The sequence below is a fragment of the Pelmatolapia mariae genome, linkage group LG15, assembly GCF_036321145.2.
Source record: "Pelmatolapia mariae isolate MD_Pm_ZW linkage group LG15, Pm_UMD_F_2, whole genome shotgun sequence".
Taxonomy (NCBI): Eukaryota; Metazoa; Chordata; class Actinopteri; order Cichliformes; family Cichlidae; genus Pelmatolapia; species Pelmatolapia mariae.
In genome coordinates, this window is record NC_086240.1 from 10,732,560 (window position 1) to 10,783,242 (window position 50,683).

Below are 50,683 nucleotides of genomic sequence, written 5' to 3' on the forward strand. Positions count from 1 at the left end.
ATGCGGTCATTTGGCTCAACAAATTATGGTTAATAAAGGAGCAGGTCTTGTACCCTTAAGACAAAGTAGTAGATATTCAGTTTATCCTAAAAGGCTAAATAACTTAGCAAATAAATAGATAGGGCCCCAGCTTGGTTTAATCATGCAGCAAGAAGAAGGTGTTTGAGTACTTTTAGCTGTCACTAATAGGATTCATTTCTAACAGGCTGACTGCTCTAAAAATAGCGACTTTTCCCCCCCTTTTTGCTCCAAATAGAAATGTTATGTGAGGACATTTGCTGCACATGAATCCCAACACAGTGACACAAACATACAAGCACACTTATACACCACTTCAGTGCTTCACTACACAATACAGCACATGTAAATACAATGAACTACATATTAAACATTTCATGTAAAAACAAATCAATCATAATCTGTTGACATGAAACACTTTCAAATAACAATGAACAACACTACAAATGACCAGTGGCCTCAGTGTGACAGGAAAAGGTTAAAGGGTATAACTCCTTAAAGCCTGTCTGGACATACTGCCACGAGACTGGCAGGGGTTCTTCTTTGTACAGATTAAGTGACATGAATCTGTAACTTTTGCAGCTTCTTTTAAATCTTTTATAAATTTAGTTTATAAAGATTACAGGCAAAAAAAAAGTGTGCTGCTGCGGCGCTACATAACACATTGTTGAAAATAAAAATTTGAATTTAGATTTTATTGTTTTATACCCTTAGGACTTGAGGTAGCAAATGAATCTTTTGCTTATCTTAACATTTACACCTGGAGAGAGCTCGTAGGGTTAATGTGCAAGGTCAGGTCAGGTGACTTAAACAGGGATTTATGGCGATTTAGGGCGTCTTCCAGTACTTTCACAGGTTGAAGGCAGAGGTTGTTGGGCAGCTTTTATATTAGCATGTGGAAGGTTTTTCCATTTATATTTTTAAGTTAAGATAGTGTAGACATGCAAACTGATTGGTTGGTTTGCCTTAGAAACACCATTCTGAATCTAGTAGTATTTAAGTTGCTAGCATTTGTTGTTGCTGTATGGATTGTTGGCTTTTCCACTCTATAAGCCAGAAGAATCAGTGAATCCAAAATGAATCCAGTTTCATTACAGTGCGACCATGTGTGACCACTGATGTACCTTTTAAGTGAGAGTGTTTATCCCATCTTATAGGCAACCTTTGATTTAAACGTCTAAGCCTCACCCTTTAAGTAATGTATATACCTTTACATATTGTACATATATTTATTACTTTTTAGATTAGCCATTTTTATATTTTGCTTGTTTTACATTATTGTATTTTGCACAACTCTGTTGCTTGTGAAGCTGGCACACAAGAATTTCACTCACATGTACTGTACCAGTGTACCTGCACATGTGATGTGACAATAAAAGTGATTTGATTTGATTTGATTTGATTTAACTGGAGCCATGTATCGGTGCTTCACCTTCCTCTGCGTATGCTTCATTAAGACTGTGACTTAATATAGCAGGAGTCCTGGTGCACAGCAGGTTGCACACTAATTAGGCCTGACATTTTAACTGCAGCCAGGAGGGGGGGGAGTGCTAAGCCTGAGCATCACTGCACACGTGCAAGCTTGAAGGATGATGTGCTTCGGGGAGTCCTGCTGTGACTATGATCCACACTGCGTCCGCATGCAGTGGAGGCTGCAAACTAAATTCTAGTCATCTAGTCCATTTAATGTGGACTAAAAGTTCTTAGAAACCTCCATCAGGCTGGCAGAGCATGCCTGACAGAAGTTGATTAAGCCCACGATTAAAATATTAGCCTCAGTTAGCTTCTGAGTCACTCCTTCACCTCATGACTCAGTAGGGGACGTGGAGGGGAGGTCTTTCTCTTATTTTCTTCTGTGAGTCAGGATATAATGGCATGGTCACCTCCACCCCACTGTGAGCTGTCAAGCTTGTTAAGACTAAGAGCAGATGGTGTAAAGGGTCACCCCGTGGATGTGCGTGTAGTCTTCACAGGTGCTCATGTGACTAAGCACTTCTTGATTCACCCCACATCATAAGGACAGGGAGGGACTGGTATGCCGTCTGTGAGCCCCTGATAAGGAGAGACTGCCGTGCATCCTGTGGCGGTTTCCTTGTCCTTGAAAAGATTGATCTGACCCAGAGGGATATTTAGACTAGAAAAGTGCATTTTTTTTAAATTAGTGTCACACGCTGTGAAGCACATACAACAAGGTGGAACATATGCTGAAATGCTTTGAGCCTTGTCACTGTTTTACATGCGTCGCCACAGCAATCTGTCAGAGGAGACTGTGCCAGCCTGCCAGTCTGGGATGAAGTAGGCTAATTAGGGGGGCAGTTCCTGTAGTATTTCTATGACGCGGCCCCAGAAAATAAATGGGAAATTTAAATGCCGCCATTTACAATGACATGACCCATGAGACAATTCTTTCTGCTGGCCATCATGTCTTAATTGCTTTGTAGGGAGGTACCAATGGATACATATCACGAGACAGCAATTAGAAGAGTAGGTGTGAAACAGGTGATGTTCAGCCGGTAAATCATTTGAAAATCCTTACATATTTTAAACAATATGTCAGAGAGATACAGTCATGGTAAAGGTCAACACCCTCTTTAAATTATAAGGTTTTACATATAAGGAACATTCAGCTGTTTGCTAATACGATGCTAAAGAGGAGAGAGATGAGCAATGATTATACAGAAGCAGTTGTTGGTGACCATCAAACTGGGAAGGATTATAAGGATATGTCCAAAAAAAATTCAACTCCAAACAGTGAGAAAGATTATTAACAGATTGAAAACAGAAACAGAGCTGCCAGTCTTCCCAGGAGTGAACTTCCTGGCATTCATCCCAAGGTCAGACAACGCAGTACTCAGAGATAATTTTAAAAAATGGGTGGATGAAACCAAAGTGGAGATGTTTAGTCATAATGTACAAAAACCCAACAAATAAATGCTTCAGATTCTCATCTTATTATGAGATAATAAGGCCGACTTAAAACGAAATCACAGTGAGACTAAGTTATATGTCCAATCAAATCATCTTTTTGGAGGTATATCTTTAGTTCTGTTACAGTAACAAAATTACTTTCAAAGCACTTCAAGAAAGGGTTGAATATAATAATATTTTTTCCCATTGTTTTTTTACACTGCTATTTATACTAAGGTATATGAAGAAGTTGTATCAGACTATGGACTCCTCTGTAAAACTAAAGTATTAGAGTACTAGAGTCAAATGTAAGGCCATCTGTCTGACAGCAAACTGGGTCATGGAACAGGACAATGATCCCAAACACAGCAAATCTACAACAGGACGGCTGAAAAAGACAAGAATCCAGGTGTTGCAGGGACCCAATCAAAATCAAAATGTGCTTGTGGTGTGACCGTAAGACAGCTGTGCATAAACTGGCGTTTACCAACCTCTGAAGTGATGTTGTAAAGAGGGGTGGGCCAAAATTCCTCCACAACGATGTGAGAGACTGATAAAGTCAAACAGAAAACAATCAATACAAGTTAATGCCTCTCAAGGCGGTTCTATAAGCAACTGAATCAAAAGGTGTGCTTAGCATTTCACACACTGCTTCTGCTTTTTGATAGAGTTTTGTTAAAAAAAAGCTGACACAGTGTAATGTGTCGCGTTTTGTATATTTTTTTTATTGCATTGTTAATGCTTTGATATTTAAAACCTTAGAACTGATGATGACGATGTACTTTCTTTTTGACAAGACTGTATATTTAAATTGTGGGCACAGCAGACTACAATAAAGACTGAAAGGACCGGGTTATATAAAAGACCAAAAATTTATGTTTTGTAGTTTGTATATACATACATACATATATATATACATATATATATATCCATCTTTGAATTAGAAGATAGTTTTGGTTTTTCTGCCTTTTGACAACGATTGATGCAAACCCAAGTCAGAGTTGGTTTAGACAGTGATGGGCCTGAGATGGTTTTTCTTGTCTCCACTGTCACTGTGACAAATGTTAAGAAAACCTGAGCAACAAGACCAGGCAATGTTGTTGAAAGCTATTCTGGGCATTAAGGAAGCAATAAGAGGAAAAGGAAGATGAAAAACAAAATAGAAAAATGCTTCAGAGCTTTGTCATGAGCCAATTCAGCTCATAAATATATATATGTGTGTAGTCCCTATCTCGAGCGGAAACAAGGGTTTGCTATGAAGGTAAAACAAGGTATCATGCTTAGTCATTGAATTTTACTGAGCCTGCAGTTGCTTTCTAAGTGTTTAACTTAGGGTGTTTAACACCCTTTATGCAATGGTGAAGTCCAAGTCATGTGTCCAAAGCCTCAGCAGATTTCAGTCCAATCTCAGAGTGATTAGCAAGGCTTTTCAGTCTATCCTTAGCATCCCATGTATCTGATTAGCAGGTAGGCCCGCTTCCCCAGGGAGGACTTTTCATTGGTTTCTCTTTTCTTTCCTTGCAATAGCCATGGTGCTTCTCTGGGAGTTTACATCTCACATTCTATAGTTTTGGGAGTTGTTTTAATTGCCTGGACTAAAACTGTGGATCATGTGAGTATACTGCCTCTGATTATGTGTATGCTTTTGACTGTAGTTACTGCACATTTTGAGTGAGCTGCTGCACTTAAACTTGCTGGTAAATTAATATAATTTCCACAGCAGAAATGCAATGACTGCAACGATGACATGCAGTTTCACTTGCGTGAGATCACATTAAGTATTTAAGACATGCTGGGTAATTTCTTTTTCATGTTGTAACATTACGTATTAAACTCAGTGGACCCATCTGCATACATGAACTCTTCTGGGAGCCACAGTTTGCTGGGATGCTTGGAATTATTCTAGGGATCCAACCCAACAAATTTTGTAGGGTAGATAACTGGCATTCAATTTATTAAATTGAATATTACACTGAGGCATTTTTTAAAAGAAAATATTATGTGCATTATTAAAGTTTGGAAATTGTTTATTTCCATAAACCATCCAGTTTATACAAACACATACAAACTATCAGTTCACACTGATAGAAGTGACACCTGTAATGTTTGACACAAAACAGTGTCAGCATTCAGTGTCGCACATAACAGGACACTGAGGTACTTAATTAGTATAGAACACAGATGATATAATTCAGATTAAATACATTTATAAAAGAATCAAAATAAACATTTACACATAAACTAAGTGAAATGGACATTCATAATCCTGATTGTGGGCAACAAAAAAACCCTTTTCGACTCATGTTTTGGCTTCAATAATCAAAAACCTTTTGGGGGATATAAATGGATATTTAAATGTTAAACGACTTAAAAGTTAAACGACTAAAATGGCAACATGACATGCGAGAATACAAAATAACTGGCTCTTCTTCTCTTTGGAAATGTTCAGCTTCAGGAAACACTTGCTGTTTGACTAAAAAAATTACTAATACAAGAACAAGGATAACAGCCAAGCCTGTTCTTTATAGGTGTCAGTCAAGCTTAGCCTATTTTACCATTTTTAAAAAAAAATCTGTGGCATTTTTATGTGCATTTCATAGTGGGCATGCATCCCTTTTCCATCCGGCAACAATGAATTGACTTTACGTCCAAGTATTGTCACAGTAAGGCTGCATTGTGCCTATTGCAGATATTTCTGCTTTTTTTTAGGTAATCCTTGAATTTTAATTGCAGGAGAAGCTGTTCGAGAGTGTATTTTTGTCAGTGACAGGCGCAGTCGCTGAGGTAATGTCCACTTCGACTGTGAGCAGAGACTTAAGCTGGTTATTTAAAGTCACTTAAGGATTTATTTGTGGCTGTAGCCTCATTATCCCTGCCTTTATGCACTCTTTGATCTTCAAAGCAGTCTGTATATATGGCACATGCATGCTGCGTGTGTCACAATATATAATGTCACATTTTTTGTTGGGGTGTAATTGATTTGGGTGTAAATCTCTTAATGAATCCGATTTTAACTGGAATATGTTTTTGTCTGTGTTATTTCAGTCATAAATGTGGACATGTAGAAATACTGAAATGAAAGCCTTACTGGAACACTGGCTAAACATATTAAAGGATAAAATGACACACCAGCTATTTTTAATTTTTGTTTACAAATAAGACAAGATAAATGTAGAGCAGTATCAAACTTCTTACACTAACAGACTTAAATGTGTGTATTTAATCATCAGACAATAGTTAGTGGATTTAAATTAGCTTCAACAAATGTGGCCCTTTTTTGCCCTCCACACCAGCTGTTTACCTGCTCAAACGTGATTGGTCAAATGGAAATCAGAAAAGCTTGTTTGTAAGATGTTTCTAATGTAATCTCCTCTCAACGCATGCATTTTCATCTATTTTTTCCACATTTTTTCTAGTGAGGGGAGGTGATGCAGATGTGCGGTGCAACACCTCACCCTAGCAAGCTGCAGAAAAACATGGCAACCTTTCAGGACTGTTTGCCAAAGCTGACCTGCCCCCTTCTTCTGCTCACCTGAGCTCATCCTTCCTCCATTCTGAGCACAGACCCAATCATCAACGTCACCACAGTCCAAAATGTCTTCCCACAGACGCCACTTTCACTGCTTTGACGCTGTAGGAGGCGAAGGCACCCACAGGTCTTCTATTCCTTTTAAGCGCCACAGCACCCGCTTACCCAGAATCCCCCAACATGGCATGGTGGCCCATCATGAACCCACAGCCGAATGCTATCTTTGCTCAGAGTGTAGACACGCCCATGCCTTGGAAGCAGTAGAGACTCAGTTGTCACCTTTCTATCACACTCACCCATCATGTCACCACCACCATCCACACCACTATGTTCTCAGTGGGCCGAGCAGGCCTGAAGAAACACCTCTGGGCCACGAACGCCACATTCATCATCACCGATACAGTAAGAAACTGGTGTTGGTGAAGAACAGTGACCCCTCATTCAGAAAGACCATCATCTTGCACCGCAGGGGTCTACGCAGTTTTGGGCTTTTCTTAGAGGAGGTTTCCGAGCTCATGCAGTACCACATCAGGAAGCTGTACACTGTGGGCGGGCACAAGGTGAGGTCATAAACAGCTGGAGCTAGAAGATCACATATTAAGTTTTGGTTTCCTGATTTTCTCTCACAAACCTTCTGAATCACAGGAGTTAGATAAGACTTTAGACAGGAATGGTTTCCTACTACTTTCAGGAAGAAGTTTTGGTTAGGACCAAGGACCATATGTTAATTAGGCACAAATTTTTACACTGCATGTCATTCCTCATGAAACCCTCTCGTTTATCCTGACTTGGGACTGGGACCATTCGATTGTGACCCCTGAGGCTGTATTTGTGTCTTAAACCAAGGTTCTTTTGCATACAAGTCAAATGTGTTAGCAAATACACCAAGGAAACACTATTTACAATGATGACTAAAAAAAACAGTTTAAAAAAACAAATCATTGTTAAACTCCATATTAATTTTTATCTAATAATTTGGTCCACAGCACCCACAAAGCTTGTGAATCCCACAAAGCCGTGCATTGATTTTCCTATAATAAAACATTATAAAACCATTAGATCTCAAAAGAAGCGAACACTTACAAGAGATTTTTTTGATCCTCCAACAAAGCATTTCAGTAAAAACAGGAATCTGCACACTAGTACATTCAAATCTACAAGATGCTCTATTTTACTTGGTGTTTAATTGCTCTATAAGCCTCTTTATTGTACAACAAGCACGTTCATAATAAGTCAATAAATAAATAGCATCATTTCATCAACTTTGCAAATAGTTATAATCCCAGCCAAGTGGGATAAGATACTATGAGGGTGTGAGGGAATGAAATGGGGATATTCCCTCACCCATGCATTCAGATTGTGGAGACTGCTCCAAAACCCATTAATCTTGATCATATCAGTGCTATTTTTGAGAGAGAAGAAACAGGTCAACGTTGAAACTCCCCTACTTTGATACCAGAGGTGTCTCAGAAATGTGTCTTCCACCATGGCAATTAATTATCTTCACCTGGGCTTCGTGTGACCACAGATGAAGCCATTCATCTGCCTTTAACAGCAGTGGCTTTAAAATTCAGAACTGCACTGTCATCACAACCAGCCGTACATGAGCCAGATAAAAATCAACAAAACACTCAATACTTCGGGGCTACATGCTTTCACAGCATTTTATGACTGACAGTAGAGAACATGAGCGGCAGTGTTTAATATTAACAACATAGAAAGAGCAATATTACAGGTTCATATTATTCTAAGAGTGTTTTGGTCGTTTAATTCTGTTACAGACATATTTAACATACTTATAAGAGGATTTAATTCATTCACTTATTAATGCTTAACAAAATAAGTCCTTAAACCTTAAAAGATTGCATTCTCTGAAATCTGAAAAAAAGGATCAAAAACAACAAACATATATTAATCAAGAAGGTTACTCCTGCTAGGCCTTTGTTTGAAAGGTTAGTACACACTCTGTACCCTGAGATTAATATGAATTTTTTCAGGTTAATCATCTCTGACGTAAGAGACTAGTGTTCCTAATGCTGATAATTAGCTTGCATGATGTCCAATTTTATTATCAAACTTTTGATAATAGCTGGAGGTACCCTAAAACAAACTAAATCTTTGTGTCTGAGCTTTATTAATATAGATGAATTACGCAGACATTTAGTCAAACTCTTTTGCACACTCAGCAAGCTGCCAGTACTGCTGAGCCATGCTGATGCTGCTCACAATAGCAGTTCATCATCGCACGAATGCACCGTCATTTCACAGAGATCATCCGGGATTAGGATAGATGCTTTGTCTTGACTCACTGCATGATTCACACCCTTCTTTGGCAGGGATTTAGAACTCTGCCACTGTGCTCAAGAGGTGGCAGTGTCCTGACACAATGAAGATATTTATTATTATCATCATTACTCAATAAAAGAAAGACCCCACCTGACTAAAATCACCGTAACAAAATGACACTGAAATATTTTAAAATATATTCATAATGTTAGGAAACAAAAACATGCAGTATTCCCATTCTTAGTATGACATCCATTTTCACAAATATGTTGTTATGTAATCCCAATATGTACATCAGCTGCTGTCAAATCCAGCTCTCATCCGCTGATGGCTCAGCTCATGGCCCATCTGGATATCCTTTCGCCAGGTCTTGTACAGGGAGCGCTATTTAAGTGATTTTAGCCTTCCTAGAGTTTCTGCAGGTGATGCAAGGCGCTCTATAGCCCGCCTTCATCTCACCTCATCACTGTTATACTGTTTCTAAATTAATCTAGTTGATCATTGTGCTCTTCACCTTAAGCTTGCTGTGCGGATGGGAAGGTGAGAAAGAGCCCAAAAACCAAAGGTATAACTTTTAACTGGTCCTGATTGAAATATGGGACTCTAATTAGTGTGCCAGATCAGATTGTTAAAGGGGGAAAAGATGTTTCCCCTACAGTATATAGCGAGAAGCTATTAGATTGTTTTGGATCAAAACAATGGCAGCTAGAGATCAATCAGAATCTGACAACACTGATAAGGGTAACTTCATAATTTCACTCTTCAGATGGCATTAAATTCTTACTTTTGCTGATTAATTGTAATTAACGATGGCATTCTTTTTAAATCATCTTCCCTGTGTTCCTTTAAAGATAACAGTAAACTGTAAACAAACGTATTCGTTATTTGGTTTCAGATCGACAGCGTTCAGAGTCTTCTGCAGTGCCCCGGCATTCTTGTCTGTGTCGGCCGGGAGCCTTCTCACCCATCGATTGTGGAGAACTTTCGGAAAACATCCGATGATAAACTTCCAAAGCTGAGTGTGAGGTCACGCTCCGGTGGCTGCACGGACGGACATGAGAGTAGGAAAAACTCTTAAAGTGATAATTACATTCTTACAAGTAGTAACTACAAAGTAGAAGTACTGAAAGATATGCTATGGATGGTTCTCTAGCATCTAAATTAAATGACTTTTGTTAACGTACACCTTTAACAAAAGGCCTAATTTGAAATATTTGTCTTTTTTCTTTAATTGCTGCGCGAAAAATCAAGGACTCCCTTCAAAGAAAAGTGTCATCCATCCAAACCTGGAATCTGGAAACAAAGTTATCAGGCAGTCAGTGTCATCTGACAAGTCAGGCCCAGATGGAACTGATTCACCAGACAATGTCAACTCCTGCCCACCCACTGGTGACGGGGTGAGGGAAGATGATATAGAGAAACGTGTTCGTGTTAATAAAGATGGCAGTTTATCAATGGAGATGAAAGTGCGCTTTAGACTGCAAAATGATGAAACAGTGCACTGGTCCACGGAAGTAAGAAAGACCACAGGCAGGACCTGTGACTACCACCAAGGAAACAATAACCCATACTTTCCGAGCTATCTTGAATCTGAAAACATCTCTGCTGTTCAGCCAGATGACCATTTCATGGGTCAGCACTATCAGAGACATCAAGAAGAACCTCATTGTCCTCACTGCTGCGGTCACTGCCAGGATTATGAAATCTGGAAAAATGTACCATTAACACATGGGGCAAGTCGCCGCATTCAAACATCTAGCTCAAGTGGATCTTCACATACAGTGGTCTCTAGAAAGACAGTAGTATCTAGATCAAGCGAAGAGCTTACTGAACAAGTGGTGGAGACAGAGACTTGTGTGAAGCAGACTATTGAGGCAGCTGAAACTGTAGAGTATTGCAACATCGGGAGTGAGGCTTGCTCGCCAAAGTGCAATGTGCAATCTTCCACTTTGTATAACTGTCTAAATGAGAAATCAGAACAAACAAGATCCATTACTAGGCAAATTCCACCCCAGAGTCCTCAAGATACAACATCCAATGCTTCAGGACAATCTAGCAAGTCAAAAAAATCTAAACCCTCACACGCTTGTCATTGTGGAGTATCTGAAGAAAATACAAAAGGACAAATCTACACCCGAGCTGAAGAGGAAGGCAAAATACAAAGAGATTGTTCAAGTGCCATGTCTTTAAAATCTAATGCCTCTTGCAGATCAACTGTGTCTGGCAAAATACAGGACCCAGAGACAAAGGATGAAGAGGAGAACAGGTCTAAAAGTGCCATGTCAGTTCATTCAAATGCCTCGACAAAATCCAAATCGGATGTTTTGGATGTTGCAGTTGGAGGATCTCAAGCATGTGATGACAATGGAACACACAAAAGAGCACTGAGCAGCATGTCTGTTAAATCCTCCAAATCTGAAAAATCTGTGAAGTCTGAACCTAAACAACGTAAATCAGAGGAAGATGTTGAAGAAGAAAAACCAATAAGTCCCATCTCAGCAAGGTCAGAGATGTCTATTAAATCCAGAGGATCAAGGGCATCTTCTGTCCCAGGTGAAAAAGAAACAAACGAGGAAACTCAGCCGAGGACACCTAGTGTCACATCAACTGCTTCAGATTCTTCTGTAGAGTCACCTGAGGCATCTGCAGAAGAAAGCATTCAAAAGCCAGCTGAGAATGAAACTGAACGGAGAACACAAAGCACCATGTCTGGGAATTCAAACACTTCAGCAAAATCTACAAAGTCAAGCGCATCTGAAGAGCCACATACAGGAAATGCAGAGGAAAGATCTGAAAGAACAGTAAGTGTAATGTCAGCTAGGTCCGTCAAGTCAAATGAATCTGCAACATCTAGAAAGTTAAACGATGAGACAGAAGAGACAAGGGAGGCAACTAGTGCCATGTCAGTTAACTCTTATTCATCAGCAAGATCTAAAGGATCCAAGAGGCCCAATCCTCGTGATGCAACTGAATGTGTCGGTTCATCAGATGATATAAATACTGAAGAGCAAAGCAGAGAGAGACCACAAAGCATACTGTCAGTCAAATCAGCAAAGTCTGTAAAGTCCAGTATTTCTGCAAAATCCAGCAGATCCAAACACGGAGAACAGGGAGAGGAGAGGGGACCAAGTTCTTTGTCAGTAAAATCAGTTCAGTCCAATGTGTCAGCCAAATCAAAAGGGTCAAACACTTCAGCCAAATCTAATATGTCAGCGCCCACCGATACTGAAGCTGAAGAAAAGGCTGCAGTTAATGATGAATATGAAGAAAGACCTCCAAGCAATGCATCAACCACATCTGCTAAATCTTTAAAATCGAATGCTTCTGCAGTTACTCCTGAAAGCTGTGGTGATGCTTCTGAAGAAACTAATATTGAAGGTGAGACTGAAGGAGAATCAGTGAGCTCATTGTCAGTTACATCAGATATTTCTGTAACATCATTTAAATCAAAAGAAGAAGGCACTGAGATGCTTCAAGAAGCAAATGATGAAGAGGAAACTGAACAAAGACCACCAAGCTGCTTATCAGCTAAATCACTACAGTCACAAGTTTCCGAAATATCTGCAGAGCGAGTACCAAGTGCTTTGTCAGCTAAATCAGCGAAGTCACGTGCTTCTAACACATCTAATAAACCAAAAACATATGAAGTTTGTGCTTGCCAAGCCAATGAAAGATATGGTGAAGAAGAAAATCAGGAAAGAGCACAAAGTGAAATATCAAACAGATCTGGAAAGTCAACTAATTCTGCAAAATCTCCAAAGTCAAAAGATCATGAAGAGGAAAATATATCTGTTCATACGGAAAATGAAGAGAGAGCTCCAAGCAATCTGTCAGTCAGATCAGGAAAATCAGGAAAGTCAAATGCTTCTGCAACATCTAAAAGATCAAAGGTTTCTGAAATTTCCTTGGAAGACTTTGCTGACCATCCCGAGGAAAGAATCGTTGAAGGCGAGAGTGAAGTGAGAGCAGTGAGTGCTATGTCTTCCAAGTCAGCTAAGTCAGATATTACTGCAAGATCAAACACAACAAATCATTCTGTTAATGCTCCAGGTAGCGAAAACTCAGAGAACTCTAATGAAGAAAATGACAAAGAGCAAACAGAACAAAGAGCACAAAGTAGCCTATCAGCCAAATCAGGTCAGTCACATATTTCCAACAGATCTGAAAAGTCTGCAGATAGATCACCCAGTGCTTTCTCATCTAAATCAGCAAAGTCACATACTTCAAACAAATCTGTGAAATCAAATATTTCTGAAGTTCTGTGTAGTGATACTGATAAAATAGATGGTGAAGATCAAACTCCAGAGAGACCACAGAGTGCAATTTCAGCCAGAACTGAAAAATCAACAGTTTCTGCAAAATCTAGTAGATCAACGATATTGGAAGATAATATAGTTAGGGAACACACAGAGAGAGCTCCAAGCAATCTGTCAGTCAGATCAGAAAGATCAGCAAAGTCGAATGTTTCTTCAGCATCAAAGAGATCAAATGTTTCTGTAGCTGTCTTAGAAGACAATGTTGACCCTTCTGACGAAAGAATTATTGAAGGGGAGAGTGAAGATGGCACAATGAGATCAGCATCTGCGCAGTCAGATATTTCTGCCAGATCAAATAGGTCAAACCAGTCTGCTGATGCATCAACTAAAGAAAAGTCAGAGAGTGCTGATGAAGAAAATAACAAAGAGCAAACGGAACAAAGAGCACAAAGCAGCTTATTAGCCAAATCAGCTAAGTCACGTGTTTCTGATAGATCTGAAAAGTCTGCAGATAGATCACCCAGTGCTTTATCAGCTAAATCAGCAAGGTCACATACTTCAAACAAATCTGTGAAATCAAATATTTCTGAAGTTCTGTGTAGTGATACTGATGAAATAGATGGCAAAGATCAAACTCAAGAGAGATCACAGAGCGCAATTTCAGCCAGAACTGAAAAATCAACCGTTTCTGGAAAATCTAGTAGATCAACAAGAATGGAAGAAAATAAAGTTGATCATGAGGAACCCACAGAGAGAGCTCCAAGCAATCTGTCAGTTAGATCAAGAAAATCAGCAAAGTCAAATGTCTCTGCAACATCTGGAACATCAGATATATCTGAAGCTCTTTTAGGAGACTGCATTGACAATACAGAGGATGGAAGTGTTAAGGGTGAAACTGAAGAGAGGGCAATGAGCTCATTGTCTGTCCAGTCAGATATTTCTGCAAGATCAAATAAGTCAAAACGATCTGTTGATGCTCCAATTAAAGAGGACAGAAAGACTTATGATGAAAGTGAAGAAAGAGCACAAAGCAGCTTATCAGTCAAGTCAGTTAAGTCACATGTTTCTGAGAGATCTAAAAAGTCTGCAGAGAGATCACCCAGTGCTTTGTCAGCTAAATCCACTCAATCGCATGCTTCTATAATATCGGTCAAATCAAATGCTTCTGAAGATCAGTCTGGCACAGTTGCGCATATTGCTGATGTAGGAGACCCTAAAGATGAAACTGAGGAAAGAGCACCGAGTGCAGTGTCAACCAAAACTGAAAAGTCAGCTATTTCTGAAAAATCCTCAGTGTCAAAAGTATTTCATTGTCCAGCTGAAAACGATATTTGTGATCTGGAGGACCATGAAGATCGGTCTCCAAGCAATATGTCTGTCAGCTCAGCAAAATCAGCAAAGTCAAAGACTTCAGAAGTTTCAAAAAAATCAAAATCTTCTGCCATTCAATGTGATCGCATTGCAGAAAAGGAAAATAATAAGGAGCACACTGAAAGCAGATCGGTAAGTTCAATGTCACTCCATTCAGCTGATTCAAATGTTTCTGAAAGATCAGATATATCAAAATGTTCAGCAGAGCCTCCAGCTGAAGAGAGAGTCACCACACCTAAATCCCATGTATCTACTATATCTATAAAATCTAAAGCTTCAAAAGTTGCTTCAGAGCATAAATCACCAGCGCAAGGAAATGATGAGGATGAACCTCAAAACAGAACAGAAAGTGCAATGTCAGCAAAGTCCTCTATTTCTGCCAAATCCAATAAGTCAAAATTATTGGCTGCCCCAGTAGAAGAAATATCTCATGATTCTGATCATACTGAAAGACCTGTAAGCAGTAAATCACAGAAATCAGCAAAATCAACCAAGTCAAATGTTTCTGTGAAATCTAAGAAATCAAAAGCTACTAACATCCCTTCTGAACACAGCACTGAGATTGCTGATGCAGAGTCTGAGGGAAGAGCGAGCTCATTGTCAACACACACGATAAGGTCAAATATTTCTTCAAAATCCAAAAAGTCAAAATGTTCTCATGTACCAAATTGTGAGAACTCCAATGAAGATAATAACAAATCACAAACTGAAGAAAGATCTCCAAGTGTAATGTCAGTCAAATCAAATATTTCCCATGTTACAGAAAGATCCAATAAGTCACATGCCTCTGATATTACTGAAGACGTTGATGAAGTCACTGATGTGTCTGCTGAAGAGCATGTGGCAGAAGATGTAGTGAGAGCAGCTAGCGCCATTTCAGCCGGATCTGCAAAGTCACATGCCTCAACACGATCTATGAAATCAAAAGGCACATTTCCAGGTGAAGGAAGTGCTGATGAAGAAAGCGCAAAGACAACAACAAGTTGTACATCAGCTAACAAAGAAAATGTAGAGCGAGCACAAAGTTCTATGTCAGCAAAGTCAAGTGGTTCAAGGAGATCTGCAAAAGGATCTCGAGCTTCTGCTGGAAATTCTGCTGAGGAACATGCTGAAGAAGAAACTGAGGAGAGGTCACCAAGCAGTATGTCGGCCAAATTAAACAAATCAAATGTTTCTGTGTCATCAAGGAATTCGACAACATGTGAAATATCTTCAGAATGCAACAATGCCAATGATTTGGAGACTGTACAGAGATCTCTAAGCTCCTTGTCAGCAAAATCAGCCCGATCCACCAAATCACTGCAATCCAACATTTCTTCAAAAACTGCTAAGTCAAAACTCTCTGTTGGCAAAGAAAATCATGAAGCGAATGTGGAGAAAGAAACAACTGGTGCCTCCATTATATCTACTGAAAATTGTTTAAATGACACTGATGAAAATACAGCAGAAGACTCAGAGAACAGAGCAATGACCTCAATGTCTACCGAGTCAAATGCAACATCAGTATCTACAAAAACAAGAGCTTCTCAAAAATCAGGGAAATCAAAAGTGCTGGAGCAGGTAGCTGATAAGGCAGATCCAGCACAGAGGAGTCCAAGTGTTTTATCAGTGAAGTCAAACACCTCAGGAAGAACAAAAAAATCAAATATATCTGGAACAACCGCCACTGAAACGGTTGGACATGAAGAAGAAGCTGATGACAGTGCCATGTCAACCAAATCAGTTAGTTCATCAAAGTCAAATAAATTACAAGGTCCAGAAATCACTACTACAAACAGTTCTGGCCATCCTAATGAAGAGAATACTGAAGAGATATCTGAGAGAGCACAGAGTGCTGTGTCAGCAAAATCAAAAAGGTCAGTAAAATCAACAAAATCTGACATATTAAGCAAATCAGATGTCCCCATCGTGACCGTTGGGGAAAATGAAAACAGAGCGCCTACAGGCATGTCAACGAAGTCCAAGGCTTCATCCTCTTCAAAAAAGTCCAAAACATCTGAGATCAGTGGAAAGAAAAATGCCACAACTGCAGATGTCTCTTCTGAGCGGACCAGTGTTTCTCCACTAAATTTAGAAGTAATGAAGCCAAAGGAAAAGAGCCGATCTACTTTGCACGAAAGCAGCAGTCACTCTACAACAATCAAGTCAGGTAAACAGAACAAAGAAAATCCAGCTGCCAAATCAAACTCTGGAAGACATTCAGCAATGTCAGAAACAAGTCAGAGAGCAAAGCAGCAGAAAGAAAATGAACAACATGTCATATCTCACACAGAGTCAAATGAAAGTGACTTGTCACAAACTCTGTCTAGTTCAGATATCATCAAAGAGATGTGTGAGTCTCCAGCACACAGTCAATCAAAACATAATGTTCCTCACAGGATAAACGGTGACCTGGATACTAAGGAAAGTGGTGGAAGTGTCACTGACAAGAAAACTGACAGAAGCAGCAAATATCTGCACAAGAGCACCGAAGTTGATGATTTTGACCTGGTCCCATCCAGCCTACCCAACACATCCCCTACTGAGGTTGTAAATGAATGGCTGAAAACACTGCCAGCAGAGGGTGAATTAGATGACGTAGAGGAATTTAATGAAAACTGCGATGGACCAAAAACTGTCCCCACAACAGAAGAAATTAACAGAGCGGATACTGTTAACAACCCAACTGAGAATTCAAAAAGCCCAGTAGAAGGAGAGGCAAAGAAATGTGTTCCTAATAATGACTGCGAAACAAGCAAAGAAACACCAAAGGAAGATAACGCCTCTACTGATGCAGACAATGCCTCAAAAGTATTTAACTCTTCCATACAAGTGATGAAAGTCCTTTTAAATCCGAAGCTAGACAGATGCAACAGTTTACCAGAAATTTCTCCAGCTTATGGACGTAAGCTGAGCTCCTCAGCTAGAGGTTTTTTGGACTGCCTTGTGAAGCTGCAGCTAATAGACCATGATCCAAAAAATGCCAATGAGAAAAATGAAAGGTATCAAGAACTCATGGGTATTCTTCAGTCCCTTTGGCTTTGTGATCCTCCTGAAAATGAACATGCATTACGGAAAGATGATCACCATTTTGCAGATGATGATTTCAATCATACGTCATCGTCTGGCGTGGATGTCAACAGTGGCTCCACAGGCTCCGGGAACAGCAGTGATGGTATAAAGAGTGGCAATGACGTGAATGGTGATGTTTCTAAACCTCACGCCACTGTGGATATGTTTAAGAAGGTAGAACAAGTGTGTGAAGTTGAAACAGATGCAGATGTTCAGAGCACATCAGTAAGAAAGGCAGAAGGAATGTGTGAAGATGAGCAAAAGGAAAATTATCCAGCAAGCAGTGATAGTCCAAGAGAACAATCTGAAACACCACATTCCTCAAACAAGAGTTCAAGAAATTTCAGCGAGGGCCAAAAACTTCCAGAAGCTGAAACCGATTCTTCAGAGAACAGCAACTCTGAGAGCCCTCTCCTCATAGAAAGAGAAGAGCTAGCTAAAATGATTTCACAAGATGATCCTGCTTGGGTCTTAAACTTATTAAATAAAATTGAAAAACAGTTCATGACTCATTATATCAAAGCGATGAATGAGTTCAAAGCTCGATGGAACCTGGGAGATAGTGAGCAGCTTGACAGTATGATTAATGAACTTAGAGCTGAGGTTCACAAAAGAATCCAAGCAAGTATTGACAGGGAACTGTGGAAAATTCAAGGTCAAAAAGGCCAACCAAGACCTCCAAGAGAGACAAAATCCCGTGTTTCAACGACACAAGCAGAAGAGAGAAGACAGAAACTGAAGGTCAACCTCAAACCATCGACTGATTCACATGCAGAAAAAAGTGACGATTCAGCAACAGGAACGTCTTACAGTGATCAGCGCAGTGAAAACGACGATGAATGCTGTCAATGCGAATCGTGCATTAAGAAAAAAATGACGTGTAGGGCACCTCTTCAGGGAGATTCGATGACAACTGTACCTGCTGCCACGGCAATCAAGTGTGCATCTCACCCTGGAAATATTCATGAAACTCAAGCGGCAGAAACCCTTGTGGAAAAAGTTATTGTTAAAGCTTTAAGGGAAGTGGGAGAAGTACATCCAGGCACTGAAGATATCTCTACATTTGCAGCAGATGAAAAGGAAGCAGATGATATGCGTCAAGATGCAGTTCGTGAAGATGTTTCTGAAAAGAATGAAGCAAAAGAACATGCTGCCAAAGAAATGCCTGAAAAAACTGTTGCTGAAGAAAATAAGGAGGAGAATGATGCCAATGACATAGGTGATGAACTGCGAAAACAAAAAGATGATAAAACAAGCGAAGATAAGACTCAGGAAGAAATGTCAGTGGAAGAGTCGTTTGTGGCATCAACAGCTAAACAGGAATATGACAAAGGAGGAGCAATGAATGAATGGTTGACAGCAAAGAACATAAAACTGCCATCAATGCAGTTGATCATGCAGAAGATGAGGGCTAATGAAAAGGATGCCACAGCTGATGAATTGTTACATGAACCAAAAGAATCAGGGAAAATTGTGCAAATTGTATCCACAAATGGAGAAGAATTTGCTGAAGCTATCAGGTCAAATGATGAACTCCCAAAACAAAAAGATGCTGTACATTATAATAAGAGTGCTCTAATAAAACATATTGTGGTTACGAGTGAAGATGACCCTAAGGAAGACACAGTAGAGACTTCAACAGAAGAGACTACTCTGACATCTGATACTAAGCATGAACCTGAGGAAGAAGCAGCAAAGAAGGAATGGTTAACGGTAAAGAATACATTGCTGCCATCAATGCAGATGATCATGCAAATGAGAATTCGGAAAGACCAGCTGATGAAAGCAGATGGAAGTGATGCAACAGCTGATGAACCGCTAAATGGACCCACAGAAGAAGCTGAAAGTGAAGACACTGAAGCCTCAAGTGAAGATAAGTCTAAGGAAGATGTTGCTGAAGGTACCATGGTTCAAGATGAAGACACACACGTTGCAGGAGCAACAGCTGAACAAAATTTGATGCCAGAAGACAGTAAATCAGGGAGGTTTAAGGTAAAGAAGAGAGTGCATATGATGCAGGAGGAAGCAGTGAATGAAGACTTAGCTATAGTTGATGAATTTTTAAAAGAAGAAGAAGAAGAAGCAGGGTGTAAAGGTAAACTTACTGCAGAAAATGAGATTGCCAGTTTGAGTGAAGATGAGTCAGATGAGGAGTCTGCTGAAGCTACTGCTACTGAAGATGAAAATACTGCAGTAGAAGCCACCACAGAAGAAAAAGATGAGGTCTGGGAAGAAAAAATACTCCCTGAGGAAGAGAAAATGTCTACCGTTAGTGAAGACGAGTCTGTAGATGAAAGCACTGACACAGCTACAGGTGACGAATCTACAGAAGAACCAGGTGACCCGGCAACAACTGAGGATGAGACAGCTGCAGAAAAAGAGACTAGTCTCACAGGAAAAGCTGAATCAAAGCATGAAAATGCTGAAGATGAAATTGAAAACAAAGATACTGCTATGGTATCCTCAACTGATCATGAATCTGAGAGTGAGGAAGCTGTGGAATCACTGAAGGTTGATGATGGAGAAGAGACTGATGCTACCAGCGAAGGTGACTCTGACGAAGATTTAAATGCCACCACAAATGAAGAAGAAGAGGAAAATGATGTCACAAGTAACGATCAGTCAAATGAACCATCTGAAATAGCAACAACTGAAGATGAGTTTCTTGTAGAAAGAGAGACCACTGCTACAAGTGAGCATGAACTTACGGAAGGCACTTACGAAGCATCCACAGCTGAAGATGAAAATGTAGCTGTCGAGAGCAGCATGGTGGCCACAAGTGAGCGTGAATCTGAGGAAGATGAGGTTGTGGAAAAAGGAACAGTCACTGATGAAGAGAAGATCCCTGCTATCAGTGCAGAGGAGTCTGAGGGTGAAAACAATTACACGAACAAATTGTCAGAAGAACCAGATCGAGCAGCATCAGCTGAAGACAAGACAGCTGTAAGGGAAGAGATTTCTACAGCAGGAAAAGGTGACTCAAAGGATGAAACTGCAGTGGAAGAAACTGACAATGAGGAAGCTGTTAAAGCAGAGGATGCTGACAATAGAGAAGAGATTGGTGCTGTGACTGAAAATGATTCAGGAGAGGACCTAGATGCCACCACAAATGAAGATGAGACAACAGAGGAGGATGACACCACAGAACCAGCTGAAGAAACAACTGAAGACGAGCGGGTGATCGAAACGGAGATTGCTGTTTCAACCGAGAATGAACCTAACAGAGGCGCTGCTGCTGATGAAAACGTGGAAGAAACCACAAGTGACAATGAAGCTGAAGATAACAGTGCAGCAGAAGAGGCTGACAATGCTGCAACAACTGAACATGACTCAGACACAGCAGTGGCTGTGGACACCGCCAGTGCAAGTGAATCTGAGTCAGAAGATGAGGTTTCTGAAGCAAAAGAGAGTGCTGTCACAAGTGAAGATGAGCTGAAGAAAGCTTTTGTTGAGGTCACTCGGGAAGAGGCAGCAGAAGATGTGACAGATGCCACCGAGCATGAATTTAACAAAGACACCAGTTCAGATGAGTCAGATGTGAAGGGAATGGATGAAAAACCGAGTGAGGGTGAGATTGCTGAGCAAAAGGAAATTGCTGCCACAAGTGAAGATGAAATGGCAGAGGAAGCAGATGAAACCAGTGATGAGTCAGACAAGACAGAGTCGTCTGAAAAAATTGGAGAAAGCAGTGCTAATGAAGAATGTAAAGAAGAAGAAAATGATGAAGATAACAGTAAGAAGCTAGCAGAAGGTGAAACCACTGGAGACGAATCTGAAGAACCTGGAAAGGAAGAGGTGGAATCTGGTGAAAATGAATTAACTTGTGAAGATTGCACAGAGGCTTTAACAACAGAGGGCGAGACTGAAAAGCATGAAACCACAGAGGAAGACTCAGGACAGCCTGAAGCAGGAGAGAATGAGACTGATGAAAGTGACAGCAGGGAAGAATCTGGAGCAGAAGGTACATCTGCAGGAGAGGAGGCTGAAGAAACTCAAACGGGAAAGGTGGAATCTACAGATGATACGGAAGATGAATCCGAGCAAGATGAAGGACAGAATGCTGTCAGTGAATCAGAGACTAATTCCAACAAACCAGAGAGTGGATGCCCAGAAAGTGATGTCACTTGTCAAGAAGATACTAATGATGTAGTGGAGCTTAAACCAGGAGAGGATGAGGAGATGGAGGAAAAATCAGAAACCAAAGAAGAAATCAGAGAAAACAACCCAGAGGATGATGTTACACAATGTGAATGTATTAACATCCCAGTTGGAAGTCATGATAATAATGAAGAGGATTCCAATGCTTCTGAAAAGGAGGATGAGGAAACCGAGACACCCAATGAAGACTGGAGTGAAAAAGAGGGAGATTCAGCTGATGGAGAAGACGAAGCAGAGGAAGACTCAGATGAACCAGAGGAAGAAAGTGGTGACATACAGCTTCCTTTGGTTACCAGCAAGATAGACAATCAAGATGTAGCTAACATAGTACCTAAGGAAGCGCTAAAGCCACTTGATACTTTGATCAAAAAGACCGCAGAATCTGAGGACGGCACTTACGCTGACATTGAAGATTCAGAGCCTGAAATAAACAGCCAAGATGACATTAAAAGCCTTGAGACAAAGAGTGTGAAAAAGAAGTTGTTTTGAATTGACCGTGACTCTGCCAAAGCTGAAGGTGACTGATAGAGAGTGAGACATGGGAGAAAAAAATGAGGGGTATTCTTAATATTTTAGGTTAGGTCTCCTAAATGAAAAAAAGCAAAAGGACTGATGTAGATTATCCTAAATCTAAAGTAGCACTATTACACTCTACTTAACAAGCACTAAACATGATAAGCACACAAGATGAGATGCTACAGCAAATTCTAGTATCTGCAGAACACAAACTGCTCATGCAACAATATGAAAAACTTGAATGTATATAATGCATATCTAAACTAAATTATAGAGTATTTTATTACATATCACCTGCAATTCTGAGCCTTAGACAGAACACGGCACTGTTTATGAGCTATGCTTTCCAAAACTTGACAGGATGGTCCTGTTCCTGTGAACAACTTACAAATGTCACACATGCACACACATACTGCAATTTTTGTCAGAATTGCTGCAGTTCTTTTACATGTTTTGCTGCTTAACATTTTCTGCAGGAGTGTTGGTGTTTTTGAATGTATCCTATTTAATCAAATAGGTTTTGATTCTATTATAAGCATGCAAAAAATATGTAATTTTCCATAGCCCCAAAACTGTTGGGGTGCTGTGTATGAAAAGTTCTTTAAAAATCAATTGAGATCTTTATTTATTTGTCAGAGTTTTGAAATATATAATTCTCAGGTTCAATATATTTTGTCTTTGAACCTTTTCTAATCAATTATATATGGATTCTGGCTTCTACCTGTCTTATACAGCACCCACACTTTTTTTTGGAAAAAAAGGTTGTAAAATGAGTTTTCTCAGCAACCTGGAAAAAACTAATAATATTTATTTATGTGTTTGGTGTACTGCTGTGTATGTAATGTACTCTTGTACTCTAGTGTTGCATATACAAGAGCAAAACTTGAAGATGATCGCCATCAGTGTAAGCAGATGGAAATCTCTCAAAAGTAATGAAAGTCAGAGCTGGGTTTTATGTATCACAACATCCTGCCCTTATGTATTTTAGATGATTCAGCTGTAATTACATGAAGAATCTACGTGATTTTCTGTGGTGCAGGGAATTACCTTTGCTCAGTGTACTGCACATATTGATATTAAACATACTTGAAAGTAATTTTGTTGTTCATTTATAAGCTGAGATTTCACACAACAAACTAAGGCTTCCAAATAAAATGTTTAACTTAAAAAAATCGCCACAACATAATAAGCACACTACCTATAATAGATCGCAACTACTTTCAGTTACTCCCTTACCACAAGGGGTCACCACAGTGTGTGGGGCTGCATGTTTAATTTGTCAGAGTTTTATGGTGGATGTCGCTCCTGACACAATCCCAAAGGGGATTTGTGTCTGGCTGGAATGGAACCAGGAAATTTTCACTTGCCAAGTGATTGTGTTAACCACTACACTATGGAACTACCTATGATAGATTCAAAACTCATTAATTTTTTTTTATATATATATATATATATATATACATTTTTTGCTATGACTATTTTTCATAAAGCATGTCACAGTTTGAAATGCTTTATACTAATAATTCATCACAATTCACTGTGATTCAATTAAATAAAATTTTATTTACACAGCACAAAATCACAAAAACAGCCATCTCAAGGCACTTTATATTGTAAGGTTAAGACTATTTCTAATGCAGAACCCCAACAATCAGATAACTCCCTATCAGCAAACATTTGGTGACAGTGGGAAGGAAAAACGCCCTTTTAACAGGAAGAAACCTCTAGCAGGACCAGGCTCAGGGAGGGGCAGCCATCTGCTGTGATTAGTTGAGGGGAAAAACAGGACAGAAGACACGCTGTAAAGGACAGCCAGAGATTAATAATAACTAATGATTAAATGCAAAGTAGTGAGAGTGAAAAAGGTGAGTGAACAAGAAACACTCTGTGCATCATGGGAAGCCCCAGCAGTCTAGGCCTACTGCTGAGTAACTAAGGGTTACATGGTCACTTGATCTCAGCCCTAATTATAGCCCCAATGTTATATAATAGTACATTTGCATAATGACTGAAACCAGCCCACTGAAGGAACAATGGGCTAGGAGGTCAGTTCCTTAATCATAATTATGCAAATTCTCATGACCATTCATCAACAACCACTAATCAAAGCCCACTGATCAATGGCCATGAGTACCATTCACAGAGAGTTGGGGAATGGCTCTATGTTAAGATTGGGGAAACTTGCAGTCAGCTGAGATTGAAGAAGTCACTTGGATGAGTGACGAAACGTTTCTCCCACTGAAAACGCTACATCCAGATGAACAGAATAAACTTTTGGTAACTGGCAATAGCTGATAAACAGAACGGATGAATGTGCCTCTCTCAGTGTTTCCATTTGCAGTCTCCTGCAGTCATGCGATGCACATCATTGCTGTCACTTGCAGCACTCTTTTCCGTCTAGCTAATTGAAATAAGAATATAGCTTGTACTCTCTTAAGTCATTCCAGGTGCACGTGCCATCTGTGTGCAAGAGTTCCTTGCTCTACAAAGCAACACTTTAACTCATAAGTGCAGTTATGTGGAGTGCAGTTTGTTTGCTTTTTTTCCCTCTATCTTTGCACAGACACGAGGGCTTCTGTGGTGTAGTGGTTAACACATTCATCTTGCATGCAAAAGATCTCAGATACTACCCCACTCAAGGTAATTTCTACTAGTGCTGCTTGCAAGCCCAAATAAATGGGACGACTGCATCAGTAAGGACATTCAGTGTTGAATCTTTGCCAAGTCATGCATATCAATCAGCTATGGTGACCCTTTGGGAAATAACTCAGTATGCAAAAATTGAAAATGGAACTTCATTTTATGGGTGTATGGGTGCAACATACACCCATACAAAACCATGGGTGCAACATAAAAGTCCCTCCATGACTAGCTTACACTCTTATAGATAAAACAGCAAGCTAGCTGCTATACAAATAAGCATATAAAATCTTAACAACTTTTCTTTAATTCTTCTGTGTTTGGATGTTTTCACAATCTGGTCTGGAATATGAATATGGACCAGCACAAGTAGTCTGGTTACTGTGTAGGACTGTTACGAAAATGCATGTCTTACCACATCCTTAGTGAGACAGGCAAGTGTGCAGACAAGTGTGTAGCATGTCGCTAACAAGCTGGCACAGCTTCTGCCAATCCAGGACACTGCTGAGTCATTTAGTTAGTCTAGCAAATTTGACTGTGTCACTGAACCTAAAAGAAGGATTTCATTTTTTGATTGATTAATGAATGATTAATAAAGGATATTGCTTACCCGGTGGTTTACCAGTGTGCCAAATTTATTAAATAGCTAGCTGCTAGGGAGTTAAATATCTATTTAAGATTTTTCTCAGGAAAACCCCCCCTGTTTTAAAAACTCCAGTGGCATGGTAAAGTTGGTCTGTGGATGCATCATGCACAACTAAGCTAAAATTAAACAAGCTAAAGCAAAGTCTCAACCTCTGGGGCTGAAAAATGAAGCTAATCTGGACCAGCCAAGAAGGTAACACTTTCAACCTCTGGGCAACCACAGTCAATCGCAAACTGACAGGTCAGTGTTTTATCACAATTAATCGCTGAGTATCACAAACAGCTTTCATGTAATTGACAACTTGACCCCATTCAAATGCAATCTGATGGCAGACTGATTGCACACTGATGGTCACTGTTGTATGGGGCGCTGTTTGCAAACTGAAACAAACTGAAATTAACAGCAACATTTTTCCACATTTAGCTCAAAACCTTACAAAACCATATTTTTCAAGTCACTTTTTACAACATTTACTAAAATATTTAACTTTTTATATTTAAAACAATTTTGTGTTAAATCTAAATGTTAAATGTAAATATTATATTTAAATCTAAATGTTAAATGTTAAATCTAAATGTTACGGGAAACTAAATATTTAGCTAACATGCACATTTATTGTATATTTTGGAAATACCAAAATAAAAGCTTTACAAAAACCTCCAGGGCTAAAGTGTGCCGGTAGTGGTCAGGTTGTGTGCCTGCTCTTCCCTGATGGCCACTTCTCAACACCATGAGCAGCTTCACTTCTTGCATACCAGCATGTCCAGCAATTTAGCTGCACATATGCTGCGGCGATTGTGAAGTGGAGACTGCAGCTGCTGAGGGTGAACTACTGCTGAACCTTTGGATGGCCAACAAAACAGATATTCCAATGTTTTCGGCTAAATTGTGGAAAAATGTTGCTGTTAATTTCAGCATGTTTCAGTTTACAAACAGCGCCCCATACTGTTGGGTATGAAGTGCAACTATAATCACATTTTATTTTTCAATAATGCGTGTACGGTTAAAATGATGTCACTACTCGGGTTGCAAAGGTTCTTCAGTTTATGAGGATAGAAAGAAAAAAAAAACATCAAACGTGCATTCTCTTCTTGCGGGCTTGTTCAACAATCAGAAAGTTTCAATTCATGTGTGGAGATGAGAACAATGGCATAGGGGCCTAATGTTTTTATTTCTATTCAATAAAAGGACAAGAAAGGACAAGAGTGTGATGTTAAATTGCATCAAGGACAGACAGCATGCTAACGCAAAGCTAGCAAAGAACCCAGAGTGAAGTTAAAGCTCAGTCTCCAAAAGTTGAATCTGTTCATCTGGACGTAGCGTGTGGGAGAAACGTTTCGTCACTCATCCAAGTGACTTCTTCAGTCTCAGCTGACTGCAGATTTCCCCAATCTTATAAACAGTACATTTGCATAATGACTGAAACCAGCCCACTGAAGGAACAATGGGCTGGGAGGTCAGGTTCCTGGATGATTGAGAATGCATCAAGACGTTAAAGCTCAGTGTATGCTGACCCCAGCCCAGCAGCCAGAGCCTCAACTTCAACAGCTAATAAAGGTGTTGATGAGCAGTCAGGCTTGCATCCTCAATTTTTAACTGTACATGTTACTACTGTAAAATCACTGTGGCGATCAACTTGATGTGTCTTTGGTGGTAGTTTTCAGCTTTCTTTGTGTTGTCGACTCTATGTTAAAATGAGTGCTGTCAGTGTTAATCTCGTTAAAATGATGTTAACGCGCTAACCGCAGTAACGCGTTGACGCCGTGTAGCCCCACGCACAGGGCGATCCGCGCTAACTCGCTAACGGAGATTTACGGGGTTAATACGGTTATGGGCGTTAACGTCATTTTAACGAGATTAACGCTGACAGCACTAGTTAAAACTTAAAAACCCTCAAAGAAAGATTGTGCGTGTGCCTTCATTAGCATAGGGATTTGTGACCGCATGTTAGCTTAAGCTTTATTGTTCTTAATTGATAATTATGTGATAGTTTATTTAAGGTCATGTTACAGAATAACATGAAAGTAGATTAGCCATTTTTATATTTTGCTTGTTTTACATTATTGTATTTTGCACAACTCTGTTGCTTGTGAAGCTCGCACACAAGAATTTCACTCACATGTACTGTACCAGTGTACCTGCACATGTGATGTGACAATAAAAGTGATTTGATTTGAAGTAATCTAAGGAGTAATGTAACAAATTCGCTCTCCGAGCAATACTGCTGATGGCAGACTGTTTCAGTCTTATTGACTTTTTCGCAACCTAGATGCACCAGAGATGCTTTGAAGGCGACAATTGTCTGCAAGGTCCCCTTTTCAAACCTTTTCAAAGATAGCACACTCACTGAACACATCGAGAAAAATGTTTTGTTGTGCTGTGGTCTCTAGCTGTCATTTTCCCTAGCATGACTGTAGCATTATAGCTGAAAAAACAAAACAAAAAAAAAAACGTTTAACCTGGTACGAGACACTGTTCCAACGTGGGTGTGTATCAGAGAACATGGGGATTTTTATTATACGTCACCCATTCAAGTTCTGTTAAGGCTTAAAGTTTCTGTTATTAGAGGTGTGGCCAATCGTGCTGACTAAGTAGCTAGCTATTTGCTAGGCTTCACCTGAGCTTATTTGACTTACTGTGTTTCAACACTTCATTTGTGTTGTTTGGGCCTTTTGGCTGTACCAAACAGCAGAAATAATGCCAACAGTAAGAAGCGTGCGATGTCACCACACCAATCAAAAAAATTAGTCTAGTCCAGCAACCAACAAGTATTTTTTGTCCATTTAGGGATGAGACTAGAGGTCTTTTACATTATATGTCAATGTGCCCACTAAATAACTCTTTCTTAAAATATGTAGCAAAGCATAGTCTTATATAAACGAGCTCATTTAAACCATAGTTATGTGTTTAAACATGCTCCAGATTACAGATGGAAGCTGTCTGCGATAAGGGCAGTCCCAGTTTGTTTAAAGAGGAGGAAATGTGATCAACTGTTTTCCAAAATGAGTTTCACTGAAAGCAGAAGCTGTTTTCAATTCGAAATGTCATCAGTATTTAATTCTAATCCTATCGAATAAAAATATTTGTTACTGTCTGGCGAGAATGTTGCAGGAGTGTTTGATTTGCTGAGATGAACTGAATCCTCAAATCTTCTGGAAAAGCAAAGACCTTTTGAGGAAGCACCTGCCCGCTGGCACAGGATAATTTCCACAGTAAACACTGGAAGAGTGAGGAACGTCATCCGGAGCACAATAATGAGGGGTTTTCCCGCAGCCATGTTTACCTCAGAGCAACTTGCCCCTGGAACAGCTGCACAGATTTGCTCCCAAGTACATTAATGCAAAATCCTACTGCATGTGTTTTTTGAAAGTTTCATAAGCAGCCTTTAATTAAGGGCAGTGCAGCTACTGGTAACTTAGAATCTTATAGTCATGCATTATTTTCACCTTAAATATGCAAAGGAAGAAATAACTGCTAGATAAACATGCTGAATTCAGCAAATTATAGCTGCTATCTTATATACAGTATACTGTCTGATTAAAAGTGCTATTACAGTGAATTCCACAAATTAAGCTACAATACAGCTGAACCAGTGGTGTGTTATGTCTGCAGTACAAAGAGCATAATATGGGAAAATAGTACAAGGAAAACTGAAGCTCAACTAAAACTCATGAACATCCTGGAGGTACAGCAAAAGGTTTTCAATACATCGGGGGAGCTCAATTGTTCCTTGTTTATTGACAATCACTTTGTCTTTTTATGGCAAATGTAGCAGCAAGACCTTCTCTCAGTCGATGTGTGACAGAGGATAAAAAAGGTTCCCACACTGAGAGGAAGTCAAAGAGGGGCCACTTCTGATGCGGAGGGGGATCAAAATTGAGGAAAGTGCGTGCGTGTGAATGTGCGTGATCTAGGTATTACTCATCTTGTGGGGACCACAATCAAAAAGGGACAAAAAGTACGCGTGTGAGTGGATGTGTGTCTGTCTGTGTATCTAAATAAATAAAACCTATGGTAAGATTTGAAACAACACTAGCTTGCTGCACAGAAATTATTGTATACCTTTTCTGAAAACACCCCCACCCCCACTAACACACAATTATAAAACACGCACATTTGCAGTCACACGCAGTGCACACTCACATTAATAATGGGAGTTGAAAGTATCTATTGGCAGCATGTATACTTTTGGCACAGAGGTGGTCAGAAGTGCATTTACTAAAGGAGACCCACGCTCCCTTTCTTTCCCACTGTTGTTCAGGTTATCCTGTGGGGCCACTTATGACCCTTCTGCAGGCAGGATGCAATGTCTGGGGACCCCAACAGAGCTGTACACGAGCATCCGCCAAGCCCTGGGAAGAAAACAAGGGCTGATGGAAAACTAGAAGAAAGGAGTATAAAGAGAAACGGCAGTTAGTAACCAGGACGCACTCAATAACACTCACCATGCACCTGCAGCCTGTGTGTGTGTGTGTGTGTGTGTGTGTGTGTGTGTGTGTGTGTGTGTGTGTGTGTGTGTGTGTGTGGCTTTGTGTAAATGTGTGTACATGTGTATACATGTGTGTACAGTGAAGCAAGGTTGTTTCTTCAGTGAACTACAGCATAGCACAATCCCCACACACAGCACAGGTGGTCCAAACAAAAACCTGTGAAGTGTTGCCCAGAGAGTAATATCCCCACGTTGTGTGTTGTATAAACCCCCCCATAGGAAACAAACACTTCCGGTGTTGTAAGATTTATTGTTCGGTGCACTTATAGGTTACAGTATACGGGTGACTGATATCTTCCTTATACGGTTCTTTGATTTATTCTCAATATTTAATAGCAATTTAGCATGCACGGGAGACATGAAAGGGTCATAATTACTGCTAGATAACTCAAGGACATATTGTTTTGTGTTTATTGTCTCACTCTGAAGAAGAGGGGTGAATTCCCTTGGCAGTGCATTGTGTGGTGAAAAAAGGAAAGACCTGGTTAACTGTTTTGTATGGTGTGAAAAACCAAAGCATTGTTGTACTTTGATAGACTGACCGCACACCAACTTGCTAAATTTTTGCCCCAGATAAGTCATGATTTGGATTCGATTTCACATCTGCACACCTGCACCTGCACCACATACAACACACAGAGAAATACACAACGGTTCAACACTAGGCTTCTATAGGTGATGTCATTGTAAAGGTCATATATACATAGAAACGCCAAGAATTAGTCACAAATGATTCCCCAACTTTGAACTGACCTACTGTAAGGACAGTCTAGGATTAGAATAAGTCTGGTTACACCCTCTAGTGTCAACACTGGGGAACATCGGAAGCAATGAATAAACAGACTTTATATGTATTTCAGCACTGCTTATTAATTCCTTGTATGCCCTTCTATTTGCAGGCAACATTAAAACAAAACCAAAGAAAATATATACTGCCAAACCTAAGTCTCATTTTGACTAGTGCTATAAACAACAATAGTATCAGTACCATTAAAAGTAAGCTAACTAACATAAGACTAAATTATGGCCACATTTTTTGCCGTGTAACCATTTTATATACTAGCAGAAAGATGTCCTGACTTTTTGCTCGACTCACTAACCTAAAGTGTAACACCTATAGTGTGTTTATTAAGTATTTGGTGGTATTGCATTGAGAAGTCATTATAAGCAACGCACAGTCGTGTGAAAAAGAACATTGTCATAACACTCATTTCATACGTTGCAATATTTGTGTGAAAAACTAAAAACACCCCATGATAAAACCACCTCTAACAGCAGTAACCTGAAGTAACCACTTTCTGTATGACTGTATCAGTCTGTCACTGTCCACTCTTCTCTATAACACTAGTTTCTTAAGGCATTTGTGTATGCACAGCTCTCTTAATACCCTGTAACAGCATTTGAGGTCTGAACTTTGACTGGGTCACTGAAACATCTTGATTTTTTCAGACATACTCTTATAGGTTTGCTGCTGTGCATTGTCCAGCGATTATTGTACACGATCCAGTTTCAGCCAAGCTTCAGCTGTTGGACGGATGACCTCACATTTGACTCTAAAATACTTTGGTTTAACGCCGAGTTCATGGTGGAGTCGATACCTGCAAGGTACCCTGTGGCTGCAAGACAAGCCCAAATTATCAACCCGTCAACCACCATATTAGACATTGGTATGAGGTGTTTGTGATGACATGCTGTGTTTGGCTTTGGTTTGTTTAGCAAAAGCATCATGGCCAAACATGTTCATTCTGGTCTTGTTGGTTGAAAAGACAGTATTTAAGAAGTCTAGGTTTATTCAGATCCATCTTTGCAAGCCTAAAATGCTCGTTTTAGAGAGAAGAGGGTTTCCCCTTTGTGACCTTTTCAAACCAGCCATACTTATTCAGTCGTTTTCTAAACATACTGCACTGAATGAGGCTTTTAGAGTCTCAGATGTGGCTCTTGGGTTACCTTTACCTTCTTTATTGCTATGGAAGCAGTATGAGTGTTGTTTGTGTTTTACAGTACTGCACAGAGTGCTGGCATAACATTTTCATATGACTATATTTAACTATTTTTGGGTTTCCTGTGTAATAGAACTTATTGCATACAGCCTTAATAATGAAAAAGTATCAGTAAATGGGAATTGTGAAATCTTGCTCTGTTATTACATGGAAACAGACTGAAACTGGGTGCATTTTTGGGGATATACACATTCACACTTTGCTGTTTTCTGTGGCCATCAGGCAATATAGGCAAAAGAAGAGCTGCAAGGCCCTCATTTGTTGCTATTGTTACTGCAATAAAAATATTAATTAACACAACAGTAATCAGTTATTGACATTAAAACTTGCATAAAATTTATAAAAGGGGTATACTACCAGGGTGGTTGCACATCCCACTAGTAGCTTAACACGCCCTCTTGTGGCTCAAATTGTGTATTGTTTTACAGTATTACTGTAAACATGTTTCTTGACACTGAAAGGTAAAGATATGAGTAGCAGAGGCCAGCAGAGGAACTGAAATGTGTGTCATGGAAACCATGCCCTGTTTCTTTATCTTGCATCTTATACACTTGAGCAGACAACACTCCACCACACCTACATTTAACACCAATCACCCAGACACACAATACAACACAGTGCAGACACTTCTTTTTTCCATTGCATTGTTGATTTGATACCAAAGGTCATTTGCATTTTTTAAAAAAAGATCACAGGCACAAATTTTGCAAATCATTGACCGCATCTACACATTCTGAAGTACAACGAGCTCTACTGATAACTAACCTAAAGTCCTTCATGACCAATAACTTTGAAGACCATACATTTGTGAGTTTTAAGACTTAAAGATGAAATACAGTTATCAGTTGTGCTCACTGACTAATTGCAGGACTGGGGCGGAGTAACTACTGCAAGTGAAGTTTAATCAGAAGATTATTTTTGCACTCTGTAGGTAGATCATCTGCCTGAGAATCAAGGGAGAAATGTAAGAGACCAGATAAAAAAGCAAACTGCTGTCTGTTTCCAGTAAACTGAATGTAACCCCCAAGGGGAGGTCCTGGTCTTCACTGTTAGAGAGAGAGAGAGCGAGAGCAAGAGAGAGAGAGAGAGAAATTAGAGCAGAGCAAAAGAGAGAGAGAAACTTTCCAAACCAAAATGAGTGAGTGAGAGTGACACACTGACAAGCACTCAGTTTTCAATGAGGAAATTGAAGACATTTTGCATCTGGAGTACTTCTGAAGACACGAGCCAAAGACAAGCTAAAGGTATTTATTTGCTGAATGAAAATATGACATTATAGAGCAGTGACAGGGACTGAGAATTTCTAGATATTGTAAGGTAGTGGTGAACATAATAGTGTAAGTTTTATTTTATTTAAATAATGTTGTACAATGTTGGTAAAACACATCAAAAATTACACAAAACATAACGCATAACGCGGATGATAAAATATGTGCGATAGAAAATTGGCAAAAGTATCAAGACTAATTATTATTATTAATTTTCATTTCAATTATCACTTTTTTTCGTGTGAAATCCATAAGTCAACAGTTTGTGTAAAGCCTCTCTGCAGTCATGCATTTCTTGACATGACATTTTGTTATTACAAACCACTGAATATTAAAGCACTGCTCTTGCTGTTTTAGGTGTAATTTTCCATTTTAAGATGTAATTAAACCATCGATATTCATAATACGGTACTTACGCTTACAGTATAAAACACACACAGTCTAAATCTGCTACATCATTATTTTATCAGTGTTGTGTATTTGCATGTGCAGTCATTATCTTTAGCTTCTGTAATACACATTACATCAACTATATTTGACTTTGTGATCTAAAAACACCTTTAACTTTTAACATTAACACCTCATAAAACTTCCTTCAGACAAACAACAGTTCTTTTTTAACACCATCACTTAGTTTGGTCTCATTTCTACACCAGTGTGTTTTTAGCTATTTTTAGCTGTTTTCTTTTCCTCTATTTTTAACTGGAACATGACAATGAAGCCCCATCGTAAACTGTACATGCTAATGCAATGGTAAAGAGCTGTAAACACATTTTCACTTCCTCTTTTGAGAGCCAGTTTTAGTTTTTTTGTTTTCTTGTTTCAATTTTATTATTTTTCTTGGGTCACCTGTTACCAAGCGATACACCTAAAGAGATGCTCACTAAATACATTTTAGCAATTTTGAGTCATTAGATGTCTTTTTCCAGCACCGGGCATGAAGTCAAAGAGCAGGCCCTGCAGTGGGAGGAGTGGAGACTAAAAACAGCAGCAGTAAAGCTCATCTGTTTGATCAGGTAAAAGCAAAGTAATGAGCACATTGTAGCTATGTGAGTCTCTTTCCAGAAACTTATTGGATCATTGTTTACTGATACTACACTAAACAGTGCATTCTGTAATTAGATATGTGATTTTAGTAAATGTTAGCGTCATGTAACGTAGCTAAAAGAGGTTTCCACCAAACATGCAGGATGGGCTGCACTTGCAGTGGCGAGAAACAAGTAAAAGAAGAAGGATTCCGCAAAGGAAAACACAAATCACACGCCTCCCCGTCATCAAACCATATAGTAAGTAAAACACTAAAAAGATTTACTCGGATGTGAAACTAATTTTACTCTAATTACCTCAAAAGGTTTACTTGACACACTGGACATAATCAACGTCTTCTTTTTTTTCTCCCAATTCTTTCAAGGGACGAAGTGGAAACGCCTATACAAATAATGGTAATCACAAACTTCCTTGCATATATCAACCATCATAGTGGAAAGTAACAGGCCTGCATTCATGGACCCAACTGCTGCTGCGTTAAGAGACATTAGTGGCAGTAATAAGAGCTACAGTTTTGTGATCAAAATCTTGGTTGAATTTCCTCTGTTCTCTTCTGGGGATTAGATGAGATTGCAAACACATGAAAGTAATGTTAATGTCACAGATGTAAAATAACACAGCGGTTGCTCGGAGAATGAAAACAATATCGCCACAAATTGCGCATGTTAGAACACAGGATCACGTCAAAATAAAACGTCTAAAGGTAAAAAGTAGATTAAAAATACACTTTTAAAGAAACTCTGTGCTCTTCTTTCCTTTAGATGACACTATATTTATTGCACAACACGACTTCAAAGCGACCAACGACAGTGATCTGCCTTTCAGAAAGGGAGACAAACTTAAAGTATTGCAAGAGTAAGTCTCGTTCTATGGTTCCCATAGTAGTGAAAGTGACAATAAAGAAAGCGCACAGAGAAATAAAATGAATTCGGCGTGTTTGTCTGGTGTACAGAACCGGAGAATGGTGGCTGGCCCGACTGCTGACGACTGGACAAGAAGGCTTGATACCATCGAATTATGTAGCCAGAGCAGATACACTGGAAGTGGAAAAGTAAGCTTGAAATATTATGGAATGAAATGTAGCACGCATCTATTGATTGATTAATGCTGTTGTAATGCTTTGTATTATTATATTCAGGAGGAGTGACTTCTGTGGTTTTGTGGTGCTCTCTCTTGCAGATGGTTTTTCAAGGATTTGGGCAGAAGAGAAACCGAGAGGCTACTTTTAGCACCCGGAAATAAACCAGGGGCCTTTCTAATTCGAGAGAGTGAGACCTGTAAAGGTGACCACCATCAGTATCTTTCCGAGATCATGCCACAAATCACATTTTTAGCAGCTACCTGTATTCATTTTCAGTGTGGTCAATAAACCCAAATGTCCTTTTTCCCCCTCTCAGGGTCATTCTCGCTGTCAGTCAGAGATTATGAAGGGGAAAGAGGAGATGTAGTAAAACATTACAAAATCCGTTGTTTGGACAAAGGTGGCTACTACATCTCCCCTTCCAACACGTTCCCGACCCTACAGGAATTGGTTCAGTACTATACCCGTGAGTAACAACTACAAATACAACATCTCCACCCTCAAAAAGTTTGTATTTTCGGAGATGTATAATTTAAGAAACCATATCCATGTACAGGATTTTCTGTTTCCGTGTTTCCAATTCAGCATTTATAATTGTAAAACCTGCATCTTGCATTGATTTGGACTCACATTAAGCTTGCTGCTTTGAATTCTAAAACATCTGCAGTGACTTTGAATTAAAGGGGGAAGTTCGACCCTTGTGATGTGTTGTGCATTTCCTGAGTGAGAGGAGTGATAGTCTTTCCACTCCTGCGACTAAACCACAAGATAAGCAGGCCAGATCTTGAGAAAGGTTGTCTCAAAGATCAACTTATGAAAACGAAATGCATGTGAGCACGAACAAACATGCTTTTAGAATTATCTAATGAAAGATGAGATGTATAGTTTCTGTAACTATATTTATCACTCGTGCAAAGAAAGATGGAAAAAAATGTTGTTTGTTACATCTGAATGTATCGTATTTGGGTGCAGACACGGCAGATGGGTTGTGTCAGCGACTGTATGCTCCCTGTAAGCCTATGGCCCCTCAGCAGCCATGGGCCCATGATGAATGGGAGATTCCTCGAGAGACACTGAAAATGCTGAAGAAATTGGGGGCCGGACAGTTTGGGGAAGTGTGGATGGGTAAGGGAAAGCCACCGATCAAACTGTTTGAAGACACCTAATAAACCAAGACGGCAAAGTCAATAAAGCATTCTGTTTGAATTATTTGGCAGGTTACTACAAGAACACCCAGAAGGTTGCTATTAAGACCTTAAAGGAGGGGACAATGGCGCCTGAGGCCTTCCTTCAGGAGGCCAACCTGATGAAGCAGTTGAGGCATGACCGACTGGTACGACTTCATGCTGTTGTCACTAAAGAGCCCATTCTTATTGTCACCGAATTTATGGTCAATGGTAAGTGAAACAAAGAAGAGTTTTAAGAGTTCCTGATAATTAAATATTAACTATAATATATATATAATGTAGTACAAATTGGCCTTTCACCAATAAATTAAAGCAGAAGTAATCTGGTGCTGATATTCATAATTAAAAAAAAAAATTTTTACTTGAAAATATTAAAGAACACAATATCATAATAAGTTTTTCTGAGAGGTCGCAGTGGCATTAACGGCTGTCTTGATTGTCCGAACAACACAAGTGTTTCCAATAAGCATAACATAAAAAATGACTTTTTGGAAGCAGTTCGAAACTGTGGGCAAAGAGTGCTTTTTTGGTTAGTCTTAATTCTAGAGGCCAACCAAATATAAGATTTTTAAGATTGATACAAACACCAACATTTGGTGATTTGAAAATCTGATATTACGTCATATTAGCCAATATTGTTTTTCTTCCAGAGACACGAAATACAAACAGATTTGCGTGACATTTGTTATTTATTTAATCATTTACACTTTGCACTCTGATTGGATCAGCTTATTGTTGTTTTTTGTCAACAGGGAAGTTGCAGAGTGCTCTCTGCTGAAGGGTGTTTCTCCGGTCTCTTCTTTACATTTTAAATTTTCAGTCGTCATTACAAATTCCAGTACTGATAAACTGGCAGCTAACTTATATCATTCAGTAATACAGTAATACCTAACATTTCCCACTTAGTACTAACACAAAAGAGTGCTGATAAAATATAAAATTTAGCAAAAATGCAAACCTTCTGACGATGCAGCTGGTGGTGTACCACAGCACCACAGCGCCTGGAAGGTGGGAGGCGCCCAGTTGATATCACTGTTAAAATAAACCATAGCACAAGTTACAGATGTTTGTCACCCAAGGCCTAACTTTACTCATGCAGAAAGCATTTAACTTATGAACTGAATTTTACCCAATTGCCACTGATTAAAAGTTGGTTTCTTTTCTGAAGCGTATCGCTGGTGGGAAACATGCTGTGAAATATATTACTTGTTCTTCCTGACTTTGCTTTTATCATTTGTGGAAATGTGTGCAAACCTGTTGACGTCAACTATGCAACCATTTTTTGGCAAATGTTATAGAGAAGTTCACAGTCATAGCCGCTACGGTAACAACAAGGTGGTAAGGGCGTAAAAAAACATCTGCGCCAGGGCCGATCACAGAGTTGTTACGCCAAAATATATATAAAAATATATACACGTGGACATTAAGATAACATAAGATGACATGAGATATATGTTACACTTTTTCTTTTTTATATTCATCCCAAAGTCGAGGAATGTAATGTATTATATCTAAACACATTAACAACAATATTTGTGACTCTTTTAATATTCATTTTTTGCAACTGTTTGATTATATGGTTATTGCTTAAGGCCTAAGGTGTATTGGTGTGCTAAATGAGATTCTGTAGTAAAGGCAAGCTAATTTAAATATCATAACTACTGACTTCACCAGGAAATGAATATTAAAATCTTTGGTTTGGGTTTTGATTAGACTGGTGTTTGTTGTACTGACTGACTTTAGACTGAACAGACGGCTCTTATTATGGCTAACGGCTAGACAATTAAACAATCTGACGTATCCTCATTTTTCAAAATGTGCACCAATCCAAAAGCACCCAACAACAACTGGAACATTACAGAGCTTTTCTGTTATGAGATATGTAGGTAGAAGTTTCAATTAAACCACAGTAGTTTCAGATAATATGTGCTTCTCTTTTTTTATTTGCAGGATGTCTTCTAGACTTTCTAAAAACAGATGAAGGGAAAAGGCTAAAGCTAAATAAGCTGATCGACATGTCAGCACAGGTAGGAAACTTCTAATAAAGAAATTCAGTTAAATGATTTCAGTTAACTATCATGTGTGTGTGACATTTTCAGTGATAACAGTCACTGATACCGTAATCTCATAAATGCCAAAACATTTCTTTTTGCTCTGAGCGTTTCCATAATTCTTTCATTTGTGTCTCTTCTGCTGCTTCTGACTGTGATAGTCTGCGTGACTTTAATCTTTAATTCAAGGATGAATGTATGCTTTGTCAAAAAACAAATACACTAGCCATCTGGCTGACCTCAATGTCTATTTTTACATCCTTGCTGCTCTACAGTAACATTTTGAAAGTACCGTATACTATGCGCTTTGGCATCACACACACGGAAACTGTCAGCAGATGCTATGTGGTTTCTGTGGTGGTGCTTTTGCTTGTCTGATTTGAAAGCCTCACCCTACGTCAATTATTAACATCCGGACAGGAAATCATGCTATTTTTCCATCCACAGTGAGCTCCCCCAGAACTCTTTTGGCCCTCCAAAAAAACTTTTGACTTCCTGAGAGTTGGCACATCCTGTTAAACCCACTCTACTATCATTTTTTTTTTACAATGTGAACATAAGTATTAACACATACAGCTCGCTGTAGAGGCCTCATTGCATGTGCTCGGCTTTTATAAGACATTCAGATTCCTATCAAACTGATGTGCTGTTGTCTTGTGTGTTTTTACGATGGAAAACCAACATTTCTTGAATTGACATTTGATCTAACAAATCTGCTCTTTCTTTGGTTATACCAGATAGCTGAAGGCATGGCGTACATTGAGAAGAAGAACTACATCCACCGTGATCTGCGTGCAGCTAACATACTGGTCAGCGAGACGCTGCATTGCAAGATAGCAGACTTTGGCCTGGCCAGAATCATCGAGTCAGAATACACGGCTCAAGAAGGTGCAGTAAGGAGTTTTGACGTAAACGCGCCCCCGGTGCCACAAACAGGATTTTAGAAACACTCGCGTCACAAAGAAACGCTGACGTCTTCTCTGCAGACACATTTCCATCTCCTTTAGAAATTTATGACCCAAGTTTTCCTTCTTCTATTAGTAATATAGGTTGTTTTTATATAATGTATTTTTCTGTAGTTTTCAACATTAAGGACGACAATCAATAGTGTCTGATAAATGTCTCAAGAGGGCCTTTAATTAATATACAGCAGAATATAGAATTCAATTCTTAACTTTAAACCAAAGTGCTTAATAATTAACAGATAATTAAATCATACTAAGTAGTGGAAACTTTAAAAAAAAAAATTTCTACACAGAAATTTTGACCTTTTTTTGTTTCTGATACTGATTTTTTTTTTATTAACTTGATTTGTTTCACAGATTAAGAAACCATCACTTAAAATTGGTAATTTCACATTACTTATTTCTATTGTGTTCTTCTCCTAGCCTGCACTTGTGCATTAATACTGTAGCGTTCGTTTTATTGTGTTGGGCAAGTTCTGGATTTGCAGCAGCATGCATGCTCTATTGCAATGAGTTTGTATGTGTTGATTTTTGGTGGGCAGGTTTCTGTAGCTTATAGTTGCTGAGATTTTGTTATATTTACTTTTGTTTCAAAAAAAGCAAAGCAGTAAAACCATGTTTGAACTGGGTTACGGGGTTTGTGACTATGATTGCGGTGGTACACACAGGAGTGTGCAGCACGATGCGTCGTTCATTATAAGGAAGATTTTTGAAATTGTTTCAAAGCACTCTTGTTGATGCTCGTCGGGAGCGATATACTGCTTGGTGTGTGTGCGCGTGTGAGGGCGAATGTGTAAAATAGAAAAAATGTGATTTCATTTAATCATCTGAGCTTAACTTTAATTGAAAAAGGCATATATAGCATTCAATCACCACTTCACATGTAAGCGCAGCTGCCGTAATTCTTTTTTGAGCTGAAGGTCATTTCCTCTGGTAGCAGAAACTCACTCTCCTCCCCTACCAAAATTAGTAAAGAGCGATTGCTTCAATTAATTTTAAAACAGCATATTGTGTTTTTAAAGTATGTTATAAAAGTGTGAGTACAATGCCCATAATTTTCAACCAGGTGTATACAAGTGTATATTCTAATATCAATATATATTTGAAATTGTATTTACATTTTGTCTAACTCTGTGAATTAAAAACGTATAAATCTGTCACAGTGATTCAAAATCTTGTAAAAAAACAAGAAAATAGAACCCACAGATTTATCAGAGCGATAGAATGATCTGTAAATTCTCTAATGGAAAGCTTTCTCATTATTTCAGAGTATTTCCTGCCCATTAATCATCCCACATTAAAAGGAAAATAAACATTTACACAAATGCGCACACACCTACATATCCTTCACAGTGAACAACAAGTAACACAACTTCCTTCCATTTTTTTCCTTTTACTTTTGTCTAATAATCAGGTGCTAAGTTTCCCATTAAATGGACGGCTCCAGAGGCCATCAACTTTGGGACGTTCAGCATCAAATCGGATGTCTGGTCCTTTGGGATCCTCCTGACAGAAATAGTCACCTATGGAAGAATACCATACCCAGGTATGGGTTATGTGAAATAACTTCATATTTACAGAAAACAGCTCAAATATTGCTTTGCTATTTTATGAAAAAAAAAAAGTTACAAAATATCTGTCAAAGTGCATGCTTTTTTTCTCTCTTCATCAGGTATGACGAACCCAGAGGTGATCAGGAGTCTAGACAGGTCATACAGGATGCCATGTCCAGACGGCTGTCCAGGGGAACTGTATGATATCATGATGGTGTGCTGGAAGCAGAAGCCTGATGACCGACCGACTTTTGAATATCTTCAGAACACTCTCAACGACTTTTTTATTGCCACGGAAGGACAATATGAGATGCAGCCGTGATGACAGAAAAAGAAAAAGTTTTTTGTTGTGGACAATGAAATCTCTTAAAAAACCATGACTTGAATGGATAAAGGACCACATAGCTTTCTGATGATACTTTTTTTTTTAAATAGAGTGATGGATACGTTTTTCACACCTGCCTTCTAAGTGAATGTTAAAGATATTCATGGCTTCTTCTGTCTGTAGCGGATATCAGTCAGATATGCAACGCGGCTTCATGTCAGCGCCTTTTCTTGATGGAGTATAAGGTTGCATTCTTAGAACTGATGTATGATGCGTGATAGGACTATGGATATACAAATACAGTTCACTCATATTGTAAAGCAACATCTGGACCCAGAGACATCAGCACAGGTAAAGTTGCAGATTAAACATTTGCATGGTACAGAAACTAGAACCCTGAGATTACATGCACAATACTTTGCACTTTTTTTTCTTTTTAAAAAAAAATTAAGTAATTCAGCAGATTTTTTTTTAAGTGCTTAGCAAAGAAAAGTTATTCTTGCATTTTTGTCTTTTGTAAATAAAAATGAAGAACTCTGGTATTTCTTGTATTTAAATCAAAAATTTTGAAATTACAATGCCGTAAAAGCATTTCTCATGTAGGGCTTTAGTGGTGACTATCACTTTTTACAGTTTGGTGTTTGAGACAATGAGGATGTGTCTCAGTTCACCGATCATAAGAGAAAATAGCAGCATTTTAAAAAAAAAAGAAAAAGAAGTTTGACATCTTAAGTGTGAAAGTAAAGCTAACACTCTGGATGAAACAAAAATAAAAACAACTTTAAAGTACATCACCTCCCACGTGAAAACAAATGGCAGCAATGTGTAGACTGAGTTACTAACTCTAGTTTCAATCATGTTAAAATGATGAAAGGGGTGACTGACCCGAACATACCCCCCATTTTGAACGGCAACCCATAGGAAGCCTTTAAAAGCAGCTAACTACTAAATTACAGCAGTCTTCAACTGAGCCTTCCCAGGGGGAGCACAGACAGTTAGTGATAAGAGACTGGAATGGCTGTGTTAGCCAAGGGGTGAAACTCTGCCATTTCCTGAATGGACAGGAAACAGGAAGTGTGCGTCAGCATTCCTAAAATGCCACAAAGCTAGAACAGTCTCGCATACCAAGTTAGTAGTTGTCTTCACATTTTTCCTCCTGAAATACATCCGTTTGAAATTTACTTTTTGTTGTTATTGCTGATTGAGCGCCTCTGAATTGTGAGGGAGAGGGAAATTGTCATTTAACATAATAGTGATGGTAAATAAAAACTAAAACAACTTCAAGTATTCTTAAAATATATAAAATATTATTATTAATCTTATTCAATAGGAGCACATGAGAATAAACATGCATTATATCTAAAAATGTCTGCCGTGTCTGTTTAAAAAAAATATGGCAGGTGATTTTATGTTGATATTTGTAATATAAAACTGAATATGTTTTAAAATAGCCTGTAAATCCAGCTGAAATGTTTTTAATATGCCTGACCACTGGACTTTTTCCTTATAAATATAAATTAATCTTTAACCTCGCAGAAGACCCAAAGACGTTTCAACATTTTTAATCTCTCATATGATCCATGAATTCTGTTCCATGCATACTAATATCAGATATGGTAGGTGCTATGTCAGCATCAGCGACAGTGTATCAGTGTTTTGGATTTTCTTGCTGTTGTTTTTTTTTAATGATTGCAAGCATGAATGTGCTAGTAGTAGTTTAATTTCATTTCATACTGGTTAATACCAGCAGTGTCTTGGAAATCAATTATATTTATTCTCTGTAATTAGATTACTCTTTTCACCTTGTGGACAATGCAAATCAAATATGAAAATGCAAATACATGTGTATTTTTAAAAAATTAAAGTGGGAAGTGAAAAACTGAAAGGCCACAGGGCACAGTGCTGCAGTTTTTTTTATAGTCCTATCATCCTGCAGATGTCAGTGTTACACAGTATAGCATTCTGTAATGTATCTACAGTATAATGCATGATAGCTTTGAAAATTCTGGAAATTTTTCATAGAGATATTTGAGAATAGTCCTGGTGAACTCACCAGAAACAGTACTGTATATCAAAGTACTTAATAACAAAATGTCAACACTGAGTCTTAAGTTGCATTTAAAGTAAAAAGGGTTTATTTGTATACTGCTAGTTTCTCCCAACTTCCCCTAACTGTTTTCATAAAATAAAAAGAAGGCAACATGCTGCTCTGCCTATGGCCAAAAAATAATATACTCACAAATGCTATATGTTCTCCACCTTGTTCACAGCTGTGCTCACAAATTCTTCATAAATCACATATCGGTCTGAGCAATTACACAGAAATCCACACAGCTAACCATTCTGTCACGCACTGATCCTATCACAGTCATCTGTATGTATTTAGTCTCTGTCGCTCTAATTGGCTTTCTTTGCATCTGTAGGCTGTGTTGAAAGACATTTAAACACGGCAACACACACACACACACACACACATGCACACACACACATTTATTTAGGCTGTTTTTTATGTTAATTTCGCTCTTTACCGTGAATGAATTATCTATTCAACATCCAAATAAACTCATCAACTGAGGATGAGTGTATTAAGTTATGAGACACAGCCAAACATAGACACAGCAGTCTGTCAGCCAATGAACTGTAAGGACCGCCATTAATAAAATCTCACACTGGAGAATGATTGATAAGAAACATCACCCTGAAAAGAGCTTCGTGTTAACGCAAGATGACAAGACGTGAGGGGTAGAGGTTTAAAGGCCAAATCATCCTCGCTCCTCCTCCTGTGCATGACTGCTGGCTTAGAGTAATAATGAAGGGAAACAGTGGCTCGCACACAGATTAATGAATGATCCCCGCAGAAGGCAACACATCATTAGCATTTGATAGCGATAACCCTGCACGGCCCTCTGGGACAAAAACAAAAAAAAAACAAGCACATCACCACAGATGAAAAGAGATGTGCTTTCATCTTCCAATAATGTTTTCAGTGGTGTTTAGTTGGCATTATGCTCCTCATAAACATGTTTTCTCTTGGTCTCTCTCTTGGGCTTTGATGTCATTGAAATAATGGAGTCCATCAATCAAATGTGTTCGCTCTAATAGAATTGAGGGCTCTTGAAACCGTGACAGACGATGTCTCCAGAACATTTTACCAGAATAGATAAGAAAGTGCAGATAAGAAAAAAAGAGAACGGGGTAGTCATGAATTTCACTGAAATTGCTCTCTCACAATAGCAGCTATTTTGTGTTCTCTGATTAAACCTATGAAAAAATAATGACTTGCGTCTCTCTCCTGAAACATTACCTAATTTTATGGGCTGCTTAACAACTAATTTCTAATACTCTGAAAAAGAAGCCCAGCTCTTTTCATGTGTACGGCACGAAACAAATCTGTAAAAACTTGCTGTGCACGAGGTCAAGAAGCGAGACAAACGGGCCATTTTCTTGTGTACGCAGAAGAAAAATATGTCTAATGTTATACCGTATCTCTGTGATGCCATTTACAACACTCAGAAGCTCATTTTGAAGAGCTTATTCAAGTAACATCACTCAATGGTGAAGATGCTCGGATTTGTGTTTTCTCATAAATCCAGCTAATTTTTAAATGTTAAATCCATCAAATCGCTGCATGTACAGCAAACACAGTTTCTCGAAGAACTGTTAACTTAAAAGCCTCTCAGTTCTGGAGAGCACTGTTTGCTTTCACATTAATTTTGCTTTCAGACCCAAAGCAAGAAGATGACCGGCTACAACCGCAGCAATGACAACGAGAAGGTGATAAAAGAACTCACTGTCAGCACAGAGGCAGAAAGACAAAGCCTGGGACTAGCTGTTGAACATAAAGGAACCATGGTCAGACATTTTCCCTCACAAGTAGGTGAAAATCAGACTAAAGCTTTAAAGGGATTGCGACATTATACAGCAAGACACCCCAGCCAAAAAAGGTTCAAACACAGACATTATTTCCCCAGTAAAAAAACTGGGGGTGTTATGACAGCAGACGAGCGCACAGGTGTTTCCATGTACATTGCGATATCATCGCATTATTACAATAAACAAAACAAATTGTTCAATTAACTAACAGTCATTTAAACATAAGGCAACACATTTGTGCCAGTCATGTATACGTATATGTAAATAATAGCGAAGGTGTCTGGACTGTAACAGCATTTGCTTCTCTGCCCTGATGTTACATTGATAAGTCTGTTTTGCGACCTACGTGGTGTCTATCAGGTATATGTGTGGAAACGTATGATAGTCTATGCTACAGTAACACGTTCACCACCACCGCTTTAAAAGGAAGTGATGTGTTACACGCTTGCTTCTCTTTCTCCTAATTAAGTTGTGTCTTATGTGCTGTAGAGATATCACCTTAAATTTTCATGTAATTCCAAGTGTTATGTTAAGACTTTTGTCATTTCTTCCCCAAAATTATTAAAACAATACTTAATCAAAGCATCATTTACAGTCACCAGCCACTTTGTTAGGTACAACTGTTCGACTGGTACCTAATGAGTCAATCATATGGCAGGAAGTTAAACAATTTAGTCGCTTTAAAGATGACCTGCTGAAGTTCAAAATGATTAAAATCACCTTTCTTCTTCATTCTGTTGGAGAAGAAAGGTGATTTAAATGACTTTGAATGTGGCATGGTTGTTGGTGCTATATGGACAGGTATTTCAGAAACTGCTGATCTACGGGGACTTTCCCATTGCCATGAGTCTACATGGTCTGAGAGTCTTATCTTTTATCACCAGAAAGAAATAACCAGCTCCTACTGGGGAAGAGGACGGGCAGATGATTCCTGGAGCCAACCATTCCTAGCTGTATTTCTCCAAAATATTTCCCCACCCACACAAATATACAGACGTATTCGGTAACTGTGCGCTGTGGACGTGTTCAAGGGCACCAGTAACTACAGGGAAATGTAATTATATGTGCACTGGTGCGATAAAAAGTAGTAAAGGATAATGTTGGCCTGAAATGTAACCACTGAATGTTCTCGCAGACTTTCTGCCTGTACTGTTTAGGATTACAGGAGCATTATTCTAGAGACCGATCACCTCTGAAGGTATGACTGGGAACATCGATTGAATAATTAACTCCATATAAGCACATGTAGGAGCTGTTTTTTTCTTTGTGGTGATAAACAATAAGACTCTCAGACCATGTAGACTTTTGCGGGATCAATGACATCACAGTAAAAAAAATAAATATCCACTCTAATTAGCTCCACTTTTGAACCCCTCCATGGAGCCACAATCTTTACTAAATTCGACCTTCACAATGCCTAGCATTTGGTCCTCATCCAAGAGGGTGATGAATGGAAAACGGTTTTTAATACCCCTCTCTGACACTTTGAGTACCTGGTCATGCCTTTTGGACTTACAGATGCTCTTGCAGTATTTCAGGCACTGGTAAATGATTTGTCAAGTCGTCGTATTTCTTAACAACATTGTGATTTTTTTTCTAAGACCTTGCAGGAGCACCAAGTTCACAACTGCAGTGTACTACAGCAGCTTCTGGAGAATTGGCTCTGTGTCAAAGATGAAAAGTGCAAGTTTCACTCACCATCCATCACATTTTTGCTCTATATCTTAGCAGGAGGGCAGATGAAGACAGACACGCAGTCACAGAATGGCTCATGCTGACTTCACTAAAAAAGCTACAATACTTCCTTGGATTCACCAATTTCTTTTGCTGCTGCTTCTGGAACTACAGTCAGGTAGCCACACCTCTCACACGAAAGTGCCTTTTGTTTGGTCCCCAGATTCCGAAGCGGCCTTTTACAAATTGAAGGAGCTGTTCACCTCAGCAGGCTTGCTGGTTTCTGTTTTGTCTTTAACTTCTTGAACATCTCCTATCACCCAGGTTCAATATATATCAAGCTGGATGCTCTCTCATGCCAGTTCTCAGAAAAACGCCAGTCAGCTGGATCCCGAACAAATCCTTACGCCATCCTGTACTGTTGGAGCTCTAACCTGGGATTTGGAGGAGACCATCCAGCGTGCCCTGTCGGACAACCCTGACTGACACTGGACCGCCCACCCCACCGCTATATTCCTACCACAGCCTGTTCCACTGTTATCCACTGGGGCACACTGCTACTTTGCCTGCCATCCTGGGGTAAGTAGAATGTGTCTTCTCAGACTATTTCTGGTGAGACACGCTAGAGAAAGATGTCTACATTTGTAGCAGCCTGCACAGTCTGCACCTGAAACGCCAGGAAGAGCAGCACGCAACAAGCCTCTGGTCTGCTTCAGCCTCTAGCAGTTCCTCACTGGCCCTGGTCCCACATCTTGGTGGATTTTGTCACCGGTTTACCAGCCTCAAATGGTAAGCAGTCATCTTATCAATCATCGACAGATTCTATAAAGTAGCACACTGCATTGCTCTCCAAAATCTAGCCACTGAATTTGGTATAAACAAGATGAAACTATGGGTCAATCTTGCCTCTAGTGGTGTAATAGTGTGGTGGATATGATACACTTTGGGCCCTTTAGTACCAACTGGCAATCGTTTAAATGCCACAGCCCACTGATGCCTACTGATCCCGACCATGTTTATCTCTTTATGCCTTCAGTGCAGACATCTTCAGGTGGCTGCTCCATTAGAATAAGGCACCATATCATAAAGCTCAAATCACCTCAAAGTGGTAAACATGTCATTACACTCTAACAGCCTCCACAGTCACCAGATCTCAATCCAGCAGAGCACCTTTGTGTTGTGTTGTGATGGGATATTCACATCACAAATGCGTAGCCAACAAATCTGCAGCACCTGTGCGATTCTCTCACATCAACATGGACCAAAGTCTCTGAAGAATGCTTCTAGCACCTTGTGGAACTGCCATGAAGGATGAAGGCAGTTCTAAATGATTCCTGTTTCATCAGAAACAAGACAAACTGTCAGAACTATTATCACAAATAGCTTCTATATCCTGTATCTTTTTTTGGAGCTGTACTTTACAAAAGAAGATACAGGAAATGTTTGTGGTGTTTACCAAGAAAGTACCTACTTACCAAGAGTGGTGTCAGTTAATATAATTCACAGCTGTTATCTCGTGACATATAAATATAACTAAATGTATAAATATAACTAGCTTATTAATATAAGCTGAAACTGGATGACTTGTCTGTGTAAATGAAACAGTGATGCATCGCTTCTTGAACTGCACCCACACAAGAATCTCTTGTATTGACTTTATTGATAAAGTATTATTATCATAAAAGAATTGTCTTCTTAGAGGCCAATTTTATATTATTTGCATAGAAAAAATGTTCTTAAGAACAATGATAAGGTTGTATGCTAAAGTAAGAACCATAGCAGTGGCAATGTGAAACTGCAAAAGAACAGGAAACTCTATATATTGCAACGTCAACATAAATGACTTCTATGCAAGTGATCTAAGTCTTCCACTCATAAATGCACATTATTTCCATTACATTTCAGTCACTCGAGCAGGCTTCTGCACTGTTCATGACCTAGACAATCGATATATTATGTAACAGTTCTGATGAACTCTGCTGAAAGTCCATTTGGCCAGTGTAGTTTTTAAAAGTGTCACTTTTTTCAGAGTGTCTGAGTGAGTGAGATTGCTTTCATGCGCAGTAAAACCATGTGGCATATACAGCTGTTACTGCTGACGTCAGTGTCCTTGAGAAGGACTCTATTCGTATTTTCGATGATCTGGAGAAGAAAAATCCACCTTTTCTGTCTAAATTGGAAGCTAGTATCGGGCACCTAAAAACATTTTTATAAAGGGGTTGGGAGAAGAAAAGAGAGCAGCTTGTGCTTTAAAGATCTACACAACAAGCTGACTCAAATAAAGGCTTATGCACAGACCACTGCTGTTAATGGAATTTTCTTTGATGAAGCCAAAAACAAAAGAAATGGGCACACAGGGGGTAAAATTTATGACTGTCTGCTTCCTTTCTTTGGATTGACTGGGACGGATTTAGGAAACCATCTGCTAAATTTATTATTTTTCCTGATATATGAGTCTGTGTCATTTAATTTACTGTAGGAAACAGTAAAACCATGACGCAAAAATATTTCCCCACCCACACAAATATACAGACGTATTCGGTAACTGTGCGCTGTGGACGTGTTCAAGGGCACCAGTAACTACAGGGAAATGTAATTATATGTGCACTGGTGCGATAAAAAGTAGTAAAGGATAATGTTGGCCTGAAATGTAACCACTGAATGTTCTCGCAGACTTTCTGCCTGTACTGTTTAGGATTACAGGAGCATTATTCTAGAGACCGATCACCTCTGAAGGTATGACTGGGAACATCGATTGAATAATTAACTCCATATAAGCACATACACATTTCACTGGAACGTAAAACACTCACATTGCTGTCAACGTACAGTACATAATGCAATGCATGGTATTTTAATTTATTCAAAATACAGTGTAATACCAGTGTTTATCTTTAAACCCCTGCTGTCACCATATCTGTTCTCTTTGAGGATTGTATGATTTTTATTTATGTATATACACAGCTCAAAAAATAAAATAAAATGAAATAAAGAAACACTTAGAAAGTGTTGGATGGACTGAAACATAATGTCCTTCTATTAGACTTAGGTCAGGTGAGCGTGGGGGCCAATCAGTGGTATCAGTTCCTTCATCCTCCAGGAACTGCCTGCATGCTCTCGTCACATGATGCCAGGTATTGTCACTCACCAGGAGGAACCCAGGACCCACTGCACTAGTGTAGGGTCTGATAATGAGTCAGCCCAAGGATTTCCCCAACCTAATGGCAGTTGGGGTGCCATTGCCTGTGGAGGTCAGTGTGTCCCTCCATGGACATGCCTACCCACACCATCATTGACCCACTACCAAAAAGGTCATGTTAAACGATGTTGCAGACAGGATAATATTCTCCACATCTTCTCCAGACCCTTTCATGTCTGTCACATGTGCTCAGGGTGAACCTGCTGTCATCATGTCATCTGTGAAAAGCATAGGGTGCCAGTGGAGGACCTGCCAAGTCTGGTATTCTAGGGCCAATTGGGCTCCACGGTCCCTACAAGGCCCACGAGAGGTTGTTGGGTCCTCAGGCCATCATCATGAAGTCTGTTTCTGATTGTTTTGTCAGACAAAACAATCAGAAACTTATCAAATCTGTGGCCTGCTGGAGGTCATTCTGTAGAACTCTGGCAGGACTCATTCTGTTCCTCCTTGCACAAAGAAGCAGGTACCAGTCCTCTTGATTGGTTAAGGACCTTCCACTGCCCCGTGCAGCTTTCCTACAGAAACTGATGTGCCATCCTGGAGGAGTTGAACTACCTGTGCAACCTCTGTAGGGTTCAGGTATCGGCGCATGC

At 39.2% G+C, this 50,683-nt stretch overlaps 2 protein-coding genes across 2 annotated transcripts; both read left to right on the forward strand.

Annotated features, from left to right (window-relative positions):
• Positions 1-4,370: 4,370 nt before the first annotated feature.
• Positions 4,371-23,188, forward strand: rp1l1b (rp1 like 1b). The gene is made up of 4 exons (XM_063495022.2): positions 4,371-4,537; positions 6,342-7,014; positions 9,636-9,801; positions 9,992-23,188. Exons 2-4 carry the CDS (start codon positions 6,520-6,522, stop codon positions 22,063-22,065), a joined length of 12,735 nt encoding a protein of 4,244 aa, XP_063351092.1. The 5' UTR covers positions 4,371-4,537; positions 6,342-6,519; the 3' UTR covers positions 22,066-23,188.
• Positions 23,189-33,038: 9,850 nt separating this feature from the next.
• Positions 33,039-43,207, forward strand: blk (BLK proto-oncogene, Src family tyrosine kinase). Its single transcript, XM_063495612.1, has 14 exons — positions 33,039-33,111; positions 34,065-34,151; positions 34,325-34,421; positions 34,547-34,577; positions 34,944-35,037; positions 35,135-35,233; positions 35,362-35,465; positions 35,580-35,729; positions 36,236-36,388; positions 36,481-36,660; positions 38,401-38,477; positions 39,239-39,389; positions 40,881-41,012; positions 41,139-43,207. Exons 3-14 carry the CDS (start codon positions 34,326-34,328, stop codon positions 41,339-41,341), a joined length of 1,470 nt encoding a protein of 489 aa, XP_063351682.1. The 5' UTR covers positions 33,039-33,111; positions 34,065-34,151; position 34,325; the 3' UTR covers positions 41,342-43,207.
• The last annotated feature ends 7,476 nt before the right edge of the window (positions 43,208-50,683 follow it).

Bases quoted from the DNA above. Each gene is read 5' to 3' on its own strand.
- rp1l1b (XM_063495022.2), top strand. From the start codon at position 6,520: ATGTCTTCCCACAGACGCCACTTTCACTGCTTTGACGCTGTAGGAGGC. The intron at 7,015-9,635 runs GTGAGGTCATAA...ATTTGGTTTCAG, and splicing joins ACACTGTGGGCGGGCACAAG to ATCGACAGCGTTCAGAGTCT. The intron at 9,802-9,991 runs GTAGGAAAAACT...CGAAAAATCAAG, and splicing joins CTGCACGGACGGACATGAGA to GACTCCCTTCAAAGAAAAGT.
- blk (XM_063495612.1), top strand. From the start codon at position 34,326: ATGGGCTGCACTTGCAGTGGCGAGAAACAAGTAAAAGAAGAAGGATTC. The intron at 34,578-34,943 runs GTAATCACAAAC...TCTTTCCTTTAG, and splicing joins AAACGCCTATACAAATAATG to ATGACACTATATTTATTGCA. The intron at 38,478-39,238 runs GTAGGAAACTTC...TGGTTATACCAG, and splicing joins TGATCGACATGTCAGCACAG to ATAGCTGAAGGCATGGCGTA.